General features: G+C 44.3%; 1 long non-coding RNA gene across 1 annotated transcript; it reads left to right on the forward strand.

The window, feature by feature from the left end:
• The first annotated feature begins 7525 nt into the window (after nucleotides 1-7525).
• Nucleotides 7526-33936, forward strand: LOC138282464 (uncharacterized). The gene is made up of 3 exons (XR_011200956.1): nucleotides 7526-7636; nucleotides 32090-32364; nucleotides 32906-33936. It is a non-coding gene; the product is annotated as an uncharacterized lncRNA (long non-coding RNA).
• Nucleotides 33937-72089: the final 38153 nt, after the last annotated feature.

Raw genomic sequence — 72089 nt, forward strand, 5'->3', positions numbered from 1 at the left:
GACCTTCAGGAGAAGCTTGAACATTTAGAAAATAACTCTAGAAGAAATAATTTAAGCTTCTTAAATGTCCCGGAAGGAGCGGAAGAAGGGATTTGAAGAAATGTATGGTTTCCCTTATAAAGAATGTAATAGCCCTGGATGAGACTGAGGTTGAGATTATGAAGGAAATTCAGAGGGTTCATAGAGACCCATTCCGGAGAAATCTCAACAACAAGAAACCGCGGAGGATCTTGGTGAACTTTCAAACGTATATGCTGAAAGAACATTTTTTGACAAAGGCCTTGGTGGCAAGATCTTTAGAAGTCGATGATTTCTCTTTTGAGATTAGGTCGGATCTCTCTAGGATAACGCTGAATAGGCAATGGGAGCTGGGAAAACGTTTAGATTACTTTAAAAAAGTGGGTGCGGTGGCTCAACTTAAATTCCTGGAAAACCTGCGTGTAATGTATAATAACAAAATGCATAACATCAAGGACCCTGCGGTAGCCAATGAACTGTTAGAAGGAAAAAAGAAGGGGGGCATTGTGTAAGGAAGACCGGGGGGGCTCGGGAGAGTTCTAAATAGGACCATTAAGTCTGTTAGTAGATAGGAGGGTTCTCCCAGGGAGGGGGGTAGGGCACAGAACATAAATGGGTGAGTAGTAGGTTTTTTGTGGGGGGGCACTAAGGGTGAAACATGGGGGGAACACAGAAAAAATATCCTCATACACCTCAGTTTATTCTAGTACATATGGGTGAGGTTAAGGGGTGCCAGGGAGATGGAAAGGGATCGATACAAATAATGTCATGGAATGTCAATGGACTATGTGTGAAGGGAAGGGCTAGGAAAATCCTGCAGTTTCTTAAGGATTCTTCAGTTCATATAATCGTTTTACAGGAAACGCACTTAACTAAAGAGGAATGTACTGCATTGTTTAAAATTCAGAAGTAGGTACGATACTGTGTTGCTACCTGAGCATGACTTTAACACAAAGGGGGTGGATGCGACTTTGCTTGGGGTGATGACAGATAAGCTAGGCAGATGGATCATACTTAGATTGCAGTTGGGAGGTAGGAAACTTGCATTGGTAGGTTTTTGCGGGCCTCATTTTGACGATATACAACCGCTCCAAACAGTTTTTTCCCACCTCTTGAATTTTTCGGATCCTATTATTATGACTGGGGATTTTAATGTAGTTTTAGACAATAGATTAGATAGATCAGCAAAATGTAGGTTGATGGGTACTCCGAAATCTCAACAATATTTAAAGTTGATGATGAAAGATTTTCGGTTATGTGATCTAAGGCGGCTAAGAGTGGGGCAGAAACAGGAATTTTCTGTTTTATAATAGGAATTATGGGCATGCTTCTCGGATTGACTACTTTTTAGTTGACCATTTGATGTGTGATCTGGTTGATGATATTGTGTATGCACCGGCCCACTTGTCAGATCACGCTGCAGTGATTTTAAAAATGAGGTGTCCCCAGGAACGAGGAGGGATGAAATGGACTTATGATCAAGCTTTGCTATTGGAGGAGGAGGTTGTTAGTTATCTTCATAAAGAGACAGAGGCTTTTTTTTAGGTTGAATCAGGGATCAGCCTCTAAAGTTGTAATATGGGATCCCCTCAAGGCAGTGATGAGGGGAAGGATTATAAGTTTGGCTAGTTATTGAAGAAGGCTATATAGGGAGGAATTGGAGGGGATAGAGCAGGGTATTTTGGCATGTGATACCCAATGGGTAGACAGAGGTGAAAAAAAGGGTTTGGATGATCGGAGAAGACGGTTGACCTTACAGTTGGAACCCCTATTGCAAGCAAAAATCACAAAGCGTTGGGAGGCAAGCAAACTAGCCCATTTCGAATATTTAGAAAATATGGGAAAACTATTAGCCTGGAAGGCTAAGAAAGACCAGGCGAGAAATTGTATTGAGGAGTTGGTGGATAGTCAGTCGGGGCTAGTCTTATTGAGTCGGAGACTATGGAAAAAGCTTTTTATACGTTTTTTTCTGTGCTTTATACTGAGGAAAAGGAGGTGAGGAATGACGAAGTTAGAGAATGGTTAGACACGGAGACTCTCCCACGCCTTATTGAGAGTAAAAAACCTATTTAACTAGGTCAATCACTGAGGAAGAAATATGATCTGTTTTAAAAGAGTGTAAGAGGGGGAAGCGCCAGGACCGGATGGTATTCCTATCGAGTTTTATAAGGTATTGGGCGACTCTGTTGTTCTGTCAATTAGTCAACTATTTACAGAGATATTTGAGGAAGGAACTCCTCTGCCTGCTTCTTGGTATGAGGCAACTATTTCCCTGATTTTAAAACCTGGAAAATCTCCTTTGAAATGTGAGTTGTATCACCCAATATCATTATTAAATTGTGACTGTTAGAAATGGGCTCTTTGGTTGACAGTCAGGTTACCCCCTGTTCAAGCAAGGACCCTCACTCTAGTCAGGGTAAAAGAGAATCACCCTTAGCTAACCCCTGCTTACCTCCTTGGTAGCTTGGCAGAGCAGTAGGCTTAACTTCAGAGTGCTAGGTGTAAAGTATTTGTACCAAAACACAGTAACTTAAGGAAAACACTACAAAATGACACAACACCAATTTAGAAAAGTAGGAAATATTTATCTAAACAAAACAAGACCAAAACGCCAAAAATCCGAAATACAAAAGTCAAGTTATGAATTTTTAAAGATTAAACTCAAAAATAGCGCTTAGAAGCACAAAACCCTTCGATGAGGTGTTAACACGGCATCGTGACGGAGTCAGTCCCAACAAGCCAACACAGCGCTGGACTAGGATTTGCGTAGACCCTCAAATACAGTACCTTTGGTGAAGAGTGAAAACAAGTCGATGCGCGAAGTCGGGGATCGCGGCGTCTGTGCTAAATGTTGAATCCGCGCACTTCGAGCGTTGTCAGTCCCGACGTGGTACGGCGACTTCCACAGAGTCGCGGACTTCAGCGGGGCTGCAGTGGCGTCGGTCACAGCGTCAGGTGCAGGTGGCGTCACCGGATTCAGCAGCGGCGTCGGTCCGAAGTCGTCTGAAGTCGATTTCCTTGGATTTCCACCAGCTTTCCTTTCAAGGGCCCAGGGACTGGATAGGGCACCACTTGTCAAAGCAGGAGTCGCTCCAGAGACTCCAGGTGCCGGCAGAGAGAAGTCTTTGCTGTCCCTGAGACTTCAAACAACAGGAGGCAAGCTCTAAATCAAGCGGTTGGAGATATCTTCACAGGATGGAAGGCACACAAAGTCCAGTCTTTGCCCTCTCACTCTGGCAGAAGCAGCAACTGCAGGATAGCTCCACAAAGCAGGCCGGGCAGCACTTCTTCTCAGCTCTTCAGCTCTTCTCCAGGCAGAGGTTCCTCTTGTTTGCAGAAGTGTTCTAAAGTCTGTGGTTTTTGGTGCCCTTTTTATACCCAATTTCTCCTTTGAAATAGGCCTACTTCAAAGTAAAATCTCTTTGGATTGTGAAATCCTGCCTTGCCCAGGGCAGGCCCCAGACACTCACCAGGGGGTCGGAGACTGCATTGTGTGAGAACAGGCACATCCCTTTCAGGTGTTAGTGACCACACCTCCCCTCCCTCCTAGCACAGATGGCTCATCAGGATATGCAGACTACACCCCAGCTCCCTTCGTGTCACTGTCTAGTGTGAGGTGCAACCAGCCTAACTGTCAAACTGACCAGACAGGGAATCCACAAACAGGCAGAGTCACAGAAATGGTATAAGCAAGAAAATGCTCACTTTCTAAAAAGTGGCATTTTCAAACACACAATCTTAAAATCAACTTTACTAAAAGATGTATTTTTAAGTTGTGAGCTCAGAGACCCCAAACTCCACATGTCCATCCGCTCCCAAAGGGAATCTACACTTTAATCAGATTTAAAGGTAGCGCCCATGTTAACTTATGAGAGTGACAGGCCTTGCAACAGTGAAAAACTAATTTAGCAATATTTCACTGATAGGAAATATAAAACACATTACTATATGTCCTACCTTAACCATACACTGCACCCTACCCTTGGGGCTACCTAGGGCCTACCTTAGGGGTGTCTGACATGTAAGAAAAGGGAAGGTTTGGGCCTGGCAAGTGGGTACACTTGCCAAGTAGAATTTACAGTTAATACTGCGCACACAGACACTGCAGTGCAGTAGCAGGTCAGAGACATGATTACAGAGCTACTTATGTGGGTGGCACAACCTGCTGCAGGCTCACTAGTAGCATTTGATTAACAGGCCCTGGCACCTCTGGTGCACTTTACCAGGGGCTTACTAGTAAATCAAATATGCCAATCATTGATAACCCAATTACCTACAATTTTACACAGAGAGCATATGCACTTTAGCACTAGTTAGCAGTGGTAAAGTGCTCAGAGTTCAAAAGCCAACAGCAACAGGTCAGAAACAAACAGGAGGCAGGAGGCAAAAAGACTCGGGATGACCCTGCAAAAAGGGCTATTTCCAACACAACCCCCCCACCAGCCTAAGGCCAGGGGAGAACAATCAATACCTTGCTGTACTTCCCTGATTGGGGCGATAGAAGAGGGACCCAGGCCCACAACAGCAAGGGCATGTTCCAGTTCTATGCCTTCCTGACTCCAGTTGGATCTCTCTGTCCATACTCTCAGGGCCCACTAAGCTAACCCATGGGGAACCCTTCTCCACATCTACAGACATCATCTGTGCAGCACCTAACTTTACTTTGCTCACAGATCTATCCCAATGGGCAGATAGTACCTCTAGGGCCAACACAGTGGTGTTGCCCTCTCCACCCCTGCAGTGTGACTCTTGTCCCCCCCCAGGGGAACTCTGTCCACCAGGACAGCAAGCCACAGTGACCCCTGACAACTGTCAGGGATGAGAGCCCAACCTCAGGCCTCTCCAACCACTGCGACTATGGAGAGTGGGGGGCGGTAGCCCCAGGTGCTTGGCACCCTTTGTCCACTCTCCCTTCCACCAGGTCAGGGATAACAACCTGACCTTGGTCCTCCCCTCTGGGGCTCTGTACCTTCCCTGCCAGAGCGGCACCCCCAGAGTCCAAAATTGTCATGGTGCTTGTAGAAGCAGTCCTGCACAATTCTTCCTCCAGCCCAGGGATGTTAACCTGCAACTGGTCCTCCAACCTGGGGTCTGTACCTTCAGGCTGGACAAGGGCCAGGGGTGAGGCTTCCCTCCCCCTGCCCTCCCTTCTGGGGTCCTGCACCCCTCAACTAGGCGTGCCCCCTTCAGAAGACAACATGGGATGGGCACTGTTAGCAGTAGCCCCTTCCTCCAGGTCAGGGGGGACACCCTGAACCTGATCCTCCAGTCCAGGGTCTGTACCCACAGACTGGACCACCGCCTGGCAACCCAGGACTTTCTGGGGGGCATACCTACCCTCCACCAGGTCAGAGTTTACCCTCTGAACCTGGTCATCCAACCCAGAGTCACCACCTTGCGTTTGAACCATTGCCTGGCACACCAGGACTTCCTTGGGAGCACACCTACACCCCATCAGGTCAGAGTTTACCCCCTGAACCTGATCATTCAACCCAGAGTCACCACCCTGCGGTTGAACCACTGCTTGGCACACCAGGACTTCTAGGGGGGCACACTTATCCCCCTTAAGGGACACACCGTCTCCAAGGGCCACACAAGAGTCTGTCTGTCACAGGTCTCCTGACCTCTGCCCATTTGACAGAGTCTGGATTCCCCCAACCCAGAAATGGTCTCACCAATGTCATTCCTGGGGGGCTCTGCTCTCAGAGCTAACCCCTGACCCTCCAGGTTCTCCACTGGAGTCCTCAACCCCCTCTCAACCCTCTGTCTGGACTTCTGCACCCCCTCACTAGGAGTGGTACTGAAAGACACCAGAACTGGTGGGATGCTGGCTACAACCACCCCCCCCAAAGTTCTCCTGACACTGTGGGTCTCCCTCAACAGATGGCCCTACGGTACAGGCTAGGCTTCCCTCCTGGAGTACCCTCATGGAACCCTCCAGGACCTGGGACCAGATCTCGGGCACCTTGGGCCTCAACCCATCCCCCTTCCCTCTCCTCTGAGACTGGACATGGGGTCCCTCACCCATCCCACTACATTAGGACCTACCTGGGACAGTACAATCCTTCCCTACCTCACCTGGCTGGGAACTACCTAGACTACTCCTCTCAGGAGCACCCCCAAATGCCTCTTCAGACTCTCTGGTACTCACCCAGAAGTCTGCCTCCATTGTTAGTTCCCTGGGGTCAGAGAACCCACACTCCACCTGGTGTTGGCGTAGCTCTGGAAAATAAGGACTAGACATATTCTCTCCAGCAATTACATCACTCAGCCCCTAGCATTAATTAACCAAAGTACCCTTCACCCAACCATCCAGTGACTCTACTTTAAAAAAGAAACCCACATCACCCTCCTGAGAATGGTGAGACAGTACCTGACTGTCCTTGACACTCAACCTACACTCTTCTGGGATGTCTTCACACTCCATAACCAGGACTTCTACCTGGGGGAACCCCTCTCCCTGTCACTCTCACTTAGAGTCAGTAGAGTGTCCCTCCCACCAGAAGGACAGCTGGGGTTAACTGGCAACATAATCAAAGGCAACTTTAAATGCGGAAATTGTAGCTGCTGCGATCGATGTTTAGAGAAGAATGTGATTGAATGTAAGGGAGTAAGTATTGCTTCTAAAACCCTTAACAATTGCCGCAGTAAGAATGTGGTGTACCTGATTCTTTGTCCTTGTGGACTAGGATATGTGGGGGAGACGGGGTGAGAACTTCGTGTCCGGTTATATGAACACAGATTAGCTATTCGAACTAGAAAGATTAATGCACCTATGGTGGAACATTTTATTAGCAGTGAACATTCAGAAATGGACTTTAAGTGGTTCATTCTAGAGAAAATATTTCCTAGGCAACGAGGTGGTAACTGTGAGCTACTGAGGAAAAAACGGGAGTGGTGGTACATCACCAGATTAGACACCATTGAATATGGTTTAAATTGTAAGGAGGAAGGGTTTTGACCGGGGATGTTGTTTAGGATAGATCTGATCTTAACGCCCCTTCTTTACACTCCGGGAGATTGCTGTTTAGCATATTGTCAGGGGTATTCTGCATAGAGAATGGGTTTGGCATTTAGAATTTTAAATTGAATTTTAGATGGAATCTAACCCAGTTTATAGTAATCTCCTTTAGGGTTTGGGCATGCTGTACAGTTCTAGTATTTGGTTCGCTCATTTTGATAGGGGCTGGTTTTGGTAGATGATAGTGTTTTTTGTGTTATTGTATTCCATAAAACTTTGTGGGTATAAGACCTTAATGTGCTTTATCCTATTTTATTTAAATAATTGGGGTTTTCCCGTAAGCCTGCTCTATCTCAGAGAAATGCGAGATTCCAAGATGGCGCCTGTCTGGTGACAAGAGTGATAGTCGAGTAGCTCGCTCTGTGGCTGCAAACGCGAAATTTCAAGATGGTGCCCGCATTTTGCCATGAGCTACAGTTCAGTGGTTCGCTTCTCTGAGGCAGGAAGTGAACCAGTTAGAACAGGAAGTGATTTTACTTCCTTGTTCACGTTTTGATGGAGTGAGTCCCATATAAATAGAGTGAAGGCAGGCTAGTCGGGTTCTTTTGCCGACAGTCCTTAAAGTGGATGATTAAATACAATAACGCCACCTGAGCGGTAAGTTTAGGGAGCTACTTAAATTATAGGGGGCCATTTGTCCCGTTTTAGCTTAGTAATAGGGTGGCTCCTTAGAATCATGTAATATGTTAGTTTTCTATGTGAAAGATGAGACAGGAGGGAATAGGGGGATAAATGGTGACTTCACTATTCTAAAGTATGTTTTGGTGAGGCAGGAGGGGTGTTATTGACTGATTGCCCTATATACTTTTTAGAGTATTAGGTAATTTTGTAATTGTAATTATAAACGTGTGACTTCTTTGTAGAATTGAGGCTCGAACCAGCTGAATAAGATTTGGCTATGAATTAATTTATTTGAATATATTTGAATTCCATGGTAAGCCCAAGAAATATGAAAAGCGCATGTTATGAAACTGAATACATTTGGGATTGCATGAGATATATACAAACTCGGTTGCTTTCCTGTTTCTTTTGTAACACTTTTTGCAGTAAGCTACAAGAGGCCTTTTCTGCAACTGTCCAGATGATTAGTTCTGGACCTCCCCTGGATGCTGCTGTTTCCCTGCTGGAGAGGTTCTTGAACCACAAGTGCTGTACACAAGGTCCTGGTGGTATGGCCTGTTCCATACATAGCTCCCTTCTCCTTCTTCCGCTACCCAATCCCCTAAAGTCTTTCATTTTCTGCTGTACCACAATATGATCCCTGGTACATTTCCTCTACACCTTGTGCATCATGCTCCCCTATGCCTCTCCTTGTAGCCCAGTTAGTCATATCCTGCTCACATTTCTTAAAGTAAGCCATGAGTTTTTATCCAAGGTATATGTATTTGCTTCACTAGGTACCCTGTTTCCCCCTTTTCTTACAGGCTGGTTCACTTCTGCAACTTGGTGGGATGCTCTTGCAGAATCTCTCAAGCTCTCCAAATCTCACAAGGCCTGGCAGCCATAACTGGGTGTGGTCTATAACTACTGCGCCAATCCATTGAAACACCACTTGACCCAAACAGATTTCATGGGGAAGCACCTTTTAGTTCCTGTCTAGCTTATCTGTGCTGAACTCCTGGCATCAGCGTTTGATGCCCTTCTCCTCTGGTGATCCTACTGCTTGTTGTTCTTCTATTTTTGCTCAACCCTGACCCTGCACAAGAAAAGAGAACCTTAAGAATAAGGTACAATGTTCACTCAAGGCATCAATCTGTGACCTACAGTCAGTGCACTGAACCATTCAAGGACTTTGTTTAAGTTATATTAAACATTATGCAAGACTCTTCAAGAGGCTCGTAATAGCTAGCAGAGGACAATTACAAAGTGACCATTTCGGTGAGCCTTGGAACATTGCTTTGTCTCTCTAAACTAACACATTAGAAAGAGCCACCAAGGACTTCATAATACCAAGCTTTTAGGAAACAATAAGGGAACCATATGTATGTACCAGGGTGTTTTTTTGATGTAATCCTATGCACACAGAAGTATTGTAGAAAAAGACAAAGCTGAGACTTGAGTTCGGAATGTTCTGATATTATTTTTGATTACATAATCAAGGTACTCCTGGTGGATATCCTGACTCTCTTTGTCAACCAAGCAAAATGCAATACCACAACAGATCCATAGCTCCTCACTTTGGAATACAAGGATGTAGATCCCCTTAAGAAAGACGTATGCCTCAAAACTACAATAATCGCATAATGCCACACTATGTATAAATTACATTTTTCAAGTCAATGGCAGAAGCTTGTGTTGAAGGAATGGGAGAAGACTGGAATATGATTGATAAGAGATCGCATCAATGAAACTACAAAGGAAGTGCAATACGATAAATATAATTATGATAATGTTCACCTCTGAATGTTTGCCTAATGTGAAAATGTCAGGGTAACACAGTTGTGCCAAAAGGCTGGAAACATGGAAATGAAGATTTAACAGGTCAATCTTACCCTGCAAATTAAGAGAAAGGAAACCTAAGCTATGAGAAAAGTGTTAGAGAAACATGAATCTTTGATTCAAAGATATTGAACTTGGGACATCTCATGCCAATGATGTGATGGGTCTAGCGATGTTAAAAAAACGTTGAATTCCTACATTGTTTGTATTTATTCCTCCCAACACTTAATAAATTGAGGACGTATCATGTTCCTTAAAACACTGGAGTCACTGTGGAAAATACAGTGGCATTTAGACATACTAAAGAAATATCGCAAGTTAAGTACTTTCTAGTTACAGATAGCGAAAACCCTAGGTGGCACATTTAGCAATATATCATGCAGTGCAGAAGGTTACCTTGCTGCGCTGTGCTGAGTGAAAGTAAAAGGGCAGGAATGCACAGTATTTAACATAATATGGCATATTCCTCTCCTTTACTTGTGCTGATGCCCTTTTGGCTGCCTTGAGCCAATGCAGGCACACTTGCGCCATGGTGTAAGGGTGCCTGAATTGCAGACAGGTCTGTTTATGTGCAGGTAGCTGTGGCGTTAGAGTGGCGCAACGTGAAGAAGTATGTTTATTTCTCATCATTTTTTGCTCTGTGTGCTGCATTCTGCAGCATACATAGAAGTAGCAAAACACCATTAATGATTGTTTTTATGCGGGAAGTTGTCCCTTCCTGCGCAAAAACAATCCCTCCTAAACGCAGGTATCCTTGCACCATGGTGCAAGGGTGCCTGTGGTGGCTCTAGACAGCCAATTAAATACCGGCTCAGAGGAAAACACAGGGGACAACTGAATTCTGATAAATATGGTACATCTCTGCGTTTTGGAAATGGCGCAGCTCGGTGCAGCAAAATTGCTTGCGGCAACGTGATTCACATTTTCCTCGTAAATGAGGTCCTTAGTAGTTGTGCCACCCTTGCTACCCTTTGCCAAGCACAAGGGCATATTTGATTAATATTCTCTGGCATGCAGTAACGCAGTCACAACTGAGCATATCAGTCAAAAATGTCTCTTAGGGCCTGAAGAAGAACACACGCAAGGTCCAGAGAAAGCAGCAAAGTGTAAAATTTTGACACTGACTCTGCCAGGAAAGTAGTTATGAGACATTGGAAAAAAGTATACAAGAAGATGTACAAAGAATGTAAGTATTTTGCAATAGAAACATCAGAGCAAAAGAGATGTATTTTTTGAAAGAATGAATTTGTGGTGGAAGTGGCCCTGGGGTTATGGATAACATTCATAGATTGGTAACTTGCTAACGTGCGGTCCCAAGCCTGAGTACAATCGATTAACAATCCATTTGAAATCTTTACTGTGGAGGATGGCACCAGGGCATACAGATCCAGCGGGGCTCAGAGTCACAATCTTGGAATATGTCTACATTGTTGGAGACAGGCAGGGAAGTCCATGTGGTACCTGGAGATATTGACACCATTACTTCCTACTGGAAGAATTACTGTGGTACCAACAAGTTACTACCCTCTATAATCTTGAGGGTGAAAACAGCACCTGTGCCAAATTGTTCAAGCATTTTTAGAGTCGAGCATGCAAGCTCTCTGTCCCCTGTTGTAATCTGTCTGTGGGCTTTTAACCACATCCATGTCACACTAGTCAGTTTGGTTGATTTGTGGGCTTGCCCTTTAAAATTCCCTTGATTTCTATGTGAAAGGCATGCACACGTAATGCCTTTTCTGGTGTTTAGCCCTCCTCGAGAGCGCCAGTAACCTACTGAAAACACACGAGGCTCTGCGTTTTTCTGAACGGCTTCTGGACTACTTTTTCTTTTTATTTCCTACGCAGCGCAATCTCACTGGCTAGTAGTCAATAATAATTGCACTTTTGTCAATACGTTAGTCTGCGAGCAAACTTCTGTTTCCTTTGGAGGGGCCCGCGGGAAGCAAGAGCAACGCTCTAGTCTTCCCGCGGGTCAATTCGGGAAAGGAAGTGACGGCGAGGGACAGGGATTGGGAATGGTAAGTGGGGGCGGGTCTAGGGGGAGGAAATAAAAGGGGTTGGGGGTGGAGGGACCGGCCTCTTTTCCGCGCTTACATTGCGCGTTTTAATTTGGAGTGGCCGGTCCCTGGGGATCCTTCATAGTGGGAGTTTGTGGTGCAGGTAGGCTGGGGTTTAGGGCAGGGAAGCGGTATATGGGAGTTTTGGTGTCCTTTGGTTTTAATACTAGGGGGCCGGGGCAAGCTTGCAGCCCGCGCGGCACCCTTTCACAATTACTGGGGGTGGCCATGCGCTCCTTTCGAGCGCCGCCCCCCACCCCCCCATTTCAGGAACAAGACGCGCGTTTGCTGGCCAGCAGGCCTGCATTCGCAGCTCCACCACCGCAGTAGCAAGTGGCTGTTTTGAGCCACTGCGCCCCCTGGGGGCCCCGACAGCAGGCCCCCTCCCCCTTTTTTCTGGGGGCCCAACATTTTCAATTTATTCAGCGGCGGTCCAGATTGCCTGGCTCTGACCGCGTGGGGGCTCTCAAAAATTATCAGTAAGTAGACAAGGGTAAGTTTAAATTAGAGCATTATGTTTTCAGGCACAGGCTGGTTAACTATAATTAATAGGTGGGGGGAGATCACACATTAAGGCGTGGGGCCCTCGCCACAGGCTTTCAGGGCCCAATTAAGCGAGTTAGGGCCAATACAGGCGCCCCCCCCAAAAAAAAAAAAAAAAAAAAAATATATATATATATATATATATATATATATATATATATTATGAAAAGTAATAGATACAATTTTATACAGGGAGGCTATTGCGCAGGGAAAAATTAACGCGCTCACAGGCCCCCTCCCCTTTGTCCAGGCCCCACGTCAAGACCCTGGGAGGCGGCAGGTTACGCAAAGGCCACGTATCCCTTATCAACACTCCCTCGGTGGGCCGCAGCAAGGGGGCACAGGCAGGCAAGTGTAGGAGGGACCCCCGCCCCGGACATGTCCGTGCCATGCAGCCGGCAGCCGGAGAGGCCAGCAGACAGTACAGGCAACGTAGGAACCATGCCCCAAGACAGAGGAAGGGGCAGATGGGTACGGGTCCCGAGCGGAAGGGGACAGGAAGTCGGGGAGGATAGTGTTTTAGGTAGCAAGATGGGAGCCAGTGGCGCATACGGCCATGTGGCGCGCGGAAGGTCAATGCCAACGCAAGAGGTTGGTAGAAAGAAGGCGATATCAACGGGGCGCAATACGGCCCCGGCACGTTGGTCAGAAGCGCTAGAGGGGTCTTCGGCGGCCTTCTCTACTTCGCAGGATCGGGGACAACACAGAATGGCGGACGCCATGTGGGGCAAGATGACATGTCTAATAAATGCATGAGGATGAGTGGGAGTGTTTGACAAACGGATGTGTGCGAATAGGAAGTGCTAAAACTGGACTATGAATAGGTTTCTGGAAGAATGGGAAAAGGGGGAGATCTGGGAAACAGAGGTACACAGCATAAGGGGGAGGGGAAGAGGACGCAGGAGCGGCGCAACCCCTCTCTCCGTTTCTATTTTTAGGAGCGGGACAACAGCATGGGTCCACAGGAAAGAAGGCAGGACCAATCACGGGGCCGAGGGGCCCGGAAAGTTTTCGCGGCTTTCGACCACACGTGGAAGAGGTAAAGGGCAATGGTGGTAGGTTTGGGGGACGGCGAAAAGGGGATGTCATTTCAACTTACAAGTCCGTTGGGGTGGGGGAAGTTTCGACAGTTGACACACTGCTGCGAGCCAGAGCTACAACTGAGGGCGAGGGCGGGGACAAGATAGCAGGAGAGAAGTCAGGCACAGGAGAGTAGGAAGGGGGAGGACACAAGAAGAGGCTACCCTATATGGGTCTGGCTATGCCATTGTGCTCACACGTAGCGGAAAAAGCGAAGGCAAGAATATGGAGACCTGATTATGTAGACGTTTTAAAACTCTTTCATAAGGACATACAAGCCAAAGGAGGGTCTAAGGAAGAAGAGTAGGAGTTGGCCCGTAGGCCGAGGGTGCCAATTAATATGGACGTCAGCGTTTTTAATTTTGCAAGCATTTATTGTGAGAAATACCCTGACATAGGCTATAGCGCTATTTAAATACATGGACATCATTAAGCCATGGGGGGGATGTAGACCCAGAATTATGGATGCAGGGGATGACATCATCACAATCCGCAGTAGCGACACATACGGCCAGTGGGTTACCGGTGGTATATAAGCCTTTTCAGGCACGTCCAGCCCCGGGGGGGGGGGAGACAAAGAACAACATTTAACACGACAGGAGCGTGCGGGATTTTCACCAAAGGTTTCTGATCCAGACATCCTTGTAAAAAGGAAACAGGACTGCTCCAAGTGCGGGGGCCGTCATCAGGTTACTCAATGTTTCTCACCTCCAGTCCCTCCGTACAATGGAGGGTGGCAAAAGGCGGAGGGACACAGGGCGCTATCTGCTCCAAAAGGGGGCCTACGCCAGTTAGGTTAGTCTTTATCTTACCAGGGCTGCGTATATACACGGATAGGGCAGCTGCTTTGAGTTAGCAGAAGGGATTCAAGAAGGTTTGAGGGTCAGTGACCACGGCTCACAGGTGAGACACTGGGCAGACAACGTGCGGTCTGCAAGGGAATTACCACAGGTGGTAAGGAAAAGCTGGACAAGGAACGGTCATTGGGCAGAATTGCGGGCCCATTTTTTATGGGCGGCCAAGTCAGATTTTGATGATTTCCCCGCTGGGAGTCGTGCCGAAGAAGGCCCCGGGTGAAATCAGGTTGATACATCACCTCTCATGGCCGGAGGGCACATCTGTTAACGATTTCATGGCAGCAGAAGACACCAGACTGGTGTATGCATATGTGGATGATGCCGTAAAATTGGTCAGGGCGTGCGGCCATGGGGCAGAACTGGAAAAATGCAATATACAATCAGCTTTCAGGTTATTGCCGATACACACAAGGGATTTTTGAATTGCTGGGGAATGCAGCTTGAAGGGGCAATCTATGTGGACAGGGTCCTGCCCAGGGGTCGCGCGATTTCATGCGCGTTGTTCGAAGCTTTTAGCACCTTCATGCAGTGGGTCTTTGTCAAGAGTAGTGGGCATTATGCGGTGACCCATTATTTGGATGACTTCTTTTGTAGGAAGGAAGGGTTCGCGGGGAGTGCCGGACGGCTCTGGAAGGTTTTCAGGATATGGCACAGCAGATGGGAGTGCCGTTGGCACCCAGAAAGACCAAAGGCCCCTCATAGTTTCTTACCTTTCTGGGTAGGGATTTAAGACTCCAGTATAATGACGGACAGATTACCGGCACAGACAGTAACGGAGATGCTGTTTTTCTTGGACACGGTGATAGGAAGCACGGAAAATCGATTCGAGACAGCCCAGAAGCGGTTGGGGTACCTTAACCTTGCTTGTAGGACAGTTAAAGGGGGGAGGATGTTTTTGCAGGTGATTAGGGTCGTGCATGTCAGGCGCAGTTTTACCACACCAAAGAATAAGAGGGTCAAGGGGACTCGGAAGATGTTAAGGTGGGAAATATTTCTGAAACAATTAATTGGGGTACCCAGGTGGTTCTGGGAAGCAGAGACAGTATGGCAGGTGCAGATATTTTCAGATGCGGCAGGAGCGCATGGTTTTAGAGATTTTCGGGGATGGCAGATGGTGCTCGGAGGTGAGGCCAGCATTTTGGTGACAACTTAGTAGGAGCATTGCTTTTCTGGAAATTATTTTCCTTGCTGGTGGCCATGGCAGTATGGGGGCGCGAGTTAACAAATAGGGCAGTTTTCTTCAGAACCAACAACATGGCTGTCGTGGATTGAGGAATGGACAGGAAGCGAGGGATGTGAAGGTTTTTGCGCTGGTTGCGCCGATTCATGTTGCAGGGCTTATCTCGGAATTGTGATCTTTAAAGCTGTCCATATACCAGGAGTTGTCAACGAGATTGCGGTTTCCCTGTCCCTTTCACAGGGGCAGCGTTTCAGCAACCTGGCGTCAGGAACGGAGCGGACCAAGACAGCGGTCCCGGCAGACAATTGGGAATGGGGGGTATGATGATCACGGGTGGGTGGTGATGTTTTTAGCGGACTCCAATCGGCGAAGTTACCGGCTGGCCTGGTTGGGGTTTTTTCAGTTTTTGAGCGGTTACAGGAAAGTTTGGGGGCAGAGTCACAAACAGTTAGAGCATCAGGAGTTTTGAGTTCTTGTACGGTGCATGTTTCAGAGAGGGTATCAGCGGCCACTATTTGGGGGTAAACTGGCAGGTGGACCTTTTTATGGCAATTGTTTTTGATCACGACCCAGCAAGAAAGGATCTGTGGGAAGAATGTTAAAAGGTTGGGGCAGAATTAGAGCGGTGGGGGGTAGAACGGCCAGGGAACCCAATTTTTGAGTCGTTACTAGATTTGTTACACGAATTGCCGGTATGTTGCGCAGATGAATACGAGCTAGCAATTTTTCCGCTTAGGCAGGGTGGATGTTTTTTGGAGCTTTCAGTCAATCCTCACGGTTGTCAAACAAGGAAGCCGGGGTTTTTGTGCACAGATCAAGGTCCAAGCTCACTAGTTTTCAGCTCTTACGAGTGTTGAGGATGGCGTTGGGTCGTGTGGGCCGCCGGGCCATGGTTTTTTCGGCACACCTTAGTTTAGGTTTGGGGCAGCTACGGCCGCAGCGCATTTGGGTTGGGACTGGGCAAAAGGTCAAGGCGAGAGTCCTCTAGCGATCAAGGTGTTGTGAACTTTAAGTTAAGACCCTGAAAGGTGGGGCGATACAGTTGGAGGGGGCTTTAGAAGGGGGGGGGTTTGTTCTGTTAAAAAAAAAAAAAAAAACACAGGTTACAGTTATTTTTCCATTGCAGGAGATGCGTTTGGTCCATCACAGAGCAAGATGGTTACATGGCTGGTCGGCCATTCATTTGTCCACTGGGCAGCGAAGTTCGTGGAGAAAACAGATATATGGTCGGGGCCTGGGACTATCCAGCAGGCGGCACGAGGTGCTATGGTGGGGAAAGAGCAGAAGGCGGTGGGGTAACCTGCTTCCTTTCATCACTGCTAATTTATGGAATTGGGGATGTGGCGGAATTGTTAATCATACATTTGGGAGAGGATGGCCTTGTGAAATTGTCAGAACTCACGTTACTGCAACACGTGCAGAGGGATTTGGAGATTCTCAAGCAAAAAATGGCATGGTACATACTTGGGTGGACAGAATTTGTTCCGCGTAGAGGGTGGAGAGGGGCAGTTAAGTATGGAGCCATGGAGCGGGCTCGAAGGAGTAAAGGTTTTGCTGGGCGCAAGGGCAAAAAATTAATGAAACACGAGAACATTACAGAGCAGGAGGTGGCACTGTTCAGAAACGATGGTGTTCACCTGTACACAATGGGAAACCCATAATATCTGACAAATCTGAGACTGCTGGCGGAAGATTTGTGGGGAGAAACTTGGTGGATTACAAACAAGAAATGAGAAGTACTGGGTCGCAGTAGCGTGGCCTTTGGGGGGGTGGGGCAGCAAAACGCCAAATGGGTTTGTGCTGGTTGGCAGTAGATGGGGGAGGGTGGTGAGTCAGATGCGGGCTTGGCCACCCTTCTAGGGAATAAACAAGCAGGTGAAGGCTCTGAGTGGGGGTACGCACGAACCAAATGGGGCATGAAAGGAAAAGGGGAGTGCGTAGGGGAATGGAAACGAGATAAGGGTTTGAAGAAGAAGGATGAGCGAGGAGATGTTAATAGGAGGGCGTTATTAAAGTTACGGTTACCTTTGAAAGTTAATGGTTATGTTATTTATGCAATCCTGTCCTAATAAATGACCTTTTACACTAAAACAGCTGTCACTGAATTATTTCCCGATGGAGGGGCCCGCGGGAAGCAAGAGCAACGCTCTAGTCTTCCCGCGGGTCAATTCGGGAAAGGAAGTGACGGCGAGGGACAGGGATTGGGAATGGTAAGTGGGGGCGGGTCTAGGGGGAGGAAATAAAAGGGGTTGGGGGTGGAGGGACCGGCCTCTTTTCCGCGCTTACATCGCGCGTTTTAATTTGGCCTCCCACCCACCCGGCAATTGGAAGAGCGATTGGAGGGACGGAAGTTAGAGTCGAATAGCAAGGAGGGGAGGGAAATTGTCAGTTAGGGCAGGTTGCAGGGGTGAGCGAGCAGTAGATGGGGGAGGGTGGTGAGTCAGATGCGGGCTTGGCCACCCTTCTAGGGAATAAACAAGCAGGTGAAGGCTCTGAGTGGGGGTACGCACGAACCAAATGGGGCATGAAAGGAAAAGGGGAGTGCGTAGGGGAATGGAAACGAGATAAGGGTTTGAAGAAGAAGGATGAGCGAGGAGATGTTAATAGGAGGGCGTTATTAAAGTTACGGTTACCTTTGAAAGTTAATGGTTATGTTATTTATGCAATCCTGTCCTAATAAATGACCTTTTACACTAAAACAGCTGTCACTGAATTATTTCCCGATTCTGTGTCTACTTCACGGACACGGCAGACCTCGTCGGCTCACTTATGTAAAACTGTTTTCCTTTTTCTTTTCAGTTTATGTAGCAAGGAAAGTCTGGTTAGGAGTTTACAGCGCTAATAGCTCTAACTCAAACTCGAGCAAATGCTAGATCCATTACATTGGAAATGCTTGTCTTTGTTTTGGGAGGAGATTGACGTACATGTTGATCAAGATAATGGCACGTCTGTACTTCGTTGACATGAAAAGCTCTCAAATAAATAATCTCCAAATAATGTGGTTCATATGCCCTGTCTTCGGCATGAGGATTATCTTTGACTTTACTTTACCTTCGTCATAAGGCCCAATGTGCCTGGAAGGAGATATAATGGTGCTACGTACAACAAACTGAACAAATATGTGAATGCCTGCTTAACAGCAGCAGCACTTGCGCGCTTATGTTGTTTTTCAGCAGCTAGTACTTCATAATTAATACGGAAGACACATTTTTTCACATCACAACTCTTAGAAGCTTCGTGCACGGGAACCTGATGTTCCAGTAGCATCCAGTGCTCTCAGTGTTCATTTTTAAAACATATTTATTATTACCTACTTTATCTTTTGAATAATTCATATGAGACGGTGAAATTTACATTTGACCCAAAATGCAAAATTGTCAAAGGTTGAGGCTCTAATTATCTCCTCCCGATTTGTTTCTACTAACTTTCAAAAGTTCATGTGATAACTTACTGATAGAATACTTACTAAAAGTAAATATTATTTTTAGAAACACAAAACGCTCTTATGCAAGTATGACAAAAAAAACATACAGTAGATTCCTTGTCGCCGAATAAATCTGAAATGCACTGTAGTATTTAAGACGAATCCAAGGGCTTAGGGAATAAACATATACATTTACAGAAATAAATACTGTCAACTTTTTAACATCTTATGCATTTCTAGGAGGTCAGGCTGAATCATGAGATACTATTGGAATTCCATACAAAGATATTAAAGTACTAATAATAATACAATAATGAAGGTTTTGAGGCTGTCCAAAGTAAACCCTGTGTGTCATTCGGTTTCCTATTGCAGGAACTTTAGAGGAGTTTTATTATCTGGGGATGCTGATTTAAGGCTTGAGATTTTTACACACATAAATTGCCAGGGTAAATTGATTAGGAAGGATGCTTCTATGCATGACTATTTTTAATTTGACTCAAATGTTCAATATGCCAATCCCTCAAAAACACATGGCTATGCTGGAAAATTCTCTGATTGAAGTTGCCATTTATAGATATCATCTGTCAGGATATTCTTTGCTGCTTTAAACTCACAGGAAACCAATTCCTCCAATCTTTGCAAACATCTCAGTTAGGTTTGCGAGATCGTTCCTCACAATCAAGATACCAGCTCTTCTTATTTGCCCAGGTGTATCTTTGTAGTGAACTGAACTTTGTTTAATAAGATTTAGGTTGAACTGTAGCACCCTGAAGGCTGTATCGATTCATTCATGGTGTATATGTGTAAGCAGATCCCCCGTCACAATCTGATAAGAATTATTTCATCATTGATTAACACGTGTCTGGTAATAACTGATTAATCGAGACGACTTGTGCAGTGTTGCATCTTTCTTGTCCTTAAATAGATACAAACTCAACGCTTCTCTGGCTGCGTGTTAGACAATAACCACAGACCACACTGCCTTGTCTGACTTCTGTGGTAAGTGTAAAATATGGGCACAAATTGTAATTGCATCCATGTTGCACTTAGCGCACATCACAGGATTCACACAAAGGTCCTTATTTATACTTTTTTAGCGCCGCATGTGCGCCGATTTTTGACCCAAAAGCGGCGCAAACTTACAAATACAATTGTATTTTGTACGTTTGCGCCGAATTTGAGTCAAAAAGAGGCTCAAATGCAGCGCTAAAAAGTATAAATATGGGCAAGTGTGCTCACTCATGTTTGCAATGTGAAAAATTCCACAATAGTCTGTATATGAGATGAAAGAGTGGCTGCAAAGGGTATTTTGTACCTTATTCCCCAAGGTGTGCTGCAAAACTTAAAAATAGTGGAAAATTCAACCTTAATTCTGTCCATAAATATTATTTCACAGGGCAGCTTCTGTGCCTGATTCTAGAGAGAAACGAGGAATTAGATCAGATGAATTTCAACAATCCCTACCTTCTTTTCTATCCTAAAATGAGATCACCTTTTTTCTATCCTGCATACAGACAGCAGTCGAAGATGTATTGTTTACAAAACAACATATAGAGGCAGAATTACTTTATGTAAGATAGCCATCTTGACTTGCTATGGTGCTCTATAAGTAGCAGATCTTTAAGTATTAGTCTATTCAGGGTGGTACATGAATGTGTCCTGATAGAAATCAATAGCAAGAGAAGCGATAGCTGTATTCTATCTGATATGTCAAGCTCTTCCTAACAGGTAAACTGCGGGGAGGTCTTAAGAAGATACAAATGTCACCCACCAGATTTGTTGTCCTTGGTTTGTATGGTGCCGCGGTTAGTTTATCCCCAGATTCCTGCACCGTAACAGGCAACAACAAAACAATTAAATTAACATAGTATCATCATTTGACGCAAATACTTCTTACCCAATTGGTTTGCAAAATTAAATATGTATGACAATGAATGTGCAAATGACCTTGATTTTAGTCTGATAAGGTCTTTCCAAACGGATGTGTTATCGAAAACCACTCTTAAAAATGCCCTAAACTTTTCTATATGATAACCTTCTATTGAACAATTTCTAGATTTAACACATTTTGAACCAGTAACAATTCCAAATTATTACTAAATATCCCTATTACCCTTGTCAGTCACAAAAGCCATCAAGTGAATTTTGTAGCTGTCCTGGCCAATAAGACTGTGTAAAGAAGGGATGGTATTAACGATTACCAACACACAGCACGCTTTTGTACCCTGCTGTTTGAAAAAGTTAGATATCATTGATATATAAAATAAATAAAATCGGGGAAAACACGCATTCATGCCTGTCTTTCGTGGCCAATGTAAGTGTCACTGCAGTCGCCATTTGCGCTAAAACGACCTCATCATTTAAAATACTGTGCAAATGATGCAGAAAACGTACAATGCCTGGGCCAATACCCATAGTGGCAAGGATGGACCCTACATTTTTACAACAGTGTACCTGTCAATCAAAGGATGTAAATTGAACACACACTCCTCCTATCGGTCTATTTCCCTCCTTAATATGGAGGTCAAAATACTCGCCAAAACCCTGGCAAACCGACTGGTGCAATACATTCCTGATCTGGTTCTTCTGGATCAGGCGAGCTTCATGGCAAGTAGAGCCACTCATCATAACACCCGTCGCTCCTCTAACACCCAAGCCCTATCAGATTGTCTGAGGCGACTGGCTGCCATCATACTAGCCGAAATTAACAAGTCGTTTGCCTCCTATATACTGGCCTCTCCTATATACTAGCAGCTCCTATATACTGGCCTGACAGCTGTGGTTAGTGGCTGGTCATGTTTCAGACCCCTTTACGATTCAAAGAGGTATGCGTCAGGGATGCCCTCTCTCCCTATTATTATTTGCCTTGATAATGGGGCCCCTGGTAGGCTGGGTCTGCATGGATGCACAGATACGAGGCTTTGAGTCCAGAATGCTCCGATAGCCCCATCCTGTATGCAGATGATCTTTCATTTTTTCCTTACCGACCCTGAAGAGACGGGGTCATGACTTCTTCGGATGTTGTGCATCTTTGGCAAACCAGCAGGGCTAAACATGAACACTTTCAAATCGGTGGTATTTCCTGTGAATGGATAGTGTCCAATGCTTGGGGTTCCCGCCATTAGAATAGATACAAATGGCTTCAAATACTTGGGGATATTCATTATGCCTGATGCAAACCTTTCTAACTCCCGCAACTTGGAACCTGCCTTGGTGCTCCTAAAGAAGGGGCTATGGACATGGTTGTTCTTACCACTATCACTCATCAGCCGTTCACCGATTTTTAAAATGGTGTCCTTACCCAGACTCCTCTACCAACTGCAAAACACTGTTACTCTATTTCTAAAACATGGTTCCACCAAATTGTGGAGGGCTGGCCACCACGTATAGCCTTGTCTAAACGTTTCAATCAATGGTCAACGGTGGTATCACTGCTGCTGAAATTACTTCTTACTACTTAGCCTCCCATTTGACCGTAGTTAACAAATGATGTGTGACCACCAGCATGACCCCACAGAGCAGCAGAGAAGTGGGCAATGGGTGCCCTTTGCTGGACTATCTCTATAGGGGAGGTTGGCTTAATCTTCTTCCTCCAGCTATGGAGGTGGTCTTAACTGCATGGAGGTCTACCTTACATCGAATGGGGTGGTGGGGAAAGCTTATGACCCAAACACTGCTATGCCATGGCACCCTGTTAAAACAAGTGACACATTTAGAAGGCTTTAGGACATGGGATACAATAGGTGTATTCACATTAGGGAATGTGATGTCTGACATGATTCTGAAATCCTTTTGTGATTTTCAACAAGAATATAGTCTTCGCCATAGTCAATTTCATTGTTATTTACAATTATGTCATGCCCTCGCCCCCTTTATCAGCGACCTCGATTCCCTCCCAACATATATTACACTGAGTGTAAGCTACTTACTGAAGACTTAGGAGACCATATATTTAATGAAGTTATACCCCACCCCCATCATCTATAGTTCCCACACATTGCCGGCCCTGCGATTGGCCTGGGAGAACGACCTAGATAACCTTGATAATGACGACTGGACCTATGCTTTCATCCTGGGAGGCGGCTGTTTCGAAATGATTATGGCTGATTCAACTAAAGTACCTCCATGGGGTCTACTACACTAGGCAATGCTTGTGCAGTTCTCCATAATGTTTAAGATGTCACACGGTGGAAGGCTCCTTTTTATGTACTGTATGGGGATGTGCTGTTCTGCATTAATTCTGGGAGGGGGTGGTCTCCAGTCTGGGCTGAGTGCTCTCTTGGGTGTCTCCTGCTACTTTTAAATCAGCCCTTCTGCACCTTACAGATGAAATTGGAGGCAACAGATACAAACAAACACTCTTAATTTTAGGATTGACGTTGGCAAGGAGAGACATCCCTAGGAACTGGAAGGCAGAAACTTCCCCATCATTGGCAGCATGGAAGAGAGGGCTAAACCACTGTATGGGTGTTGGAAAATGGGTTATTGGTAGGGCAGGTAGGTACCTACACCTAGCAACAAGCCACTAACCTCCACCTAGGTACAGTTAGGTCTCAGTAAATTAATCCCAGCTCAACCCTTGGTAGCTTGGCAACGAGCGTCAAGGCTTAACTTAGGAGACAAAGTGTAAAGCATTCAAATATCACAAAACAGTAATTAAATAAAACACAGGAAACAGTTTAAAAATCCAAAACCAATTTATAAAAATAGTTTATATTTTTATCTTTAAAATGTCACAAAAACGATTAAAATCGGTTCAGGGGAACCGGAGATATGAATTTTTAAAGAATTATTACTTTTCTAGCGCTTAGAAACAAAAAGCGCCAATCGGGTCATCTGGTTGCACCTCGACCAGGGCAAAGTCAAACTTTCAGGCCGACCGCGATGGAGCCCTGCTCGGCTACAGGTCGCGGGAGGCCTCGGTTAAAAAGTTACCTTCTGACTTAGTCTTTATTTTGAAGTTTTTCTTCACCGGGACGAACCTGCCAGTTGAATCCGACCTCCTGGAGCCCTTGTCCGGATACGCGATGTGGGTTTCCTCGGTGGAGACTTTTACCTTCGGACTTAGTCGTTTTTTCGAGATGAAAATCCTTCGACCGGGGTAAACCTGGATCTTGATCCGACGTCCATGGAGCCCTTTTCGGATACGATGGCTGGGAGGTCCCGGTCAACTTTTTACGTTCGGACTTAGTCTCTTTTTTGGATGTTTTTCTTTACCGGGACGAACCACGAAGTCAGGCCGGGTCGCGGTGGAGGCAAGCCGGCTAGAATTTCCGCGGCGGGTCAGTCCCTCTCTGGAGCTTTTTTACAAAATTTGTCAAATCTTCTCCCAACTTCTGGGGCTTCACCCAGATGTTCTTTTAAGGTTCTTTTGGGGTCCACAGCTCACCCCAAGGGTCCAGAAGTTCTGTGATGGTCCTTGGGGGGGTGCGGACTTCAACTCCCAGAATGCACCTGGCGCAAACTCCTTTTTGGCCACTGGACAGTGGTCAGCTGGTCGCTTTCTTCAGGAGTTGGTGCAGGGGACTCTGGTTTAGCAATTTTTCACCTGTAGCAAACAGGGAGTCCCTCCTTGAACCAGTTGAAGCCAGGCAAAGTCCTTCTTGTGGTGAAGCCCAAGTGTGCAGCTGGTGCAGTCCTTCTGAGTGCAGGGTCCAGGTGCAGGCCAGGGGTCCAGCAGGGCAGTCCCTCTTCTTCTTTAGTTCCTTTCTTGTTGAATTCTGGAGGGGATCTGAGGTGTGGGGGCAGGTCTGCCAGTTTTATTCTTGCTCCTGGGTGAAAAGCAGGGGGGCCCTGGTTCTCCAATCAGGTACAGGGTCGTCCCCCTGTGATGACCACTTCCTGGGAAGTGTGGCAAAAATCCATCCCAAAAGGCAACAGTCTCTAAAAATCCAACATGGCTGAATCTGATTTTTGGAGGTTACATCTGGCTGAGCCCACCCACTGGTGTGGCTAAAAATCATAAACACACCCCTCTCCTGCCCTCTCCTAATCTAATCAAGGGGGCACCTAGCTGTCTGGGGTTGCAGGATGTGGGGGTGTTGCTGGGTGCTCCAGATGTCCTTCTCTGCCTTTGAAGACCAGTTTGGCAGCCCTCCCCCTTCCTGCCTCACCATCTGCTGAGGGGAGATTCTCTCCCCCAAGCACATTCCTTTGTGTGAAGCCAGGCCACTTCACACCTCATCAAAGTAGCCTGGCAGAAGCTGCTGCAGGCTGGCCAATCAGAGCACAGCAGCAAAAACAATGCAGAGCTGAAATTGGCAACTTTTTAGGTAAAGTCTAAACTTTTTACCTGAACAAGTTATATTAAATCCAACAACTGGAAGTTGTGGGATTCATTACAACAATTAATTTGATACCAAATTCTTGGTATGTAACATTTAAGGAGACTTTAAAATTTAAAATAAAGTCTGCCCATTCTAGCCTATGAAGGCCATTTACTTCAATGAGGGAAAAACGAATTTGGCTGTTTTTACCTCACCAGGGCTTATAAATCTATTTTTATAAAGTCCCTGCTTATAGTTACATGGCACCCAGCCCTAGGGGCACATAGGGCACAGCTTAGGGGTGACATATATAAAAATAAGGTCGTTTAAGACTTTGGAAGTACCTTTAATTCCAAAGTCGAATTTGCATATAACTTTAATTTAAAGGCAGCCAGCAAGGCAGGCCTGCCTTTAAAAATGACACTGGGCACCTCAGCAGTGCACCTAGGTGTGCACCACCTATACTGTGGTCCCTAAACCTACATGCCCTACCATATACTAGGGACTTATAGGTAGGTTGACTTAGCCAATTATAATTAGCCTAATTTGCATATCCATTTTACACAGAGCACAGGCCATGGGACTGGTTAACAGTACCCAGGGCACCATCAGAGTCAGGAAAACACCAGCATAAAGTGGAAAATGGGGGCAAAAAGTTAGGGGGCCTCTGCAATCAGCCCTGTTTTCCCACAATGGGATCAGACAGTATATCAAGCCAGAGGTTCCCCCAAAAATGTAATAAAATGTGGCAGTGCTAGGCAGACTATTGTGAAATCATAATCCACAATATTAGATCACTTAACAACGTGCTGGAGGCTGAGCTCACAGCATATGTACATGAGGGCATAAATTGAGATGTATATGTATATTCTGCTGTCTAATGTGAATGTTCATGTACTTGACCTACGGGTGGGGAGGGGTGGGATGGAACTTCTGTGCAGTTTTGTGGTTGTGTACAGATATAATAGTGCAAATAATTATTCCTTCTGTATCATTGTCAGCCATGCTGGCCTATATGCTGCAAAAAAACATAATAACATCTGTCATGAAAAGAAATGTACATTCAGACATTGCTCTAAAGTACTCAGGCTAGACCTCACACCATATTACAGGTCCAAAAAGACACCCTCATCATCTGCCAAACTCAGGATCTGTTTGTATAATGACCCTCCATGCTATTTCTAGTATAGAATCTACCAGGGAGTTAGGTCAATAGCATTGTGGATCTTCCCCGTTGCCCGGGAATACATGATCTTGAATTCAATAGGAGCATTAAGTACATTGGTCGAAATTAGGGCCCAGAGAGCTACATTCATTTTAAAGAGGTGCATATGAACTCCATTTAGGTTAGGTGCTTTGTAGCAGGGCTACTAATAATTGTGCATCATTCGTGAAGGTAGCCAAAGGTCATACTAGTATTAGGCTTTTAGACCCCAAGTGGTTAAAAGTGGGCAAATAAACTTCATCATATTTAGATGAGAAGTGCTTGATCCTTACATTTAATAAAATCTGGAATTAGTGAGTTTCCGAAATGAGCTGGAATTCTTTAGAGAAGTAAGTATAAGAACATCGTCCCAGCCCTTGTATTTTGGTTCACGTTCTCTGGCTCTAACATATTTCGTTATATTTAAGGCTGCATTCTGCAACTTCCACGCTGTCTCGTGGGGTCCTGCTAAGACCATTTCTCAACTTCCTGTTGGCTTTGGAGAAAGCACTATAAAACCACTTAATCGTTGGAATGGTATGTTCTGCTGTGAATACAGTATTATTTGAGGTACTATTACAATTAAAAGAATCAAGAACTCAAACATCCATCTCCTGAGTTGTATTGGGACAATTATAAAAGTCGTAAGATTATTAAATATGTGATTCCTTACTATATCGATCTAATTTGCTCAGTTCCATTTTAGCCTACAACACCGATCTATAACTTCAATATCCTCATACATTTTGTCAGATTGATGTAATAGATGCCTGGAAAACCTTAAGGATAATAACAACAGATTGTGATTACTAAAATGGGATTGTTTCACAAGGGAACCGACACAATTATATGATAAGTAAATTGTGAGAAATATAGTAATTAAAAAAGGAGCCACCCTGCCAACAAAAGCAGGATTCCAAGCAGTAATATGACTGGTCATCCCATGGACATCCAAAAGATTCCTCTCCAAGATAAATTCAGAGAGGAAAAGTCCCTGTTTGTAACAGTTATCCTTTAGAACTGGAAAACCCTTAATAGGGTACTATGGTGTCAATAGGTCACCAGACATCAACTTCAAACCAATCTTGCCATTGAAAGCATCACAATAATAGTTCAATAGATTACATAGTTCTCTATTTTGTTCTTTTAAAAATTATAGTAAAAATTAAAAACAGTGATATTGAGACATTGCCCTTTTTTAAAGTTATCGCACTAATAGTACTAGTCAATTAGTAGACAGCCTATGTTACAATTAAGTGAAGTTATGACCCAAATAGTCAAACTCTCTTTTTTCTTCCCAGACATAGAAGCAACTGCAGGAGTAACAAGGAAATACATACATCTAAGTGATGTGGAGTGATGGACCAAGTCACTTAAAACAGAATACTTTAAAACAGTTTGATAAAATCTAAACACAGCAAAATCCATTGACAACAAATTTATTAAAAATGGTAATGGACATCCAACATCTTAGTGTAGTCAGTGGGTTCACCTTACAGTTGTCTTAACTATTTTGTTTTTTGTTGATTCAATTCAAAATTGGGTGCCAAATCAAGGATTTGTCCTGGTAAAAGATTGTAGTTTCCAATTTAATCTTTTACATTTTAAGTCTCAGCATTTCAGGTTTCAGGTGAAGCTCCTCTGAATCACTTCCATTGGTCCTCAGGGGCAAGAAATAGGGATCAGGGCTCGCTCCAGCAGAGGCCACCAGCAAGGTTCAGTCCAGGTTCAGTTGTTACTGATCAACTGCGCTCACCAGGAAAATGACATCTTGCAGCTTGTTGTCAGTGCTTAATTTGATCCAGTGGTAGCAGTTGGAGCCTACAAGCAACAGTCCCAAAATGCCATGTGTCAGGGCATTTTGTAAGATGATGAACGTCTTTGGCCAAACTAAACTTGAGCCTTGAGGGCTGGAGTGTGTGTGTGGGAGTGTCATTGACAAATCATTAGTTTCCTACAAAATCTAACACTAAACTCCAGTTCGAAGCTGGCCCTAGACCCATAGTCCAGTGAAACAAGGAGGGTCACTCATTGCCCAGACAAATGAAAGACAGTCCTTTTTGATCCTTTAAGAAGAGAGCAAATATTTGTATATGTGCACCAGACAGATATCTCAGGCTGGGTTTAACACTGTTATGCCTACAGGAGGCACACAACCCCAATCTTGAATATTCTGGTGAGATATGAGGAGTCATTCCTGCCTAGTCAGGTCAACCTACTCTGTAGGGCCTGGGAGGAAATTCATACCTAATTCAGGCCAAGTACAGGCTAAGAGTTGCTGGAGAGGTTATGAAAATTAGGACCTGGGAATTCCAGGCTGGGTTAAAGGTAACTTTGTAAAAGTTACTGTTGCTTAATATTTATTACAAATCTGAATTCACTATAGAATTGCAGTTTTAATAGCTAAAAAACATAGATTGTCTCTATTTTTCTACCTGGTTCCATTTTCAAGATACAGCATGGTGGAACATGGATTATTGGGAAGGGCAGGTAAGTACCTACACTTAGCAGTAGGCCGCTAACCCTCACTAGGTTCAGTTAGGTCTCAATAAATTAACTCCAGCTCAACCCTTGGAAGCTTGACAACGAACAACAAGGCTTGACTTAGGAGACAAAGGGCCTCATTAAGAGGCTGGCAGTTTTAAGGCCACCATAGACAGGGTGGTCTCACTGCCCCATTGTGAGCCGGCACGGACCAACCGGCGACACCGCCAGGCTGCAGCCAGCCTGCAGCATGGTGGCTTCGGATGTTGAAATTCGGCAGGGCAGCGCTGCATGCAGAGCTGCCCTGGGGATTACGAGTCCCCATCTGCAAGCCTTACTATGGTGCTAAACACTGCCAAGGAAAGGCTTGTGGAATGGGGGCGTCAGGGGGCTCCTGCACTTGGAATGGGCAGTTCAGGGGCACCCATGCACAACCCAATTGCGCATCTCAGTGCTTGAATTACGGGCAGTGAAATGAGCGATGGGAGCAGGCGTCAATGTTGTGGTGAGTGTTCCACTGGGCCAGCGGCCGGAATACACTGTTTTCGCCCGCTGGCCCAGTGGAACACTCCTAATATGGCAGGCAAAAGATCTCCACTACAGTGGTTTCGACGGTCCTGTTAAATGACCGCCGAAGTCATAATGAAGCCCAAAGTGTGTAAAGCATTCAAGTATCACAAAATAGTAATAAAACAAAACACAGGAAGAAGTTTAAAAATCGAAAACCGATTTATAGAAATAGGAACTATTTTTATCTTTAATTTAACACCAGAATGAATAAAATTGAATAAGGGGAACTTGAGACATGAATTTTTAAAGAATTTATGTTTTTTAGCACTTAGAAACTAAAAGCGCCACTCAGGATATCTGGTCGCACCCCAACCGGGGCAAAGTTAGAGTTTAAGGCGGACTGCGATAGAGCCCTGCTCGGCTACAGCGAGCGGGAGGCCTTGGCCAAAAGTTTACCTTTGGACTTAGTCTTTTTCTTGAAGATTTTCTTTAGCGGGACACAGTCACCAATCTGGTCCGATCTCCCTGGAGCCTTCTACTGATACGCATTGCCGAAGACCTCCATGAAGAATTCTACCTTTAAAATTAGATGATTTTTCAGGACAGAAATCTTCGTCCAGGCCAAAGCTGAATCTTGATCCAACGTCCCTGGAGCCCTCCTTAGATACTCTGTGCGGGAAGTCCCTGTCAACTTTTTACATTTGGACTTTGTCACTATTTTGGAGCTTTTTCTCTCTGACGTCGGACGACCCTCCACAGACAGACGATTTTGAGTAGTCATTGTTGGATTGAATTTCCAGGAGCCCCTGGTGAAATAATGCTTTTCAGCGGCATGAACCTGCAAGTGAGGCCAAGTCACGGTTGACGTAAGCTGGCTTGACTCACAACAGCGGGTCGGTCTCTTTATGGAGCTTTTTATCAAATGTTCTCCAATCTTCTCCAAACTTCTGGATCTTCTTTGAAAAGGTCTTTGAAGGTCCTATGGGAGTCCACAGCTCACCCCATGGTTCCAGAAGCTCTGAGTTGCTTCTTGAGGGCTAGGACTCAAACTCCTGGAATGGAACCTGGCTCAAACTCTAAAACGACCAATGGACAGTGGTCAGCTGGTCAGTTCCTTCATGATTTGATGTAGGGGACTCTGGTTAGCTTTCTTCACCTGTAGCAAGCAGGGAGTCCCTTCCTGAACTAGTTGAAGCCAGAAAAAGTCCTTCTAGTGGTGAAGCCCAAGTGTACTGCTGGTTTAGTCCTTCAGAGTGCAATGCCCAGGTGCAGGTCAGGGGTCCAGCAGGGCAGTCCTTTTTCTTCTGTTGTTGTTCCTTGTAGGGATCTGAAGAGTGGGTGCAGGTCTGCCATATCTATCCTTGCTCCTGGGATGAAAACTAGGGGAACTGTCCAATAACAGGCAGGCCACATCCCCCTTAAATGACCACTTCCTGGGAAGTGTGGCAAAATTCAATCCCAGGGAGCAACATTCTTTAAAAATCCAACATGGCGGAAACTGAATTTTGGAGGTTAGGTCTGGCTGAGCCCACCCACTGGTGTGGCTACAAATCCTTAACACACCCCTCTCCTAATCTAATCAAGAGGGCACCTGGTTGTCTGGGGTTGCAGGAAATGGGGGAGTTCCCGAGCTGCTCCAAATGTCCTTCCCAACATTGAAGAGCAGTTTGGCTGCTCTCCCCCATCCTGTTTCACAATCTGCTGAGGCAGATCTCTTCCCCCAGGCACTTCCTTTGTGTTCAGCCCAGGCCACTTCACACCTCATCAAGTCAGCCTGGCCAGGCTACCAGTGGCTGGCCAATTAGAGAAAGGCACTACAGAGCTGAAGTTGGCAACTTTTAGGTAGTTTAATACTCTTTCTCTGAATTAGATATATTAAATCCAGCAATGGCAAGTTACCTCAGGGGTATCTTATAAGTAAAAATAAGCTAGTTTAAGACTTTGGAAGTACTTTTAATTCCAAAGTCGAATTTGCATATAACTTTAGTTTAAAAGCAGCCAGCAAGGCAAGCATGCCTTTAAAATTACACTTGTTACCTCAGTGGTGCACCCATGGGTGCACTACCTATGCTAGGGTCCCCAAACCTACATGCCCTACCATATACTAGGGACTTATATGTAGGTTGATACTGCCAATTATATTTTGCTTAATTTGCATATCCGCTTAACACAGAACACTGGCCCTGGGACTGGCAAGCAGTACCCAGGGCACATCCAAGAGTCAGTAACCACCAGTATCTGTCCAAAATGTTTAGGGGTGACCAAGGCAAAAAGGAGGACTTTCCTACACTTCATTATTATTTTAATCTGTCCTCTGGTTATTGACAAAGGGAAGCTATGCCTGACATATTGAAAATAGCTTTTGAGCCTTGTCACTGTAGAGACATGGCAATATCAATTTTCTTCATGCTCCACTTTTAAATACCATGCATTCTGCCTTGTGGGTTACATGGCCTACATAGGGTTGACTCACCAATATTTAAAAAAATGCCTTTAGCTGTAAAAAAGGAATCTTTTGACAGCACTGCAGGTTTTATACTTCCGCAGTCAGTCTACACAGGGTGAGACTGAAGCAATGTTAGCACTGCCACTATAATCAGTGGCGCAATAGATCTACCGTCCACAAGCTGCATCTACCTTCCAGGCCCTAGGAGCACTTTCCATGCCATATACTAGGGCAGGGCTCTGCAACAGGAGGTACAAGTAGCTCGCCGGTTGCCACTGAGTAGCTCACAGATGATAAATGCATATCAACAGGCTTGAGAATAAACAGCTACCCATTTATTAAGGCAGCTGTGTAAAACAGGTTTCTGTAAGGGCTTGATAGCTGACAATGCAGGATGAAGCAGTAAATCCTCATTTACATTTTTTCTCCTATCATTCTTGCCTCTCATTTGTTATTTTTCTGTTTTCTTTGCTTTCAAGTTTCATTACTTTTTCAATTTATTTTATCCCCTTATTTATCACCTCTTTCTTTCTTTTTCTTTCTATGTTTGAACACTACAGCCCTCATTACGACTTTGGCGGTCTTTTCGGAAGACTGCCATGGTGGTGGCCTTCAAAAGACTGCCAGTGTTGGCGGTCTCATGATCGCTGTATTACGAGTCACAGACAGAAGTCCGTCCAAAACCAGTTCATGGCATCACAACACCACATTGCCATCAACAAGACTGGCGGTGGGCCCCCAGCTCCTACCCCAGAGTTCACATCGTGAGAGCAGAAGGTCTTGGACATACTTCTTCCAGAGGGCCTGACTGGAATAATCGGAGGACTGGAGTCCGGTAAGTCACTAACACTCCCCTGACACCAACGACTTCTGTACAGCATGCATTCCCACCACCCTATCACTCCCTAATGCAACCCACCTTACACTTCATCACCCCATCCAATCACCCAATGCCCCTCCCCTAAATGCCACACTACCCCACTGTGACCATCCACACATACTCCACCCCGACGGAACAGATGGCACTCACAATGACAAGCACTACAACTCCCACAATGTATGACTCCCCACCCATGAAAAGCTCCCACTCTCACTTCACAGTGGAACACCTGCAACTAAAACCATCACAACAGCTACAATACTTGGATGCTCTGACTACGTACCACTACATGACAATGACAGTTATGCTATCCACAATCCACAACCTTCCATGGAGCATGGTACCAATTCCACAATCCATCACCCACTATCCATGTTTGCAGTGCTACATCTGTCATTGCGATCAGGGGGAAGCAAGTCAAGCCACTGTATGCATCATAGAATGATACAAACAAGTACCTCCTCCACAATATAACTCTCCTCCTCTCCATTCACAGGTACCCCTGCCACTGCCACCCTGCAGAGGATGCCAGAGACAGAGAGCTGTCCCCAGGATGAAGGCCCCAGTGAGGACTACAGCTCTGGATGCCTTGACATTGATGACTAACCTGGCCCATCTAGGACATCTGGTCAGTCCACCACCACCAGCCGCATCTTGCCCACATCTGTGCCCCCCACCCCTGTGGTTATAACAACACAGGCATCCCCTTGGCCCCAAACCTTTGTCCCAAGGACTGTTCAAACAGCAGTGTGCCCCACAGTACAGGGACCTGAGTCTACCCCTTACACCCAAGATGATGATGGACCTGGTGTAGCTGGGAGTTGGTACACTGTGCCAGGGGCACAGGCACAAGGGACCAGGGCCAGTGGGAGGGCACCTGCGGGCCAAAGGATGAGACCATCAAGAGAAAGGATTGACCAGGAGGCCATCTCCCAAGTCCTGGGATCATACCAGCAATCCCAAGGCAAGATGCGCCAGATACTACCCACCTTGCAGGAGAACCAGAGGCTGCAGAGGGAATACCACCAGGAGATCATGCAGCAGTGGCAAGCTGTCAATGCCACCATGGCCACCATTGCAGGCATGCTAAAGGAACTCACATCCATCCAGTGTGCGTCCTCCTCCAACCAACAGGCCCCTTACACTAGCCACATACCATCTGTGCCATGCACTTCCGCCTCAGTAAGTTGGATGGAGGCCCTGTCAGAGGACCCACAGGCCACAAGCACCCTTCCCTCTGTAGCTGACAAACTCCTCTGCAAACAAGGTCATCCATTCAGACATCCGGCAGGAGCTGATGCCAAAACCAAGACTAGTGCCAGGAAGTGAGACTCTCCTGAATAGTCTCCTTTTGTGTGCCACTCACACACCCGTGGATTGGACACTGGTATCTCTCCATATTCCCATGGTCCTTGGATACTGGACCTGTACTACCAACGGCTGGGCCAACTGCTCTGATTTCAACCACCATGACCCCACTCATTACCCATTGCACTTGTAAATAACAATAAACATTGAGCACAGCTACTGCTCACCTTTCTTTATTGTAACATATGAATTAACTGTTGTACAATATGTCAGCCTACTTAAATTGTTGACGAGCAAAGGTATGTAAGGTGGACAGAAGGGGGAGGCACGTGCAGCACGTTTTTCAGTAGATCAGACTCATCCTCAAATCCTATGTCAAGGGAGCCACCAATCAAGGCAGGAACCAGAGTAGGACCACCCATATTACCTGCAAATACACCAAGACATGGACAACCATCATAATAGGAGTCACTGTTGCTTAGCCAACACACATGCAGTACATTGTCGTCCTCCCTAGAGCGAGCCTCCACGTGGCATGTGAACACAATTGAGCATACCAGATCCAAATTGTCAAAACATCCATCCCCAGTGGTCCATCCCTCACAGTACCCAACTAAAGCTGTTGAGTTCCACTGTCAATTACATATCATATCCGTCCATAATGTACAGTGAGGACAAGTTGCAATACTGCTGGCACAACCTTGGTTGCCAGTCCCTTAGCAGTTTACACTGTATTACTGGGACCATACATCATGGCCATTTCCATGCTGATGTGATGGCAGCCAACAGAACAGTACACACAGCACTGACACATGAACATTGACACCTTCCCTGTTGGGCAATATGTCATTGCCACAAACACAAATAGAGGGATAGTTGCTCTTAACACCTCCACAGATGGCACATACCAGAATGAGCTGTTTCACGAGGCAGACAGGAGTACAGTTCACAAGCAAGTCACTTGACACATACCTGTAGATCATTGGAAGTATTGTTGGATCAACTATGTCCTAAAGTCAGCTGCATCCTCATCATCTGTGTCTGTCACCATCATCAGCCACAGGTCCAGCTGCCACCTCCTCAATATCCAATAATGGTATGTGGCGCCTCGGATCCCGATTGTGAGCATGCAGCAGCCAACTATGATCTGCACACCTTCAATGGTCTGTAGAGCAGGGCACATCCTTAGACATGTAGACACCGAAATCTGGCCTTTAGCAACTCAAAGGTAATCTCGATAACACGCCTCGTCCTGCCGTGGGCCTCATTGAAACGTTTTTCACCATCTGTTGTTGGATATCTCACTGGTGTCAGGAGCCATAGAAGGTTAGGATAGCCAGAGTCACCTATGTGCACAAATGCTGGGCCTATCACATTACCGGTAGTGACACAAGGTAAAATGTGAAGAGAGGTGACCTAACTGTTGCAGACATGCTATTGTATACATACCAATGAGCAAGTTCCTCTAAGTCTGTAGTTGTGCCATTATGTGTGGACATTTCTGTTCATCAGGAGGTATGAGTCATGCACAAATCCAAGAAACTTGTCTGTCACTTATGAAATGTACTGGTCAGCGAGACACACCAACTGGACATTGATGGAGTAAAGGTTTTTCCTGTTCCTGTGCACGTGTTCACGCACTCTGAGAGGTTCCAAACCAATGTAGGTGCCATCTATGGCCCCTATCACATAAGGGAATGTGCAATAGCATAGAGGTCAGATTTAACAGTGGCCAAATCTGCACATTGGGGGAATCTAATGTAGCTGTCCAGGTGTTTCAGTAAAGCACAAAGTGCATCATTTAACACTATACTGAACCTAGGCTATGACATCCCTGCTGCCAAGCCCACTGTCAACTGAAACAAGCATAAAGCAAGGAAGTACAGAACAGATAAGACTTTTACTGTGGGAGGGATGGCATTGGGGTTTACGGATGGCTGGCAAGAGATCCAGTTCCAACTGAGTACACAGTTCCATGATAATCTGATGGTTCTGTCAGAATCACCAGATCCTCAGGGTCTGTGCATGTTCCCAACACGTCCACCACTGAACAGCTCCAAGACTGATCGATAAATCACAGAGACTGAGAGTTCAAGAGGGGAAGAGGGGATTAGGAAAGGAACGGCTGGGAAGGAGACCTGTAGTAAGAAAAAGGATAGAACACACAATGAAAATTATATCTCCTGAAATCAATACTAAACTATGATTCTAAGCCTAGACACTCTGACAACATGAACAATCTAAGAGTTACGTTTAAAATTAAGTTTCAAGATGGCCAGATACCTGTAGGGGAATCAAGATGAATTAAATGAAAACTTTCTTATTCAAGTACTTTCCTTTACATGAGGATCAAAAAAAGCATTCTGACTAAATTTTAAACCAGTCATATAAACCCTGTTTTTAGAATGTATACTAGGACCATACAATATTGCATCTAGAAACTATGGCCTTCTGTGTACTCTTAAAATTTTTCAACACAAATTACGAATATTGCAGATATATATATATATATATATATATATATATATATATATATATATATATATATATAGTAAACACCATAAAAGGGTTGTGCACCATGAATAACACAATATGGATTCAGGAAACAAATCACATAACTTGTCAACTCAAATATTACATAATAAATATCTTAGTATAGTGGCATACAATAAACAACATGAATTAAACTCGAGGAGAGAATCGTGCGTCTTGCCCATTCGAGTGTTACCATGTAAAACACCATGAAATGATAACATGCAATGAATATCAAAGTCAAATCCTCATTAATAGAATCGCGCGTCTTGCCGATTCGTAAAACACGATATAAATGTCAAGGATTAACAGCTCACTATAAATAACAAGATCAAAGTACAATGAAACAAATCGCGCTTCTTTTGCCGATTATTAAGCCACCATGTAAATGTCAAGAAATGGTAGCGCGCAATGAACAACAAAGTTAAATGCTCATGAAACGAGTTGCGCGTCTTGCCTACTCGTAAAAACATCATGTAAATGTCAAGAAATATCAGCGTGCAATGGACAACAATATCCAAACACCATAAAACGAATCGCGTGTCTTGCCGATTCTTAAGCCACCATGTAAATGTCAAGAAATGGCAGCGCGTAATGAATAACGAAGTCAAAGCTTTATGGAATAAATTGCGCGTCCTCCCTATTTGCAAACCACCATATAAATGTAAAAAAATGGCAGCGCGCAAGTAATCTGTTATTCATTTAAGAATTAAAACCAAGAATATGAAAATTCTCGATAACGGTGTTGGGAAATGTCCAACCACCGTCTTACCACCTAGAAACAATCACCAATGAGGGATGTGGGCAGAAGACTGGAAGATCCAAATAGGCCGCCAGGACATGAGCTCAGGAAGAAGCTGCTGCTCTGCACCGGGACCTCTGAATAGTGAGCACTTGGAGTTGGGCTGACTCTCTTTTATAGAGTCTTGGCCCAGCCCAGAACCACGCCCAGGCATGTTACAGGGAAAGTCTCTGGAAGGCCCTGGAAAGGGGCCACACCCTAACACACTCTGAAAACCTGCAGCAATACATTGCAAAGGAACAGTATTTGTAAACATATTAAAAATAAGTTGTCAGGATTGAACTCTGCATTGCAAAAGGTTAAACCACAACATATCAGCACAATGCATAAATTACGTTGTTTTGAGAGTGCTGGGTTTTTGCATTTTTGTCGCCAATAGAGCGCGTACTGCTCTGGTATTGACAGGTTCAGACGATCGGTCTGAATGATGTCTCTCTTCCAGGAAAGCAAGTTTGACTAGGGGCCGGTCTGCCGGTGCATGTCTCATTCTCACCATTGCACTGTATCTAAAAATAAGAGGGTGCAAAAGCCACATGTTGATTTTGACAGTTCATATGCCACCTAAAACTATACATGTGGCTTGGTAACACACACATTTGTCACAGCAAGTGACTGCACATGTTGTGTCATAGTTTTCAGTACACACACTTGACTATCCCTGAATGTCACATGTGTGAACCTTGCTTTGTCTGAACATGGATAATGTATGCACACATCACTATCAGTCATACATGCTGAACTTTTAAATCACCTACAATACACTAGCTACATATAAAATGGCAGCCGCGTGTCCTGCAAGCACAGGACAGATGGAAGTGAGTTAATTCTGCTGGCTTTAGTCGTCATGGCAGTAGGCTGTCATAATGGCCATGCAACTCCTCATTGGATAGCATTGTTGCCTGTGGGAGACTGGGGCCAATGATGATCACCACCAGTGGTGACGGTCACGTTTGTGGCCGCCGTCACCGCCATTTTGTATTACATAGCTCACTTGACACCTGACACTTGTGCAAGCAAGACCTCCACTGCGTGTGCTGCTGTGTTCTGTCTCTAGAAGCCATTATGCCACATCCTGCCAAAAACAGGGCCCCTGCCTTTACCCAGGAGGAACTGGAGTAGCTTGTGGACGGTGTCCTAACCCTGTATGCACAGATGTATGGGGCACTAGAGCAGCAGGGGAGTCCAATGTTCTTGTCCTGTCTGATGTTGATGTGTGTGGTGTTGAAAGGCATGTAGACGACGCAAAAGGAGTGGATGCATGCAGATGGCAAAGGAGTAGGTGTGGAAGTGTCATTGAGACACATTTGTGTGGTCATGAGATGTCTGATGTGTGAAGCTCACTGCTGTTGCTGTGATGCCACTCATTCTCTCTCTGTCTGTGTCGCCCATGCAGGTCAGTGCCCATCAGAAGAAGGGGACTTGATGAACCATCGCAAAGCAAGTGTGGACCCTGAGGGTGATGCCCGCCAGAGAACCTACTACAGAAAGTGGTGGGAGGACCCGAGATGCTGAGCCCGGAGGGCAACCCTCCCTCGTTGGGAGACTCAGCTGGGGATGTCTTCACAACGAGGGAGGGGTACCCATCAGATCCTGTCCCCTAATGACCCGCATTTTGGTGGTGGCCTATCCAGAGGTAGATGGGCGCTTGAGGGCAGCACAGCAGCCACAAGGGGATAAGTATATACTCCCACCTCCCTAATGTTAGGCATGTATGGGTTTGGGGAGCCTACTAGTGGGTAGATGTTGTGTAGACCATTGGCAGTTGTACATTGACTATGGCTATGTGTCACCCTAGTAGGAATTGTAACAGGCATGTGTGCCAATAACATGCAGACGGTGACTCATGTGGGTAGGAACTCAATTATAGAATATAGTCCCCTGACATTTGTCATATTTTGGGTGACTAACTCCTTCCATCAACATCAGTACACCTGAGGTGTCAGGGCATTGCCATCACTAATGGTCTGCCACTAAGACAGAGATAATTGCTCTGATCCAAATCAGCTGCCTCAGACTGTAGGTGTAGATGGCTGCAGGGGACAAAATGTAACTGGCTACATTGCTGATGGATTTGTTAGCATGCTACCTTGCCATGCAGGAATCGGTAGAGTAAGGTGTACAGGGTATGTCTATGTAAGCGACAATGGGTATGTGTGATGTACTGTGCTACAGTGCATTGTATGATCCTTCATGTAGTCAAAGGTGCCAATGTTCCCACAATAACTGGATTACAGTGCATAGCTTCTGTTTCCCCTCTGATTTCCCAAAGTTGAGCCTTACAATGCAATGGTATGCAATGGCATGGCATAACAGCAGTTAATTAGGTTGTCAGTCTGTGTGCATGATGTGCAGATGTTGACCCTTTGAACCCTTTCTTTACCCCCCCACACTGCCTCCCTCTCCTCCTCTGCCTTTGTGTGCATCAGCATCATCAGGAGAAGGGGCACTGGCAAGTGGGGAAGCTGCAGCCCCCAGGTCCCAGGAGGCTAATATCAGCAGACTGGAGGGGACCAGTGAGACGGAGGGCAAGGGGAGTGCCATGGGGAGACCGGATTGAAAAAAAATCCTCTTCAGATTCCTCCTCCGATGGATGCTCCCTGGTGGTGGCCGATCTATCTGGGACCAGTCCAGTTTCATCTTTGTCCGCCACCCCTCCCTTACCAGCACCGCCCTTTGTGTGGCTCCCCAACCAGTTGCCCGTTCCCGCTCACCCAGAAGGGTGGGCATCTTTTTGCTGCAGGCACCTCTGCTCCTGCTCCTGACAACCCTGCTACCCTCAATGAGGAGGCTATGGACCTCCAGAGGTCCATCTCCGTGGGAGTCAACCATCATGAGCCATCCAGGATATAATATGGCATTACAGATACAGCAGACCAATGCCTTTCTTGGAGGTATTTACAGTTCCATGATTGGCCTGCAGAGATACTTTCAGGCTCTAGCCTCCTCATTGAAGCAGCCAGTGTCCCTTCGTCATCCATTCCCCCTTCAGCTACCTGTGCCCAATCCCACACCCCTCTTCCCACATACATCAACAGTACACACTCAGACCACCATTCATCTACCTCAACAGACACGGTTCACATAGACAAACACAGGCACCACAAGTCCCACCACCGCCATGCACACAGCCAGCATTCACATGCACACACAACAACATCCACTCCCTACACAGACTCCCCCACCTCCTACTTCACAGACATACCACCACTCACACCTTCTTTCACCACATCTACACTCCCAGATCCACCCACAAATCTCATTATGCCCACGATCACCACAATAGCAAACCCATATACATACACCACATTTACCACGTGCGTACTCACCACAACTATCCACACATGCAGCACATCCACCTTACATGCAGGCACCACCCCAACAGACACTCACACATCTACCCTGTCATCTCCCTGGATCTCCTCCCCCCTTCCTCCCAAGACACCAAAACACCTGCACTCACCCAACCGACAGACACCCTGCACACACATGGCTTCCACCCACGCAACTGCACCCAAGGCACCTATCAAGACACACCTCACAACCACTCCCTTTGCCCCCATCTCACCTGTTTTTCCCTGGACCACCCGTTGTGTTCCCAAAAAATATTTCCTCTAAGAGTTTGCCCAATTCCGCCCATTGACCCTGTCCCTGTTTCCCCCAGCACCCTCCTTCTCCCCCCATTCCCAGTCCTTCCACCTCCCATGGCCCCCCTGGTAGTACCCATGCCTCTCCCCCTCCCCCTCCCTCTACGGGTACTACCACCACACCTAAGGGCAAGGGCCCTCTGCCTAAGGGCCATACGAAGGGGAAAGCCCTCTCCCAAACCCAAACCTAAGGACACTACACCCAAACCCTTACCTAAGGACTCGCTCCCAAACTCAAACCCCTACCTCACCCTCATCACATCGCCCCTGAGGTGCCTGCATGCCCCATTGATGTCCCTGCCATGTGGATGCCACTTTGCTGTCAGAAGTCAAGTTGGAGCCAGGACCTCTGTCCAGTATGTCCGGAACAGTAGACACTTATGGACTAAACCATTTGGCTTCTTTTGTATATAATTATTTATTTACTGAGGAACAATAATTTATTATATATGCACCAGTCACCCATTGGTATCGAGGTTTACATACTTGTCCTGCCTTTCCTTCCAGATGTATGTGTTGCATATGTGCAATTTGGTATGTGTCTTCAATGTAGGTGATGTGTTTGTGTAGCAGCATGAGTTGTGTGGTTGAGTTGTGCTATGGACTTCTTGTCATGTTTTGTGCTGGTGTTGTGTGGGATTGTGTGGCAGTGGTGTATGTGTTGTGATGCATCTGTGATGTACTTTGTGTGTTGGGTGGACATGGCATGTAATGTGACACATTGTTTGGCAGTGTTATTGTTTGTATTGGTTATGAGGCTGTTACGTGTTGCTCTCAGTATGTGTTTTCCTGAAAGAAGTGTTTGTTGTGCCTCTCTGCCAATGCAATTGTTTGGTTACGATGATGTTGTGGTTATGTGACTGAGTGGTGGTGTGTGTCGGACAGTGGCAGTAGTGTATGTGTGCGGTATGTGTATAACACATGTATGTTGGACATGGCCTGTGTTTGCGTGAGTGTTTATGTAGATGTGTTTGTGTGTTGGTATGGGTGTATGATTGTGTGTGTGTGTGTGGACGTGGCTAGCTGTGGCAGGGTTGTGTGTTGTGTGTGGGTCTGTAGTAATGGCCTTCCCTCCATTGTGTGTACTTACAGATGTTGTATTCGTCCCCGTCACTGGTTCTGGAGTTGTATGGCCAGCAGGAACAGTGGGAAGACTTCCAGTTCGGGTTCCATGGCAGCTGCGGATGTGTCTGTGTTCCTGAAGGGGAGTGTCTCCTTTTAACTTGGTCATTTCTGCCAGCATTTTCGTGGCCGTGAGACCACCCCAGAAACTCTGGTGGTGTGCTGGGTTATAATATGGTTGGTGGAAACATGGTCCCTGGCGGCCTGGAGATGTCTACCACTGGCCGGAGTTCTCCACCCGCACTGGCGGTACTGATAGGTGTTTTGGCTGTGTTCTGTTGGAAACACCGTCATGGTCATTATATGGCGGTCTTCACCTCTGGACCAGCGGCGGTGCTACCACCATGGCGGTCCTCAGACCGCCAGAGTCATAATGAGGACCTCCGTCCTTTTGACCCTACTTCCTTTTGTTTCTCACCTTTGCGATCTACTCTTTTTCAATTTCTTCTTTGTCTTTATTTTACTTTTACTATTTTTTCATTTTCATTTGTACCATTCTTGTTTTCCCTTTCTTCATTCCTCTTTTCCATTCTTTCTTCTCTTTTTTCTCCACTTCTGTCTTTTTCTCTCTAACTCTTTCTTCTTAAGCTTTCTTTCTCCCCTTCTTTCACTCAATAATTATTTAATTTGTTCTTTCAGTCTTCATTTTTTCCCTCCCCTTTCTATCTTTCTCTTTCTTTCATCATGTTTTCCTTCCTCCAACTTCTTGATTTGACCCCCTCTTATCTGTTTTCACCATTCATTCTCTGTTATTTTTTGTGTTTCTTTTTATTCATTTGTACTCTTTACTTTCGTTTTCTGATTTTTTTCTTCCATGATTGTTATTTACTGTCTCCTCTTCTCTCTTTCCTTCTTGTTTTCTTTTTCTTTTTCATTTTTTAGTCTTTTTTTCTCTCATTATATACTTTCCCTACTTTCCATTCTTTTCTCATTATTTTTTCTGTATATTACTTTTTTCTCTTATTTTTCTCTGTCATGCATTACTTTCTTTTTCTTGCTACTTTCTTTGCCAGTCTTACTTTATTTCTCTCCTTTTTATTCATTCTTTTCACCGTTTCATTTTCCTTCTTTCCATCTTCTTCATAATTTCTTTTTTCCTTATACTCCATCTTTCTTTTACTCCTGTCTCTAGTTATCTTTCATCATTCTTTCTCTCCTTTACTTTGTTATTGTTCTTTCCATTTTTTCTTTGCTCTTTTAATTTAATGTTCTTTCTCACTTGTCTTTTTTTCTCATACTGTCATTCTTTCCTTCATTTGTCTCTTTCTATCTTCCTCTCCATTTTCCCCTCACGTTCTTTCTCTTTTTCACTATCTCTATTTCTCTCTCTTTCACCTGTTTGGTGTCTAAAGAGCAAAGGGACAAAACTGATCCATAGGGACCACAAATATGAACTGTTTGAAATAAAGCACCTATGCCATTAATGCTCTATGGTCTCTTTAAGTTATTTGATCTCTGTGTACATTTATCATACCCTTGAATTATTTCCATAGTACAACCATTATAGCCTTCTGCTTCCCCACTCCTCCTCAACCTGCTCCCTATTTTTTTAATGAAGGTTTTTTTGGCAGCTCCAAAAAACGACATAGCGATATAGGCTTATTTTTTTTTGTAGCCGTTCCCTTTACTTTATATTCTTATTTAACCCTACTAAAATGTCCATGCTAAAATGGTAAAGTTCAGAACACCAAAGTGTTGACTCTATGTCCGATTCACAAACTTAAACTTAGACCAAAGTTCAGTGGTCCTGATTCATAAAGGCAAACTTAGATCAAAAGTCTATGGGACCGATTCACAAAGGTAAACTTTGACAAAGTCTAAGTTTAGACCAAAAATCTAAACTGAGACCAAATTTTTGTTAGACTTTTGGTCAACGTTCAGACTTTTTGGTTATTTTTAGAGCAAAAGTCAGAGTAGATAAATTAAAAATTACTATAAGTAAAAAAAAAACCCATAGAAATGTACTTAAAAAAACAAAGATTACTGGGAGAGGGTAGGAAAGTACTATGGTCCTGATTTAAGAAAAGTGGCACTGCATCCAATGCAGCACCACTTCTCTTGTGCCCCTTAGCGCCCCCCTACCACCATCATGTGTGCCCTGTATTTCATATACAGTGCACCATGGTGCAGGGTAAGGGGTAAGAGTGTCAATATTTCTGATGCTGTTAATGTACTGTGTAGGATTAGCACCAAAATGTTGGTGCTAATCCTGCACAGTGCACAGGGGCCCATTGAAAGCAATGATGACCCCCCTTTTAACGCCTGCTCTCTGCAGGCATTAAAAGTAGCCACAAAAAGTGACGCAGTGGAATCTCCTAGATTCCACTGTGTCAGATTTGGGGTCCCCCTAATGGGGGAACACCCCCCTGGCATACATTATGCCTGGTGCAGGCATAATGTGGTGCAAATGAATACAAAGTGGCACAATGCATGCATTGCACTTATTTGTAAATCTGGTGCAGCAATTTTGGCCTCATTGGGCCACAATAACATTAAAAAAATACACTTTTGTGACGCAAGGAGGCGATTGGCCCTCATAAATCTGGGCCTAAGAAATGGTAAATTCCTGCTCTCTCCTTGAGCTGGCTCACTAATGCAGCCTAGCGCCTATGCACAGGTATGTCATCAATAATTTTACTGTTGAATTTCTACGGTTTTGTACGTTTAAAATGTGAGCCTAACTATAACTCGTGCCCTAAGGTAACTATAACTCGCACTCTTGCTATGCACTACTAATTACCCCACATATTATGGCACTCATGACATCTTAGATAACCTCATTGATAAAGCCACTTCTAGATCTTGCCGTTCTTGCCAACCAAAAAATGCAAAGCTCCGGTGAAGCTGCCTCTTTGCTCTGCAACGACCACTAGTGACAACCAGCTCTTCGTATTACAGCATCAACAGCATGCCATGACCACCAATGTAAAGCTTGTGCAATGACCGTCTGTGACACCAGACAGGATCTTCATGCTACAGTGATGACCATCTGCAACAGCCAGTCTGCTGTTCACGCTATAGCGATGACTATCCCTGATGCTCTCTTTGCTCCTCCCAGCCTCCTCCACTGAGAAGTGAACACTTTGCACTTGACTTTGAGAAGGTAACATTTTCAGAGGGACAAGCCTGGTCCCTGTATCAAGCTCGGGCTCTATTGCAGTCAGTCTGAACTTGTGACTTTCCCTTGGTCTAGCACGACTAGATTACACCAAATGGCACTATGTCCTTTTAGGTACTTTACTTACCTAAATAATTCTGGGTCTGCTGATTGGATTTTTGTCATTTTGCTGTCAAATTGTTTATGAAATTTTACTTTATTTTTTAATTTGTGTGGGATTTTACTTGTTTTTTCACTTTATTGTTTGTTTGCTGCATGCATACTTTAGCAACATATCCAAGTGGAGTCACCCATGAACCTAAAGGGGACCTGGGTATAACATGCAACAAAAAAAACAACGTCCTATTCGCATCATTCGAACAAACAAAAATACACTCTATACAATATTGGAGAAATTATTATATAATCAAAAGACAGAGAAGTAAGACCCAGAGTTGTAGGAAAATTATATTAAATTTGTAATTGCTTTTAAGGTTCAAGCAGCAATGAAAAAGTGGGCCAAGTACAATGTGCATGAACGTGTTCAAAATTGTGCAGGTAGTGCAAAATGTTACATAAGAGACGAGAAGGAGCGGCAAAAAGCAATAACACTTTTAAAAATGTTCACGAAATGATAAGTAATTCATAATATTTCTTTTACTTATGTATGTTATAGTCCAAATATTTTTCATTGTGTTGATGGCCTTTCAACCTTACATGATTCAGCAGGTCATCATCAGGACAGCAGAATGAGGAAACACAGCAAAAGAAGAATTGTTGCAAAGTCAGTACATGGGGGTTGATTTAAATGGTAGCACAGTGGATTATTTATAATAGAAGTAAGTGGCCCATTGTAATAAATACTGTATGGAGTAAAACCAGTAGCGATGATTGCCGCTGCGAAAGAGTGCCCAAGAGAATAGTGTGGTTTGCTATATGGGGGTCCCCACTGCACATGACCAAAGGCCGTGCATGGCAGGGCATTGAATTTATGTCTTAATTAAGTATTACTTAATCTAGAAATTCTCTGAAAAAATGAAATGTTAAAGTGACATTATAGTTAGGTGTGATAAAAAGATCTTTTAAAAAAGAAAATCTTAGAAATTGACTAAAACAAAGGTTAAAGGAATGTTATTCTTAGGTGAATATGGTAGAGATAACACATGTTTGGAACTAAAAAACACAAAACACAAAATTATCCAAGTAATAGTTAGCATCACTATAATTTAGACCCCCATCATGCACTGCTTAAGACCTCATATACTACAACACTCATGACATGTTATATGACATCACTGATGGCATCTCCAAAGACATCAATTATGATATCACTGATGACATCATCCAAAGAGGGTGTTAGTTTGTTTTATAGTTTAAATAATGGTACTACCATAGTACTTCTTAATCTATGTTTTTAGTGCCTGAGTCCAGCTAATGAGTATAAGTGTTTACAAAACACATGTGCTCCTAATGCATCACAGCTGTGCAAAAGTGTTGGGCATGTTATAAATGATGGCAGGTGACAGTTGACAATGCGTGTTTAGTATGCTCCACTCAAGTTTTTAGGCTCTGTAATTTTTTATATTTTTTTGCAACACAACACAGATTCTATATACATTATACCAAGCGTTGTAAGAGGCCTTGAGTTATTAGATAGAATTGTCTCAGCATGACAGTTTCTATGTAACATAGAAAACTGTATGCAGCAGTTATTAAGCTATGTGTATGTGCTTGTTTTGCAATCGATAGATGGTGTGTATGTAAATTTTTCACCGCAGTATAAAGGCTGCAGGTAGTATAATCTCTAACATCTCCAGATATTGGTTATTTTAAGCGAATTGTCTTTCTTGCCAAGTGTTGTATAGAGTGTACACTGTTCTGAGCAAGTACTTTTGTATACACTACAGTTTGTCTCTTCAGAGTTGTACTGTGTGTAAACAGTGTGGTACAAAGTGAACTCTCTCCATAGAGTGAATACTGTTTACAGTACCAACTTTCCAATCATATCTACTCATATCAACTTAATTTGTAATTGTGAGTTTGGTGACTGTCAAGGGTTCAATACAGTGAAAAGCTGTCCATAGTAGGGCATTCCTTTTGGAACAAATGTTCAGTATTTTTAGGAAGTTGGCTTACTCTGAACAGTAGTATACAGAATTAACATATTGTGCAATGAGGGTTTCCCACATATCTGTTGTTGATTGTTAATGCGAACTACCCTACCTTGAAGTGTATTGTACAGGGTCAATGTGGCAGATAATCAATGCTTTCAACACCTAAAGGAGCTGTTTCTGGGATGGCAGTAATACCTCATATTCTTCTGAGCTATTTTGTATTTAGTTTTAACGCTCTAATGCCATAGGCTTTTATGTGTACAAAATGTGTACAAAAGAAACTTGGATGATGTCATCAGTGATGTCATCAATTATGTATTTTAGAATGTCATCAGTGATGTAATAAATTATGTTATGGAACCTGTCATGAGGGATGTAATAAGTGAGGTCATAAGCAGTACATAGTGGAGCGCAGGTTATAGCTAGCCCTGCTAACCATAACTGCTTAATTTCTGGGTTTTCAAAACGTATGTTATCACAGACATATTCAACTAACCAAAGCATTACTTTAACATATGTTAATTTCAGTATATATACATATATGTGCATATATATATATATATATATATATATATATATATATATGTATGTTTATGTGTATATAGATACATATATATACACACACACACATATGCGCATATATCTACACACACACACAAATGTATATATGTATATGTGTGTGCGTGTGTATATATATATATGTATAAGTATATATATATATATGTATATATATGTATATACATACATACATAAACATTACCTAATGACTGTGGCTGACCACAACCTGACCAGAAAGTTGCGGTCACCATTTTATTTCACCAGACACGATCCCCAGGGGTAGAAATCCTAATTCAAAATTGCATAAGGGGTTAGGGTGAAGGTGCCCCGACCCCAAGGCTGTGAAATAGGTGTGTTTTAGGGACAAATTATGGGTTTAAAATAATTTTGCTTCGCCATGCCTGATAATTGGGAAAATCCACAAATTTTCATGAATTATTCACAAAAAAATCACAAATGTGAAAAAGTTTGAAAAAAACACACACATTCCTACACTAATTCATGCACTCACACACTCATTCAGACACTCATGCATCCACTCAGACCCACTCCTAGACTCACACACCCACTTTCAGACCCACTCACACAACCACTCACAGATGCACTGAGAGACAGGCTCTGTGACTAACCTAACCTGAGCTGAGCATGGCCGAAGGCCGTGCCTGGTGCAGGGTTGGGTGGTTATAATGGCTTGGCTGCAAGACCTGACTGCAGGCCAGGCCTTGTGACCAACCCCCACTGCGCACAGGCAAAGGCCGTGTGTGGCAGGGGTTGGAATAAGGCATAGTAATTAAAATTACTTTACATTAAACAAACAGAAATTCACTGAAAAAAATCAAAGGTTACAGGGACGTTATAGTTAGGTTCTGAATTTACTCATACAAATCTATAGAAATTCAGCAGTTACAGTTAGAGTTCTTTCAAGTAACTATAACTCACGCCCTAAGGTAACTGTAACTCGCGACTTCACCATGCACAGCTAATTACTCCATATATTGTATCATTGATGAGGTCTTGTATGGCATCTTTGATATTATCAATGCAGCATTTGCAATAAAATAATTTATAAGAAAACCCTGCATTGCAAGGGCGCAATTTACAGTTACCTTAGGGGACACTTAAATGCGGAAAAAAGGAGAAATAAGGCTATTTCTCCTTGTTATCCCTCACCTGGGGTGAAATAGACTTTTGATTAATTCCCAGGTCTACCACTAATGGTAAATCTGGGAATGTGCCAGAGTCCATGTGTGGATGTGAGGGAACATCCATGCTCCACACAGTGAACTCCTCACTGGAGCAAAGTAATGCAACACAGCCTTTTGCTTTGCCCTGTGTTAGTATAGATTCATCAAGCCATGGAGGGCCATGGAATATGGTCCTGCTTGGCTTGATAAATCTCACTTAGGTTTTGGGTCACCCATATGCCCCCTTGCATGGCGCAAGGGCAATACAAAACCTTGATAAATATGGGTAATGATCTACTCTTTCGGTATTGCTGCCACAGCGTCAGCAAGTCTCTGCTTCTCCATTAGGTAATCATCTAAGAAAGATTGAGAATTTAGCACCCATTAATAACAAGGTGTGCTGACTTTGCTCAAGTATCAACAGAAAAAATATGTGAAGTGGCAAATGCTGGAGCACATCTTGTTCATTCCATACAGAGAGAATAGAATTACTAGTTTTTCTCTGACCGTTAAAATAATTCCAATGATTACACATAATTGGCGAATTTCAGAAAGGTTCTTTTTTTAATGTCCTGAGAGGCACTCAATAAATCCCTGTGAAATCTGAGTGTTGTAAGGCCACTGTTAATTTTACCATAATATTACACTTTTAAAATGGGATCTTCCCAGGGGCAAATGAATTAGTTGTGATGATGAATAGCTATGTACTGGGGATTCTGAAAAATGCATACATGCTAATAATATAAATTCTTGCGATTCTTCGGGATAGGTTCTTCAATAAAATTGAACAGGATATTGCATGTATATAAAGAAGCGAGATAGTAGAAGGATGTGCGTTTCTTCATTAACCTGCCAGCTTCTATTAAATCACTGTAGTTTATTGGTTGATCGCGGACTCGCAAGGGAGATTGCATACTCTTCTGGTTACATTGCCCTTGAATAAAACACTGATGTATTTTGTTATATTTTTCATCAGGCTTTTGCAATATTGAGGAAACTGTTATTTGCTTCCTTTATCCGAAAAAAAACGATTTGCTTTTTACACGATAGGATATATTTTTCTATATGTGTTAATATTTTGTATGTATCCGTGCATCAGAAAATATGTGCCTTCTAATATGTGGCATAAATTAGCACATATTCATTTTAGTAGTCATAGGCCCGATGTACTAAAGATAGGTTGTAAACCATTTTTTTAATATACAGACTAGTTTGCAAACTGGGCTTTATTTTGCCGTGTGCAAATCGCCTCCACATAAAATTCGCTGGACAAAATGACCCTTTTTATGAAACAGTTTGAAAATGCCAAGATACACTATACAGATGCTTAGGGCCATATATATGACAAGGCATTCCGAGATTTGCAAAAACTTATACACCTGGCATTGCACCCAAAAGATATGGCTTCCTAGGAGAGGTGTAACGAAGAGAAATGTGTGCTGCATACTGCAGCACATGTAGAAAGACGGAAAACCATTTCAGGATTGTTGTTTGAAGGAATGTGCCCCGTCCTGCACCAAAAACAATACTGCATGCATCTGTGGCACCCTTGCACCATGGTGCAAGGGTGCCTGCATTGACTCTAGGCAGCCCAATGGGTGCCAGCTCAGGGGGGAAAAGGACAAGGATGCACCTTATTATATAAATATGGTACATTCCTGCCCTTTCTCTTTGATGCAAGGCCGCTCAGCAAGGTGATTAGCTGTGCTGCCCGGCATCAAAGCCCATAAATAATGGCCAGAGGGAAATTTTTTCAGGCCCCTTGTGCTGCCGGCGTGTCACCTTTTGCTGATCATACAGCATCACACACCTTGAAATCATATCTTTGATGCCACACAAAGCCACTTTGCGTGGCTTTGAATGGCCTTGAGAGAGCATAGCTTATATAATCTATATTAACATGAAATGTTTATGAATTAATGTGTGATAATGCTGCATAGAAAGTGTAATAGTAATTTTGCATAAACGTGCACCTGAAATGTGACCACGGGGAGTGGCCGTCAATGTATACATGGACTAATAATGGTGATTAAGATGTTTATGTATCAATATATTGGATAAGATTATACTAATTAAGCAATAATTGTGTTATTGAATTTGTGCTGAAATCCTTATAGGCCTTAAGTTAGCATGAGTCGAAGCTTAGCTGTGTGGCTCTCATATTAAATGTATTTTTCCTATCTTGCAGTGTGCTGACTCACAAAAAGACATGACCTTTGTTTTTTTCTTCAAACTAGAAGACAAATGTAACCATGCTAGAACCGTTCCCATAAATTTTTCATTGCTTGTAGAATAATGTTAAAAAAAAATGAAACAGTGTAGATTAATGTAATGTACAAGGTCATTCAAACCGGTGAAGACAATGGAGCTACTGACCAAAAGATGTGCAAAGAATTACAGAAGGATGAAATCATACCGGACGTGCCACCTCTGAAGACATCGAATAAGGGAACCAATCAAAGACTTGTAAAATAATATGGGTTGAAGAGTTAGGTGTCCTAATGTGTTTTCTGATAGGTTAAAGATAGTGGGGTATAACAAGTGTCCAATAGAATTTTTGGGGAATGTACAACGAAAAAGGGATAAAAACCCATGACACGGGGAGCCATAGAGGTGGGTTAGGAAATGCTATTGATTTTATCCAGAAACTCTGTCACTCTGTTTGGTGACTTGTTGGTTTACTTAAAACCATCCTCCCCCTTAGATTTGTCCATTTTACACTTTACCTCCTTATGAGGGAAGTGCCCATTTTTGCCCCGGAGCTGAGTCCTGACTGATGGCGATTTGACTGATGTCCTGAAGACGAAGACTGAACCTGTGCGCTGACCTAAACTTTGGAGGGTAATTATGACAATGCAATTGTAATTTGTCTGTTTGCTTTTTCTTTCTAGCTACTAACTGCTTACTTTTGACAGAGACCTTAGTTAGATGTTTTCCAAATTGGTGTTCTAAATTGTTTTGCATGAAGCCCAACATGCTAATGCTAATCAGTGGTTAGGACAGGTGTTCACTAATCCGACGCAAATAGACAAACGACCGAATCTATGCTTTGTTGAACTGACGCATTATTGACACTCTGCTAAATTGTTCCATATTTACGCTGTTATGTTTTGATGTTTGTGATTCTCGCCTTAATGAAATCTTACTAAAGTTGCCATATCGTGACTATGCTATTATGTTTTTTGGTTTTGAGATTAACGCATCTGCTCTTAGATTTGTAATTAATAGGGAATAAAACGTATAAAAGTCTACTAAACTGGTGTGGTTATTCATGGCTGCAAGGTCATGGTAGAGTTTTGAATTGATTAATGACTTTGAAATGTATTGTTATGATAAATATTGATGACATTATTGACGTGTTGATTGACATATTGATTAGCTATCTCGTCCTAAGGTGTCTCTCAACGTGGTCAAAAGATTCATTGGCCTAAAACGAGTCCTGATGTGTAATAAATTATCATAAAGGGACACGTTAACAGTTCCATAGATATAGAATAAGGCAACGCAGAACAAAAGCTGTGTTGCCTTAATCTGCGCAAGATAGGCACTCCTATAGGGGAAAAGACGTTGGTGGATCAGAAATGATGCTAGGCTGGTTAGCGGCAATAAATCTGGTGCTAACCACCCTAGCTTCCTTTTCTGATGCACTACCACCCAAAAATAACTCCTGTAATGTCAGGGGTCCTGCACAACCACCCCAATGACCAGCACAGGGGACCAGTATCCCCTGGGCAAGGCCAAAAGACTCAGTACCAGGCAGAGGGCCCCATGTCAGGGGCCCCCAATGGCACACCCACTCAAAAAAACAAAATACTTACCTATACTTACCCAAGATGGGGTCCTACCCAAGATGGGGTACTCCATCCCATGGTGTCCCTCTAGTGTGCGTTGGGGAATTTCTGGGTCTTGGGGTGGGCATCTGTGAACCCTTTCCATGGTGTTTGGCCAGGGAAATGGGTTTACAGGTACCCCAACACCTGGTCTGACCAAGGCGTTAAATAATGGCGCTAGGCAGGGTTAGAGCCATTATTTGGGTCCACCTACTCCATGTGCGTCGGTTCTGCGCTGGAGTATGAATATAGTAGTAGGGGGTTAGCATTATATTGTGGACAGGAACGCCTACCTTGCATCTAATTAGAGCAGGGTAGTTTGCTGCAACCACAACATGACGCTAACTCCTATATTTTGACGCTAAATGGGTCTAGTGTCAAAATATAAATATGGAGTTACGTTTGTGCCATTTTAGCGGAAAAAAAGTATGCTAGCAGGGTGCAAACCAACCATAAATATGGGCCTAAGTTCATTAAACACAAGGGCCAATTGGTGTTATAGCAGAAAAAAACACTTTTCGAGTTAACTAATATGCTAAATTAAGTCATCCTATGAGAAAGGCTATTAAAAATGCTCCTTATCGCAGAAAGAAGTAGTTACAGGGAGAAGCAGTTATATCCTAATGGCCCGCTAGGAAGAGTCTATGAGGTTAGAGACTACAGTATCATTGGCACGGGATGACCATCACTGAAGGCAATTTCTGATATCTTATGAATGGAAGATATCAAAACAATTCTAAATATCAGTCCACCATTTAGGATTTCATGAGCTTAATTAGATTTTCCATAGAAGGTACACATTCAGTAATAAAATGGACATTCATTGAATGTGCTATAATTTTGACATCATTATCTTATCACTTGGACCCTAATATTTAAAAACAAATTTGAGTAGCCACATTCAAACTTGTTTCCCACAATGCCAGCGAGCTTCAATATAGGTGTCATGACTGATGTGTGTGAACTATGTAAATACAAACGAAAACTGAGAAACCATTTCGGAGGAACCAAATCACAGACAACCAATTGTAAGGAAAGATAATTTTAAAGAAATACAAAAAAATAGCAAAAGGAAACATTTTAATTGAGATAAATTATTTACAGAAAACATTCAAATCACACACTTGAGTGAAGATTAGTAGTAGTGGGGCTTTTTGGATTCAGGGATGGGTGATGTTTTCAGGCAATAAAGGGTACTAATAGGATTCAGAGATAGGTAACGTTTGAGAGTGGTGAGGGTTTTTAGAGAATGGGCACGGGTGGACTATAGGGTGGTAAGTTTACAGGTGGTGGGTGGTTGTCATGGTTCAGGGATTGGCGACATGTAGAGGTGTTGAGTTGTTTTGAGGTTTTGTGGATGAGTGGAGGTTAAGCTGGGGTGTGTTTTTAAGGTTTAGTGATGGAGTTTTGTGGTGGTGAAGGACTTTTAGGGGCAGGTTTAAGAGCCACTTGCGCCATCTAAAGACACATTAGCGTTATTTTCATATACAAATGTTGTGTTAGATGGCCAAAAACGCCGCACTAGATTTACAAATTGGTGCAATGCATGCATTGTGCCACTTTGTAACCCTTTGCGCTACATCATACATGCACCATGCATAATGTATGCAAAGGACCATTCCCCAGTTAGGGGGCACTTTTAACGCCTGCTCAGATTCTTAGATATGGTGCCCACACAGTGGTGTTGGTAGGGGGGGGGGCTCAAGAAATGTGGCACTGCACTGGGTGAAACACAACTTTTCTTAAATCTGGCCATTAGTGTTCAGGAATGGGGGGAGCTTAGGGTGGTATGGGGTTTAGGGGTGGTGCTGAATTTTAAGGGACAAGTGAAGTTTAGGTGTAGAAAGTGTTTTTTAGGATTCAGGAATGGGTGGAGTATAGGGGAGGCAAGGGGGTTTAGATTAAGAAATGGGTAGAGTTTAGGAGGAGAAAGGACATTAGGAGTTCAGGGATGGGTAGAGTTTAGATGTGTTTAAATGGTCAGAGATGGGTGGAGTTTGGGTGTGATGAGGGGTTTTTAGTTTTCAGGGATGAATGAGTTTAGGGGTGGTGGAGGCTTTTTAGGGATCGAGCTTGGGTGGAGTTTAGAGTGGCAAGAAGTTTTTAAGGTTCACGAATGAGCGGAGTTTAGGGGTGGTGGTATTTGTTAGGGATCAGGGATGGGTGGCGTGTAGAGGTTTTGAGTTTTTTTTAAGGATTTACGGATGGGTGGATTTTAAACTGGAGAGTGTTTTTAAGGTTTAGTGATTGAGTTTTGGTGTGGTGAAGGACTTTTAGTGTTTGGTAATAGGTGGAGTTAGGATGGTATGAGGTTTTAAGGGTTTAGCGATAGGTGGAGTTAAGTAGAAAGTGTTTTTCTAGAGGTGGTGAGGAGTTTTAGGGGTTACAAATGGGTGCTTTTCAGAGGTAGTGAAAGCTTTTTTTTAGCGTTTAAGGAGGTGTGGAGTTTAGGGTGGTGCAGGATTTAAGGGGGTCAGGGATGGATGGGGTTTAAGGATGAAAAGAGATTTTTAGAATTCAGGAATGGGTGGAGTTTAGGGGTAGAGAAGGGTTTTAGATTAAGGGATGAGTAGAGTTTAGTAGTACATAGGACTTTAAGTGTTCAGAGATGGGTGGGGTTGGGGATGGGTGGAATTTAGGCGTGATGAGGGTTTTTTAGGGTTCAGGAATGGAGGAAATTTAGGGTTGGAAAGGGCTCTTGGAGTCCAAGGATAAATTACAATTAAGGAATAGGGATGGGTTGAGTTCATGTGTGGGGAGGCATTTTAAGGGGGCAGAGATGGATGATGTTTAGGGGTGATGAGATTTCAAACTAAAAGCATCCAAAGTAATTGTTTGACAGTGTAAAATATATAAATATGAAATAATGTCCACTGATGTAAAGAATTGAAATACTTTCAACACAAATGTTTCTGGAAGTAATACCTCCATCCCTTTCAAGTACACAAGTACCTCAAGTATAAAAAAGCCAATTAAAAAAAAAAAAAAGATAGTATAGGAATTGGCTTCTATGAAATGGCTAATGTCATTCGTCCTTTATCATTTCTATTAAACCAGTTAGATGAAATGGTATTTCAGTAATGGTACTCCATGAAATCGTTTTCTCAAAGAAGTCACCTATAACCGTCATTACTGGACCAAATCAACACCTTACATACAGCAGGATGGATGATACTAAATATGTCTTAAAATTAAGCAAATGTAGCAGTTTGATTGAACAGACAGCTTCATGTAGAGGTGTTTTTTGCCCACAACATAATAGTTTTAAAATCATGTGATACACTTTAAAAAAAACACAAATAAACAAAAAAGCACCACAATGTGCAACAAATAGGAAGGCAGGCATGTCACATTACAAATCCCACCACACAGACACTAATTGTACCATATCTCATTGCAGAGGACAATGGCTCTCCAGGGGATATATCTATCCTGGACTACTCTGATGACATGGATGACGAGCTGACAACATCAGCCAGCAGACCCTCCAAGATGTCCTTGGGACCCTCCAGACCCCACCTTCAGTCGCAAGGAGGAGCACAGATACAGCAGCCATCACAGAGGACCCACCCACCACCCCAATTTTACGACCTGCCAGCTCCAACCCAGCTGAGTACTCTGACGACACTGGCACCAACTTTGAGAGGACTATAGTTGGAGTACAGTGGGAGCTGGCCAAGGAGGTGCAGGTGGGGATGGAAAATATGGCAGCCAGCCTAGAGGGGGTGCGTTCGTGCATGATGTCAACTGCAGAACAGGCAGCAGCCAAGCAAGGGCGAACATCAATCTTGCCTGAACTCGTAAAAAGTGTGAAGGAAATCAGCACAGCTGTAAGAGAGTTGACACAACACCTCCAACAACAATCCTGTCAACGTGTGAACGAATGCAATATTGACCCCCTCAGGGCTGACCTGGCTGCCTACAACAGTGATGGGGCTGCTATACTTAAGAACCAGCAGCTCCTCCTTGCTGCAGTACTACCCTTAATAGCCCCGCAGTTGGCAGCTCCCGGGATGTCTGACTCCCCGTCTTCAAACACTGAGGTGTGTGTTGCCCCTTCACAACCACCACCACCACCACCAAGGGCAGAGGAGACATCACACACATCAGAAGGTGAAGAAGTGAAACAGATCACCTTCACCCTTAGGAGTACCCGGTAGCACTTGTCTCTGCCACAGGGCCACCTATAACTAAGGTCCTGTGCTTTGTAACTTGCCAACTGCTCACTACCACTGTACTCCAGCCCACTGTTTATCTTGTCACCCTGCCCTGTGATTGTCTCTCACTAACTTATTGGCAAATCCTGTCCCTCTGCACTGTCTGACACTTCACCCCAGCATGAACAATGACATGTCCTTTTGCACTTGTGTGCATCAATGAGAGACATGCAAAGCCACTTTCCTGGAGGACTGCAATACCAGTCACTCAGGTATTGTGGCTTGGGCATCAAAGGACAATCCTTTACTGTGTGACGCACCTGTAGGTTGAGTTAAGGGCATGATTTATCATCCTTTCTATGGCCCCTTACATGTAGGGCCTGTGTTGTGTCTAGGTTACATATGCTACTTTAAAAGGGTACCCTGAGCCACATATATGACACCAGAATGGCAGGGATCCTGTGCATTTTTTAGTGACCAGTTCGAGGCTAGCCATGGATTGAGCAGTTTGCCCACCGGAGCCTCCTTGCCTCTGTGTGATACCACTGTATCACACAGCCACCTGCTTCAATCATTAATGGTAGGAAGTGGCACCCCAGCCAAATAAATCCCCCCAGCTCCTCCTCTCCCATCCTACCAAGACGTGGCCTACTCAACTTGCTTGAAAAAAAAGGTAATAAAGGGGTACAGAGGATAATGAAGGGAAAGTAGGAGCGGGAAATGAACACTAATTAACAGTAAAACAGCCCAACTATCCCCAAACTAACACTACCCAGAACAGACTCCCAACAGTACAAAGACAACATTAGATACCAGAAATGACAAAAATACACTTACACAGGATAACACAGACACTTAGGAAACACCAAAAGACAATTTTAAGACCACACAGGAGACAAATTCACAAAATGCACAGAGAGACAAGTCCAAACACAGCCACACAGTCAGGAAATTTCACAGACTGCAAAGTGAAAGTGAAGGTACACCCACTGTACCAATTCTGTAAACAGGATTTCCTATTACATCACTTCCTGCCTCAAATACGGTGCATTTTTATTCTTATGCATCCAAATATTATGATGCTTACAGTCTGGGCGTATTTTTTTTTTTTTAACGCACATGCTTAGAAATCACCCTGCATCCATATTTTCAATTATTTTTCATACTAAACCAATTTCATGAGGTACAGTGTGGGAATTACCGCTCAGGGCCAATTGATGTATCATGACAGTGAGTGTCATTTTTCCACGCATATGTAGCCTTTTTATACGCATGTGCGGCTTTTTTGACGTGTATGCGTCAAAATTTCTGTCTTTTACTGGGTTTGGGTCATTTCTCAATTTTAATAGTACATGACAGGTGTGACTATACAGAGATAGGCTGTTTGCACCTACATTGTGCATTCCAGTGTATGGGCACATGTGACAGATCATACTACTGTGGACCATAATCCTCTAGTTGTTGTACCGGATTTGCACTCTTCACTGACGCAATAGATGGCCAAACGTGTGGAATACAAATTGGTTTTACCAAGTTTGAGCATGTTGTGCGTCAATAGAGGATAGCAAGGCTACACAACTCAATACAGTAACTCATTGCCTGTGTGTCAATGTGTGTGAATTGGCTCTTACTAATGTAGTTGTCCCACTGTGTAAACATCACAAGACACGTTTTCTCAAATGTGCTTGTATGCGTGTGTTCTCAGTGTGGGCAACCATCAGATGCTATTCAGTGTGAAAATGAGAAAGGAAATGTGTTTGTCATACACGTAGCAACAAATGCTGTGTGAACTTCCCAGGTTTTTTGGGACATAAGCATTGCCAATGACAAACCATGCATAGGATAGATAGAAGACGGTTGATCATGGCAAAGTTCCAAGACTAAGCCATCACATGTCCTGGAATGTTGGATACCACTTCCTGGGCACTTGTTTATATACTACCCATGAGTCAAGTTTTGGAAATTGCTATGTGGGTACAGTGTTTGTGACGCCAAGTCCCAAAACCAATCCACAAATGTCATGTCACGCCACGCCACAGTTTGAGTCATATAAATGACATAAGTTTCTCCTGTGGCAGTGGAGGACCAGCAGACCAAGCAGCACATATTTCCAGTGGTTAATTGCACAAAGGTGTCCAGTTCAAGTGTGTGGGCCCATGTGTGGCGTGTGTCATTATTGGGGTCCATGTTGTCACAGTTACGTGCAGGTCTACTCATGAGTCTGTAGAGCCATTTCCTGCATTTACAAAGTATCCTTCACAGCTGAATTGAAGGAAAGCTGAACAGGAATTGAGAACACATATGGGGATAGTCCAGCAATGGCACTGCAAACGTTTTATGAGACTGACAACAGGGCAACCTTGGTGTGCTGACAAAGTTAATAGATCAGGAATTTTAAACCGGCAGGTTTCCTCACAACATTTGTACCCAGGGTGGCCTCTAAAATTCCCACTGCAGCCGGGAACATCAGTGCCTCTGTGCTGATTAATCTCACAGCTATTCACCATGCAAGCCCCATCAATATGTTGGGGGCAATGTGAATCAGTGTGGACTGTCAGGGTACAAACATGTGTTTACATTTCATGCACGTTATCTAAAGTTGTTTGTTGTGCTGGAGGCACCACACCCAATCCAGGCATACAGCCATGGTGCTGTCACTATTTGTCACTCATACATACATGAAACCCAGACAAGGAATGGGCCATGATTGGGCTATTTGCAGACAAGTTCCACCCCTGATACGATAAGTAAACTGATTACGCTATACAATGTATTTGAGTATTCATTGTAGACCTTCATGACACAATACCCCAGGAGGAGAGTGAGGGCATGGAAAGCAACTATGAGACAAATGTAGCCACAGGGAACCATTATGGTTATGTAAAGAAGCAACCAGTCAGGCTAACAGGATGCAGGGTCAATCAGGAACAAAAATGAACAAGGCAAATACACAGTGAGCTGACTGAGACTGGTCAAAGCTGGAACAACACTGTGGAAAATGAAAACTGAATTTGTCCTGTGTGTTGGAACGTAACACAATAACCCAAGGCCTATGTTACACAAGTGATTTATACGGCAATGCATAACAGTGTTATACATATAATGGCAGTTTCTATGCCATTCCAGACTGCTGCAAGGGCAGTGCATGTTCAAATGGCGGGTCTGCATGGAGGTGCACACAGGTGTGTGAAGCTTCAGTCTCTCACAAGTCCTGTAGGTGAGAATCAAGTTAAAAGGGCCACAGTACCTTTCACATGGTAAGCAATTTACAGGTGATTACAGGTCCTACAGACTACAAGGCAGTGCATTATTTGACCAGAAGTCCATGCAGACAGAAGAACAATGACTATGGCATACCATACTAAAGAGGGAAGCACACTGGAGTCAGAATGTGAGTCTGGGTGTGTGTACATGAGGGATTATCTGGGTACAAATATGCCATTTCCAGGGCCCTCTGAAGAAGGGTGGGGTGAGACAGGGAACATGGCAGTGACAGCACTTATGACCTTGGATGGCATGTGCAGGAGATGTCTTGTGAGCAATGCTAGTCGTACCTGGGGCACTAGTGCTATCCATTTGCTGCTTACATGGATTTCTTGTCACACATACTCCTTGCAAAGATAGCTGATGTCACACTTACTGTTGTCAAGGGTCTGGTCATACCTTCTTGTTACCAATGCTATAGCACATCCACTGCCTTCTGCATGAGGCATTTTTTTCCTTTGTGAACAATGGTGTCTTAGTTGTGCGCCATATGCTGCAATGAACCATGTTGCCAACATGTATGTGTGAAATAGCTGTGCTCCTCTTCTATTGCCCTTCAAATGTGAAATGGACAGGATATATGTCATTTACAGTGTGTGTGAAGTTGGGTGTACATTCATACCCATCAAATCTGATGTGGATTTTTCTGTATCCTAATATGTATTTCTGCAATGCTCCATGAGGCTACACTCTGATTATGATTCTTAAGGATAATATTATGCAAACATGATTACCCAGACCATGATATAGTAATTAGAAAAGGTGTTTATTGGCATATGGTAAGACAGTGGTGATGGTGAGTAGAGTTAAAAGACATTTTGGACAATATGTTGTCCCCCTCATGTTGATGGACAGCATCTTCCTCTTCCTCCTCTTCAGGCATTTGTGGGTCGGGTTCATATAGGGGAATGTTCCTCCTTACACACATGTTGTGCAGGATGGCACAGGTCAAAATGATTTTGCAGACCATTTCTGGTGAGTATAGGAGGCTGCCTCCGGTGATCTTGAGGCACCTGAATCTTAACTTCAGGATGCCAAAGGTCCTCTCAACTATGGTGCGTGTCCTCCGATGTGCCTCATTATAGGCACGCTCTGATGCTGTGCTTGGGTTTGCAAATGGGGTCATGATTCATTGCTGGATCCCATACCCCTGATCAGCTGAAAGAGAAAATGAGGGAGAAAATGTTGATGTTGCTTGCACCATGATTATCACTTTGCATGGCAGTTGTTGTCTTGTGTTGTCTGTGACTCATCAGTGTTTGTGTTATTGTGTGGAATCCTAGGCTTCTAGGATATACCATCAGCATTGGATTGTTTCCTTATCTGAGCTGGTGTTTGGCTTATTGACCGGATGACGGCGGTATTTTTGTAGAGTTGCAGTATATTGTGTACTCCCTTGCATTATGCCATGTGAAAGAGGTGTTCATGTGTCTTAACTGTGGGTGACATGATATTTCCATACACAGAATTAATTCCACTGTGGCGGTAACACGGTTGCATCTATATGGCCTGGACATCCCATCAAATTTACCATTTCCAATAGAATTAGTTAAACATCAGTGAGGCCCTTAGATTTGGCAAGGTGACAATGTCCAACACATCTCCATAAGTTGCCAGCACTGACGTGTTGACAATTGACAATGCACAAATATCCCATGTGTGACAAATTCTCTGCAGACCTATTTCTCTGCCCTTGCTAAGTCGACTCAGGTTCAAACGTGTACCTATACTACTAAACATGTTCTACTTCAGCTGGCTAACTTGGTTGTGAGGTTGTCATTTACAGTGTCAGAAGGTCCATATGCTTGTACATCTGTTGTGTATATGTGTAATTGTCTCAAATCGTATGTGTAAGAATGTGCACTTTCAATATTGTCACATCAATATGTGTTCTTAGCACAGTCCACTTGCTTATTGGTAGTGGGCAATGTCAGAGCAGGAGTGATGTGAGATATTGGTACTGCCTCAATGTTTCATCTCCCCTTCATTAGAGTCATCATCATCATGCTATGTGACTCACAGTGTTTGACCTGCAGCAAAACACATTACACACCCCTTACACAGTACTTATTGATTGGAAGGGTGTTTGGTTGAGTATTCTTGATGTGATATTGAAAGATTAATCCTCCAAGTTGTACTGCCAGTTGAGACCATGTCATTGTCATTGTGTTGTTTTAAATTGATACCTTGTGTCTGTGGAGTGGCATCTGTTGTTATTTGGATCCATCATTTGTCCATAGGTGTGTATCCAAATAGGTGAGGATATCAAACATGCCTAGCAGTGTCACAACCTCAATGTCTTCCTGGCCACGTGTCAATGTAGTGGTGTATGTGTTGTGTGTCCTAAAGGGGTGGTGTGCAGTGTGTATATAAATAGGTTTCTGGACTTACCAACAAGTAGGCCATTTCCATATTGTCCATCCTGGAAATGTTGATTGATGGTGCAGTGATGGAAGATGAATGAATCTGTACACTCCCAGGATACTTTGCCACAATGTTGGTGATCAATCCCCGGTGATCGACAATGGCCTGCACATTGATGGAGTGTGTGCTTCCTGTTGCGTATAGATGTTCGGTTGCAGCAGGTGGCACAATGCGTACATGTGTGTAGTCAATGGCACCAAGCATGTGTGGGAAGCTGTTGATTTGGTAGAAGCCCTGTTTGGTCTCCTGCTGCTTCTGCTGTGTGTTGGGGAAGCTGATGTGGTGGGGTGTGAGGGACATGATGGCATCCAATACCTTGGGTAGGAAGGCAGAGAATAAGGGCTGTGAGATCCCATCAACCAGGGCACCAGTGGTTTGAAAGGAGGCACTTGCCAACATGTGGAGAACAGCTAGCAGCTTAGTTTCTGGTAGAATGGTGTGGGGTGTCTGCAAGCTGGGTGCCAACCGTGGCTCAGTGTTGAGCAGCAGCTGCTGAATGGCTTGCCAGTTGAGTCTGTACCTCTGTATGATGTCTTGTTGCCGGAGTCCCAGAAGGGTTGTCCTGGTGTGGAATATCCTATCCTGCCTTCTGTGTTGCCTTTGGGGTCCCTGCTGGTGTTGTAGAAGCTGCTGTTGTTGATCCTGTGCTCTGCGTCGGCATGCATGCTGGATGAAAAGCACCTCCATGTGTTCCTTTTGGAGCTATGCTGTTGCTTCTGTGTGTTTTCCTTGAGTACTGGTGTGTATGCCCCATTTTAACGCCTGCCCTGACCCAGGGGTTATTTTTTTATGCAAATCGGGCTGTGCGTCATTTTCCGCCTCCAGGACGTGAGTAATTTTTGCGCGGTAGCATAAATATGGCACACGGATGTTTAAGTCATTTTTTGGATGGGAACCTACCTTGCATGTCATTAACGCAAGGTGGTTTCCCGCATCCAGAAAATGACACACAGCGGACTTTTGGCGTTCTTAAGCGTCATTGTATAAATATGGTGCACGGTTTGCGCCGAATGTAGATCAAAATTTTTGACGCACATTCGGCGCAAACAGAGTATAAATATGGGCCTTTGTGAGATCCAAGAAAACCACACCACCATGGGCTTACCTGGGGGCCGCTTTTTCTGAAAGGTTTAGGTTTAATAGGGATTTCTTGGTTTCCAGGTGACCCTGAGCTCAAATATTACAGCCATTCTACATGACAAGTTTCACCCCACTTTGCCAGCCTATATGTCAAAACTGCACCAAAAATAATTCACATTTTCCCTTGTTTGCCATGACAATGGGGATGACATAAGCTTCAGGTAGACAGAGACACTATTGAGACTTAAGTTTTGGGGATGACCTAATGCCTCAGTGGCCCACTCCCATCCCATTTCCTAAAAAATATATATGTTTTCGGTTTCTAGTAAGCTTTCTATCTCCCTCCATTTGTGGTAACTACTCAATCTCTCTCCCGGGGGCCAGAGAGAATGTTGGGTCTATTCTGGTGTGGAGTCATGACCTAATGCCTGCATGTGTCACCTCACCCCAATTTCTTGCACCTAAATAGAAAAATCTCGGCCCATATTTATACTTTTTTTAGCTCTTTTTTTGCATCATTTTTTACGCAAAAGCGCCGCAAACGTACAAAATACAATTGTATTTTGTAAGTTTGCACTGCTTTTGTGTCAAAAAATGATACAAATGCGGCACTAAAAAAAGTATAAATATGGGCCCTGGTGTCTATTGGGCTTTCTATCCTGCTAGGGGGCAGATTTGTTGCAAACCCCCAATCTGAGCACCAGGAGAACAGAAATACAGTATTGCTCAGTGTAGGGGTGAGGGAGCACTGGGCCTGGCTGAGGATGCGCTTTCTACTACTCTTGGAGGGCATATTAGGGCAAACACCTAGATGCTCCCTGGGAGGGCATAAAAAGTGCATGCCCCTTCTGGGCTGGAAGCATGTCTTGATGCCAGGATGGGTCAACAATACCCCATGTAGAAATCCCTGTATGTAGTGGTTCCTCCTTCCCCCGGATTGTCAGATTTGGTGCAAAGACTTCCACTAGGAGGTGAAGATTTATAGCCCTGGGTGGGGAGGGGATGCGCTGGTCATTGCACAATAGGCCAATCCCCCTGAAAAAAAATGTTTTTTGTATCTAGTGGCCTGGCCTCAAAAGACAGACTGAGGACAAACCCTCCTATCTTCCACCCAGGAGGACAGAAAGACAGTATGCCACCTCTGGAGTGGGCACATGGCTGATGTCAGGGTGAGCAACCCTTCCACTGTTTTCTGCCAGGCATATGAAGTCCCTGGTGTCTAGTTAGTAGGCTTGTTTGTGGCCACTGTCTTTTGCGCGAAAGACAGGTTTTGTTTCTCTAAAGGAAGATGGGAAAATGCTTATGATCCGAATGGGTTATGTTTGACTTTGTACAGCAAACTTAAAGGAAAGGAGTTTTATTTTTAGACTCACTGTGGTGTAGATTCATTACACAAATTAAAGGAAACTGGCAGATCTGAGAATAATGATCGGCAGAATGTAGAAATTTTGAGAAGTTTGGCTGTGTGAGAAAACTGGGCTGATTGCTGAAGCCCCCTTACTTTTTGCCCCCATTCTTCACTTTTTGCTGATGTTTTCCTGACTCTGGTGGTGCTCTGATTAAAATGAATATGCAAATTAGTCTAATTATAATTGGTTGTCCACCCCCCACCCTACTATAATGTTCCTACTGGTCTCACCAGCAGAAACATTGGAATAGAGCATTCCCACTGGTCAGACTGGCAGGAAAAGTGGTATGAGACAGCAATCGGCTCCCTTAAAGGAGCCGAGTGCTATCTTGTGGCAGAGAGGAGGTCAACCAGCACCCTGGGAATGTGCAATGTCTGCAATGCAGACAGTGTGCATTCCGAAGGTGCAGGGCAGTGCAGGGCCCCCCCTGCGGCAGCCAGCATACCATCACCACCAGCCTTTCCATGCCTCCGAAACAACCATGGAAAGACTGGCAGTGAGGGGAGTTGTAATCAGCCAGGTGGCAATGAGTTCAGCGCCGCCCTGGCTGAGTACAACTCAGACCACCATCACCATGTCACAAACCATGTTCTCAGCAGGGACAGGGGTCCGCTGATGGGTCCCCCTGCCAAGTTTACAATTGGGCTTTCAGACCACCTGGAGTGTGCCGGTCCGACCGTCAAGGCAAGTGTGGTGGTCCTCAGACCGCCACACTCATATTAAGGCTCTTAGTATTATGTATGGGGATTTTAAGGGTTAGGGTGGGTATTTGTTTTTGGGTGGTGAGGGTGTTTTTAGGTTTTAGGTTTGGAATGGGTTTTTGTTGTTAAGGGGTTTTTAGGGTGGGTATGGGTTTTTGGATGTAAAGGGCATATTTGTTTTAGTGTGGGCATGGGTTTTTGGGTGGTAAAGGTTTTTATGGTTTAGGGTGGGTATGGGATTTAGGGTGGTAAAGATATTTTAGGGTTTAGGCTGGGTATGGGTTTTTGGATGATAAGGGCATGTTTAGGTTTTAGGGTGGGTGTGGGGTGTTGGATAGTAAGGGATTTTTAGGGTTTAGGGTGGGTATGGGTTTTCGGGTGGTAAAGTTTTTTTTAGAATTTATGGTGGTTATAGGTCTTTCGGTGGTAAGGGCAATTTTTAAGTATAGGTTGGGGATGGGTTTTTGGGTGATTAGGGCATTTTTCAGTTTTAAGTTGGGAATGGGGGTTTGGGTGGTAAGGGTGTGTTTCGGTTTATGAGTGGGGATGGGTTTTTGTGTGCTAAGGGCATTTTTAGGTTTTAGGATGGGTATGGGTTTTGGGTGGTAAGGAGTTTTTAGGGTTTAGGGTGGGTATGGGTTTGTGGGTGCTAAGGGCATTTTTAGGTCTTAGGGAAGGTGAAGAGTTTGGGGGGTAAGGTAATTTTTAGCTTTAAGGGTGGGTATGGGTTCTAGGTGGTAAGGTTTAGGGTGGGTATGGACCGAAGATTACTGGGCTGTTGTAGTTAGACTCAAATTTTAAATATACAAAAGCATAGAAATTCCCTAGTTATGGTTAGTTACCTGAAATAACTTTAACTCGTGCCCTAAGGTAACTATAACTCATGCCCCCACCATGCACAGGCATGTGATTAATAATTTTACTGCAGATCTTTCAGTGACTTTATCAATGATGTTATCAAAGATGTCCTGAGTGCCGTAATTTGTGGGGTAATTAGCAGTGCATGGCGAGGGAGTGAGTTATAGTTACCTAAGGGCACCAGTTATAGTTATTTGAGTAACTCTAACTATACTTGTGAATTTCTGTGGTTTCATACATTTAAAATGTGAGCCTAACTATAATCTATTTTCTAATTATAATGTTCCTGTAACCTTAGTTTTTTTCCGTGAATTCCTATGTTTTTTTTTTTATGTATAGTAATTTTTATTGCTATTTGTTAATCCAACCACCGCCGTGCATAACCTTTGGCCGTGCATGGTGGTGTCTGGCCACATGGCCTGGCCAGGCCAGGCCCAGAGACCATTCGCCTATAAGCACCCAACCTTGCACCGTGCACAGCCTTCGCCCGTGCGCAGTGGATGTTGCCCGCAACACCTGGGCTGCAGCCAAACCCTATGGCCAACCCGCCTAACCAACCAACCCCTTGCTGTGCAACTCCCTTTGACCATGCATGGAAGGAGTTGGCAAGCACAGAGCTGCTTTTACAGCAGCTCTATGCTTGCTGAAGCATTTCATCTCTGTCTCCTGCACATTTGGCTTCAGTCGAGTCCCAAGATAGCTGACAGCACTTCAACGGCTTCTGTTGTTGAAGTGTTATCAGCCAATCAGATCTCTGCACGAGATCCGGTGGGGTTGTGAATCCTTCGTGTCCCTAGATATACAAATTGGATTTCCCCTAAATTTCTCAATAACTTCTAAACTGAATTACACCAGAACAAAAAAGCTCACTTTCTGGACCAGGACCAACCTTCCTCCTAAATCTAATGTGATTTCATCCAGTAGTTTTTGCGCTATTGCTACATATTCACAGGTTTAAGGGATGTTATAATTAGGGAATACAATTTAAAAAACTGAAGAAATTCACTTACAAAATTTAAAAAACGAAGGTTACAGGGGAGTTATACTTAGGCTCATATTTTAATTGTACAAAACTATAGAAATTCACCTGTTATAGTTAAATTTATCTCAAGTAACTATAACTTTTAAGTTTTTCATTGAAAATGTTACTACAAATATTATATTGATAGATGTCATTGCGAGTGAGCGAGTTAGGCCACATCCATAGGGGCTTTTTCTTCATATGTGTCCAACACATGGTCCCTTGGAAGGCCACAGCCTTGTATTCTTGCCCCCTCCCATTCAAGGGAATTTAAAAACAACCATAACACCCTCGAGGGATGATATTTTTCATCCCCCAGAGACTGAGGTTTGGGGAGCTAGAAAACTTTCTTGAGGGGAGGCTGTGCTCTGCAGCTCCCCCACATTAAGTACCATTGTTTTGGTGACCTTGGTCTCCTAGGGGGTCACAGATGCCCAAAAGGAGTGACTTTGACATAGAGAATTGTTGTGTCTTGCAAGGCAATATGGGGCGCTCCTCCAGGAGCATGCATGCCTGATGAGCAACACTCCTGCTGCACTGGGGAGAGCTGCTCTACTTGTTATATAGCTTTTTCTTTCACCTAGCGGACTTGCGCCACAACCTTCAGACTTCCTGCGATGTCTGGTCCCACACCACACATATTTGTTTCTTTTGGCAGCCCATCCCTGGTTGCTCTTACCAGAGGTTCACATGCTGCCGGGGGAGCCGGCAGCAACATTCTAGTATGTCCACTCCTGTGGGCAGACGTGCATAGGTGAGCCCACCCTGCTGCTCCCACAAGTCATGGGCACTTGGAGAAGGGATTGCAGGCTACATGGGGGAGTGTGGTGGCACTTCTCCAGCTTCCTCCAAGCGTCTAGATCCAGGAATGGGTCCTTGGCCCCTTTCCCGGTTTTGCGTGGGAGTGTCCCCCTTTCGTTAATGCCTCACGGGGTTCCAGGATGCGGACGAGAGTCCCCCTGCAGTTCAGATGGGGGTGCGCGATTGTGCCTCCACTTCTTTTGGCTCTTCAAAAGGGGTCGCAGGATGGTGTGACGGCACTTCCCGCGTTGTTCCTTTTCTTTGCCGGGGAAAAGTGACGGCGCTCCTTCTGTGTTATATTGGGCAGCCTCTGGCCCATGGCAAGGCAAGGTGGAGGTCGGCGGCAGAGCCCCACGTGCTTTGCCGATGGCTGAAGAAAGATGAAAGGTCACCAATCTTTGAATTATGATATCTTGGGTCCTGGTGGACCAATTACAACAGTCTTTGGCTCATTTTGCTCCAGGTGGTGAGCCCTATCCCATGGCCTCCTGGCCTGAAAGGATGGCAAATTTGGCAGGGAGCTAGTTTCACAGGCTCCCTGTGCTAGATTTCACTTTGTTCTCTGTGCCTCTCAACTCTTATGCCAGAGCCCAGTCCCACGCCCACTGGTCCTGGGGTTAATAAAACTCAGAGTCCTTGGTCCTGGGGGCAGTGAGGGGACTCCTCCTTCCAATTGCTCATGGGGTCAGCCTCCAGTCCCAACGTTCCGCAGCAACAGCACATTCAAGCTAGCTCTCTCACCTACGCAGGACCTTTTAAGTGGGAATGGGAGTGACCAGCAGTGCTGTGACTCTGGCCTATCGTGATGCGCCACATCACTTCTTCACCCCTGTCCCCTCCCCTTGCACAGTCTGCTGGGATAGCTCAAAATGGCGACACACAAGAGTCAGTTCTCACATGCTCTGGGGGCCTCCCTCTCACTTGGGACTGTGGTCTGGTCTCCCTCCTCTGTTGAATGGCTTGGGGCTGGTCCTTTTCTGGCATAGGATAACAACTGGTGGATTGATACTGATTCACTCCACCTAAGTCCTTCCTCACTTAGAGCTGACTTAAGCACTGTTAATTGCTTCCTTTGAAGTGTGAGGCCTTTGTTCTTGCCACTGGTGAGAAAAGTAATTAACCCAGTCCAGCACTGTCATAAAAGGCCTGGGCTCTGGTCCAGAGCTGAGTCAGAGAAATATTCCATTCCTGGATGACCCATAAGCTATCCAGATATGCTTTATACAGTATAACAGCAGTGTTCTTGTCATACACATCTCAGTGTACATTGATGCAATGCTGGAGCCTGGAGCCCCTAGTGAACTGGAGTTGTGCCATCGGCAGCCCTTCCTATAGGGATGTAATGAGGTACCACCATAATCAAGGCAGTAAAGCACAGTGACCCTTCCTTCATATGTACCTTCATATTATAAGGCTTATTCCCATTCAGTACCCACTCTGTGGAGTCCCTTCTATGGCAGGCTACCTGTGCACATTCCTTGGGCTGCAATTGACAGGAGTCTCCCACGTGCAGCCCACACATGTGTGCACACACATGTGTCCACGTGTAACCAGCCAGGTGCCTCTTATCCATGCTGCATCACAGCAGCCTTGTCTTAAAAGGCCAGCACTGGCGGTCCCTATGCACAGTCCATGAGTTTACTGTGGGTGTGTCCCAGATTATGGGGCTCCCCCAATGTAAAAGGTCAAAAGACAAGTGATCAAAAAGTAAAAATTCCAGGCTGAATACATGGTCAAAACTACTTTCTCATACCCATACCACCCCTAAAAATTCCCTAGCCACCCAAAAATGCATACCTACCCTAAACTGTAAAAATTCCCTTGCCACCCAAAAACACATACCCACCCCAAACCCTAAAATTGTTGTTGCTTCCCAAAAACCCATACCCACCCTAAGCCCTAAAAATGTCCTTGCCACCCAAAAATCAATACCCACCCTAAAACCTACATTTCTCCCTACCACGCAAAAACTCACACCTACACCTAAAACCTAAAATACCCCTTGCCACCCAAAAAACCATACCCACCCTAAAACCCTTACACTAAACTTACCAATCAAAACACATACCCACCCTAAACACTGAAATTACACTTGCCATTCAATATCCCATACCCACCCCAAACCCTGAAATATTCCTTGCCACCCAAAACCTATTCCCACCCTAAACCCTAAAATACCCCTTGCCTCCTAAAACCCATAACCAGCCTAAACCCTTATACTACACCTACCACTCAAAAACCCACACCCACCCTAAATCCTGAAATTACCCTTGTCACCCAAAAACCCATTCAGTCCCTAAACCCTAACAAATCCATTGACAACCAAACCCATACCTACCCTAAAATAACCCTTGCCACCCAAAAACCCATACTCACCCTAAACCCTAACAATCTCATTGCCACCCAAAACCCTATACTCACCCTAAATCCTAAAATTACACTTGCCACTCAATAACCCATACCCACCCAAAGCCCTAAATGTACCCTTGCCACTCAAAATCCCATACCCACTCTAAACCCTAAAATTCCCTTGCCACAAAAAACCCATACCTACCCTAAACTTTAAAATTACCCTTTTCACACAAACACCCATGCCCACCCTAAAGCCTAAAATCCCATATCCAACCTAAACCCTAAAATTACAGTTGTCACCTAAAAACCAATATCCTGTTTAAAACATAAATATTCCCTTGGCACCCAAAACCCATTCCCGCCCTACCCCGCTAAAATTACCACTGCCACCTAAAAAACCATACCCACCCTAAACCCATAAACTTACCCTTGCCACCCAAAAACCTATACCCACCCTAAACGTAAAAAAACACTTACCACGCAAAAAACCCATACCCAACCTCAAACCTAAAAATGACTTTGTACATACATATATATGTATATATATGTAACCTAATTGCAGTTGCCACTAGGTAGTTAGCACCATGTTTCCATAGAAAAAGCGTTATTTGACTTGCCTATATCCTTAACACGGTTTGATGAATCTTCACAAACTTTTTATCCAAAAAAGTGGCCCCGTGATTCTTGGTGCGCATAGAAAGTTAAAAAAAAAGGGGGCTCAAAAAATGTTGTGTTTCTCATGTTGATTCCCATAGGATCTGTCAACATGTCTACAGCCTGAACCGCTGGACAGAATTACACCAAATTTTGTAGAAAGCTAGCTGTCAGGACAAAGATTGTGTTTTTTGTTAATCAGTGTGAATCCTTTCAGTAGTTTTTTTAGAAATGTAGGGAAATTCAAATTTGTACATCTCTGGCCACAAAGTATTCGCGAACAAAGACGAGCTTGTGCAGGGAAATGCACAGCTTTGATTGGCTGCCAACACTTCAAACCAGGAAGTATTGGCAGCTATATTGGGACTTGGCTTCAGATAAGTCTGAGTAAAAAAATTAAAAAAAAAGGGCCACAGTAGATACACCCTGACCCCTTAGCATGGTGGCTAGGACACCTTTATAAAAAAAAAAAATTTTGCTGCAAATTCACTAGATTCGAGAATTTGTGGCAAAAAAACAAGCGAGGTATCCCGCACTTGGGGGCATATTTATACTCTGGTTGTGCTGGATTTGCGTCATTTCTTTTACGCAAATCCAGCACAAACTTAACTCCATATTTATATTTTGACGCTAGGCCCGTCCAGCATCAAAAATATGGAGTTAATGTAATTTTGAGAATGCGTAAAACCGCCTTGCGTCAATGAGATGCAAGCTAGGCATTCCTGTCCACAAAATGACTCAAAAAACCCTAGCGCCATATTTATCCAA

This window comes from Pleurodeles waltl, chromosome 2_2 (genome assembly GCF_031143425.1).
Source record: "Pleurodeles waltl isolate 20211129_DDA chromosome 2_2, aPleWal1.hap1.20221129, whole genome shotgun sequence".
NCBI lineage: Eukaryota > Metazoa > Chordata > Amphibia > Caudata > Salamandridae > Pleurodeles > Pleurodeles waltl.